Here is a 69,208-nt window from a genome sequence, read left to right on the forward strand (position 1 = left end):
GAGCCCAGACAAAAGTAATTCCAAAATTTGGGGGGGGGGGGTTTTGTGGCTTTTTTCCCCAATTGTACTTGGCCAATTATCCTATTTTCCGAGCCATCCGTCACTGCTCCACCCCCTCTGCCAATCTGGGGAGGGCTGCAGACTACCACCTACTTCCTTCACATGCACATGTGCATGATTCACATGCACACATGGAGTCACCAGCTGCTTCTTTTCACCTGACAGTGAGGAGTTTCACCAGGGGGACGTAGCGTGTGGGAGGATCACGCTATTCCCCCCAGTCCCCCCCCCCAACAGGCGCCCTGACTGACCAGAGGAGGCGCTACCCAGATAGCAGACACATTTGGGCTTAATCTGGGGCACTTTTGGCACTTACGGCTCAGTTACGGCACTGGCAACTGCTGTGTGGGCCAGACGTGGCCTACATGTCATAAGCCGGGCCTGACTTGGGTTACGGCAAGTGTCGTGTGAGCCAGACGTGCCCCAAATGTAATGAACCAGGCTTGACTTGGGTTACAGCACATACTGTGTGGGCCAGATGTGGCCCAAGTTTAATGAGCCAGGCTTGACTTCAGTTAAGGCACATGCTGTGTGGGCTCACATGCTGTGTCAGCCAGAAGAGGCCCACACACCTGGACCTGTGGCTGAGTTGAGGCAGCCACACTCACCCTGAGTCAACGCCGTCATTGAAGGCCAAATACGGGCCGTAAGATAACTGCAGATGTGGGCCATATTTGGGCCAAAGATTCTTTGCTAGTGCAGCGACCAGGTCACATACCCACATCCATCTTCCCACCTGCAGACACGGCCAACTGTGTCTGCAGGGATGCACGACCAAGTCGGAGGTAACACAGGGATTCGAACTGATGATTCCCGTGTTGGTAGGCAACGGAATAGACCGCTACGCTACCCGGATGTCCCTACTTCTAACATCTTGAAAGAAGACACAGGGCGTTTACTTTCCTCGCAACAACAACGAAAATGACTCACGGTGGTAGATGCTTTCTTTTATTGGTAAAGCTGATCGAGAGTCAACTAATTTTGACCACTTTATCAAGTTTACATGCATTTTCTCCTCAGTACTCTTCGCCATGTTTGTTGCGCTGAAATTCTGACCTCGGGGAAAGCCTCTAAATCCTCAGGAGGTTAACATCTGGTAATGCTGTAGCACTCCAAATTCAATACAAAGTCGTTTTACTTTTTTGTGTTCTGTTGGCACCGGTCAGACATGGAGTCGCCAAGTGCAGTCAGCAGAATATTTCAGAATGCAGTCGCTCTGTTCTGGAAAGAGCCGCTGCATAGGAATGCAGTGTCTGGTTCAAATGTAAAGAGGAACGTAATCTCCGTTTGGAGGTAGGTTGAAGCACAGGTGTGGCACAACAACAGACATCAGCCATGTCTGAACTTTCACACTTTTAACAAGTTAGCTGCATGCTGTAAACTATTAGCTGCTGATTACCAGAGATTAACAAATGATGACATGGTGGAAAAATTGATGGCATATATATATATATATATATACACACATATATACACATATATATATACATATATATATACATATATATATACACACACACACACACACAAATTATGGCTGTAAAAAATTTCACAGCTTCAAATATAACATTGATTGGCTTCTGTTTGGCATAGATAATGTGTGTATAATAATACTAAAATATGTCTGAAACCATTATTTTTATTATTTAATCAATCTAACATACCCTCTAAACGTCCCCAAATCCCCCAGATAGCTAAAAAAAAAAAAAATCCAGCCTTTTACTGGAATGGTCCTGTAATGTAGTCCAACCTTGGGGGTTGTCCCGGGTCGTCCTCTGTGGGGAGTTTGCATGTTCTCCAGTGTCTGTGTGGGTTTCCTCCGGGGGCTCCGGTTTCCTCCCACAGTCCAAACACATGTAGGCCAGGTGAATCTGCCGTACTAAATTGCCCCTAGGTATGAATGTGTGTGTGTGTGTGTGGGCCCTGTGTGAGGGCCTGGCGGCCTGTCCAGGGTGTCTCCCCGCCTGCCACCCAGTGACTGCTGGGATAGGCTCCAGCATCCCCGCGACCCCCGAGAGCAGGGTGAGTGGTTCGGATAATGGATGGATGGATGGTTCTGTAAAGTAATGTTTCATTTCTACCACTAACAAGCCAGTCAGGGTTGGGGTTTCAGGCGGTATGGTGTTAGGAGCTGGGTCACTGAGGACCGCATTATATAGTAATGAGTCTGAGCCATCCTCATAAATATTAACACATATACTTGGTCTTCATGCTGACATAGGCTGCGGCTCTTTGGCCAAGTTTGTCACTGTGACAGAATGTGCTGGTCATTATTACCACGTATGACAACCAAATGGAAAAAGAAATATCCACAGAAAACGCAACATATTAGTGACCTTGTATTTCCCAACTACAAACAAATCTACCTGACATGTGTATAACGCCACTCAACCTCTTCTGCTGGAGCCCTGTCTAGTGTCAGCGGGTTCCAGTGAGACCGCAGAGGCTGTGCTGACTGTGGTCCAGCTCCCTGGTGGCCAGACGGTGCAGGTTCAGGGGGGTCATCCAGGCCACACAGCCCTCAGTCATACAGCCACCGCAGGTCCAGACTGTCCAGGTGAGGAGTCATTATGGGCTTCGGTTCTGCGTTGTACTGTATTGTACTTGGTTTCTGTCATCAGTCCTGTGACGTCAATAACAACAACATATCAAAGCGTGCGAGACTAAAAAGCCAGTGTCCACGATTTTAACACTATCATCAAATTACACAGTTTTAAATTCTGGTAACATAAAATCAATGACAATATTATTTATGATCAACTCTGCAGCCACAAGGGTGAACATGTACGTAACACAGCCGAGGTGAGATGGCCTGATTTCCGGCGTGTCTTTATAGGTGGAGCATGGCACCGTAGATGCCAGGGTAGCGAGGGTTTCTTTCTCACTGAAACGGGTCGTTCTCAATTATGTAACGTTGCCTAATTGAAACACTGGCTCTATTATAGCCTCAGATCAAACAGGTGTTGTTTTAAATAACTTTTTACTGCACTTGTCGTTTGAGGGAAATGAGGCCGTATATTATTGCCCCGTGATGGCCCGGCGGCCTGTCCAGGGTGTCTCCCCGCCTGCCCCCCATGGCTGCTGGGATAGGCTCTAGCATCCCCGCGACCCTGAGAGCAGGATAAGCGGTTTGGATGATGGATGGATGGATGGATGAACCTCTTCTATTCGGTGACGCTGCAGTGTCACGTGACTTGGGCCCACTCATGAAGTCTAAACGTTACATTGTTACGTTGGTGTCTCTCAGCAGTCGTGCGGCCTGACGGTGCAGTACTCCCTAGCGGCCAGCAGATGGTGAGAAGGTCAAACGGTTCCTGCTCACTCGGGGATGCGGACCCAGGTTTGAATTGGAGGAAACCTATTGGTGGGATAAAAAGATATAATCCTGGTAAATCTCAGCCTCTTTGGTAGTAGCACTGCCACAAATCATGAAGTACCGTGAAAATTTAAGTGGTACATTTTTGATGCGATTGTCAGGATTCAAGATTATAAATGTGCAATATTTCTTAGGTTCAGTCTTTTATTTTTATATTCAGATATAGGCCACATCTTAATGTTGGCCTTTAATTCACGTCATTGTGCTCTTTTGTAATTCCCTTTCTCTCTTTTTTCATTTAGATGGATGGATGGATTTATATCTTCTTTGTTTTACTTTTAGTATTATTATTATTTCAATTTAATTTTTTATTTTATTTATTTTGTATTATTTTATTTTGTATTATTTTGTTATTATATTATTATTGGATAGATGGAATATATCTTCTTAATTTCATTATTATTTATTTATTTTTATTTATTTTTATATTATATTATTTTTCTATTATTTTATTATTGTATCATTATTATTTTATTAAGGTTTAAATTTAATTTTAATTTAATTTTAAATTCTTTTATCCTTTACTGCTTTCTGTTTTAATTTTATTCCATAATGAAATAAAGGGAGCTGTTTTCTTCTTTGATTCTTCCCCACTTCCACTTTTGCTTCATGTAAAGTGCATTCGGAGGTATAGAGTAATGAATTACAACTACTCTCAGTGTAATACTCAATACCACGGTACTTGGGTAACTTCTTCAATGTAGCGGTCCTTTTTTGATAAAATCCTAGCAGTACTTTTACTTTTACTTAAAGTATTCTGTTTCACTAGTTTTTATCTTAATATCCATTTCAGAGTGAAAAACTGTGATTGAATGAAGAATTTGTTTGAATAAATCTTACGTGTTACCAATACTGTGTGTTTTTTGGGATTTATATTGCCAAAATTTGGTCAGGTTGTTTCCAACGATATCAACTTCATCAGCTGAAGAATATTTCCATATTTTCGGAGGCACCGCTGTGTTTATTTGTAGACATGCAAAGAACCAAAGTAAACCACAAAGAAACTTCCAGTAGTTTTTCATTAAGAAACTCGTATACGCTTACTTGAGTAATTTTCTTCATCATTACTTCTACTTGTACTCAAGTAAACTCAGGGCCGGCATGGCTCAGGAGGTAGAGCGGGTCGTCTAGTAATTGGGAGGCCGCTGGTTCAATCCCGGGCTCCCACAGAAAGTGTGTCAACGTGTCCTTGAGCAAGACACTGAACCCCTAGTTGCTCCTGATAAGCAGGTTGGTACCTTGCATACCTTGCAGCCTCCAGCATGTGAGTGGGTGAACATGAGACATACACTGTAAAGCACTTTGAGTTGTCGGTGAACTAGAAAAGCACTGTATAAATGCAGTCCGTTTACCAACTAAATGATCACTGAAGTAGCATTATGAATGTCCAGTGTTCTTTCCACCTCTGAGCCCATTGCATTTTAACTGTATGAAATGTGCTATATAAATAGTTTGATTGATTTGATTAATTTTTCTTCCATCATTTCTCATCATGTCACCATTGCATAGCTGATGGTGTTGATGCAGTGCTGTGCCGTACCTCGTCTAACCTCTAGGTCACAACAGTGAGCTGACTTTTCATATTCGTGATTTGGTAAACCTGCCTTAGATCCGCACACACCTACAGGGCCATCAAAAAAGACACGATAACGAATGTGAGGGAGTTGTGATCTAAAGCACACGGAAGACGGAACTAGGTGTACGGACAGAAGCGATGACAAACAAAAAGATGAGTAGGCTGGAGTGTCAGAGGTCAAATGGTCTCTCATTGTTAAGTGTGAAGGGGCAAGTCTGCTGAGCCCTCTCAGCAGGGATATGGGGAGGATGTGGAGTCATTAGTCTCAAACTTCAACTCCCTGATGATGAAAGATGGCCTGGGGTTCACAAAAGGGTTAGCGAGATTGCCGACAGCTCCTGTTGCATTCACGTCATATGGGTCCAGACCAAATCATTAGAATAAACAAAGCATCTTGGGAGCGTTTATGTCTTTGAAATCGTTTGAACCAGTCCGAGCAGTGAGAAGGACGGCGTCTGTGATTTTATCTTTTTATATCCAATGTACATGTATATTTATATTTTTATAGTTTAACACTTACTACCTCCTTTGTTGTCTCCTTTATGTTTCATTGAGCAATCATGAAATCCAGCTCATGATTGATCAACTGCAGTCATGAAATCCAGCATGTCACAACGTTGTGAATTTTCTGAAATTGATGTTTGTAATTATTTTTACATTATTTCAATACATTAAGGTTAGTAACTCATTATTTGCACTCCAGAATTAACGCCATGCCTCAACTTGTTTGCTGATTTTTCTCTATTGGCGCTGTCAGATATCAAAAGTAGAATTTGGGGGTATCCGGGTAGCATAGCGCTGTTCCATTGCCTACCGACATGGGGGGTCGAATCCCCGTGTTGCCTCCGGCTTGGTCGGGCGTCCCTACAGACACAATTGGTCGTGTTGGCGGCTGGGGAGCCGGATGTGGGTATGTGTCCTGGTCGCTGCACTAGCGCCTCCTCTGGTCAGTCGGGGCGCCTGTTCGGGGGGGGGAAGGAGAAACTGTGGGGGGGAATAGCGTGATCCTCCCACGTGCTACATCCCCCTGGCGAAACTCCTCACTGTCAGGTGAAAAGAAGCGGCTGGCGACTCCACATGTATGGGAGGAGGCATGTGGTAGTCTGCAGCCCTCCCCGGATCAGCAGAGGGGGTGGAGCAGTGATCGGAATGGCTTGGAAGAGTGGGGTAATTGGCCAGATACAATTGGGAAGAAAAAGGGGGGGGTCCACCCAGAAATAAACAAACAAACAAGCAAATAAATAAAAACTTAATTTGGGTTCTACTGACCAAACCAACATTTTCAGGTTCTTTTGTTACATCTAGGGAGTTGGCATTGCTGGTATTTACAAGTGAGGAGCAGGTATTTTCCTGAAAGCCTGGAGCTCAGTGGACAGCCCGTTGGTCCATCATGCTGGCAGGTACAGGATTCATGGATACAGAGACAGAAATTAAGTCACTTTAAAGGGTAGGGTATAGTGGCATGAGTTACACCTGTTTTTATTGGTGTCAGCTGACCCAAATGTAATCACCAATTCCTTCCTCCGCCTGTTACCAGGACATATGGAGCGAGTTTAGGGACACTTTTGGGTTGAATTTACATTTCTGGTGGGAAAATAGAAAGTTGCTCTCCAGCTAATTCAAAAGCACATGCTCGCCTGGATTGGAAGTGCAGCCGATAGTCACACCGGAGGGCAGTGTTCATTGGGTGCAGAATCCCAGGGTGGAACATTTTACTATTACAACAAATATTTTACAGAGACATGGTGTTGGGACAGTTTGCAAATGGTTTTGGCTTGAACATGCATCATGCCATGCATGCTTCCTTACTGTCTCTTTGGGATCATAAGATAAAACAGGGATCTGAACTGTGGGCAAGATGTTTCATTCATGCAACTGGAACTTTATGACAACTGGTGCAGCTGGAATCTGATACAGTAAAGGGCCTTGGTGGAGGTTTTCTTGGGCCAGCTTAGTCATCGCGGGTCAGCATGCATGTAATTTGAAAACAACAAGGCCTGCAATCAAACCCCGGACCCAATCTGTAGCTCCCTGTGGTTTTTTGCTCCGCAGGTCAGACATGTGCCTATAGCCCCTTCTTCAACTTTCTGAGAGATCAGATAAGATCCGACTCGGGGTCTAGCGCTGTGAGTTTACTCTAAACCCTACCTTAGGTTTGGGTTTCCTGCTACGCCTCTTCCTGATGGGGCACAGAACACAACCTGCTTACGTAAATAAGCAGGGGGAAGAGAGCACAAGGAGCCAAAGGTGAGGCCCTGTTGCCATATTTCACAGGAGGCACCATTGTTTAGCTCCAGACTTATTCCTTGCCATGCAAAGTAGTTTCCGGTCCCGCAAATTGCTCGAGCCGATAAATTTGCTGTTAACAGTAGGAAGAGACAACTTTCTGGCGGTTAGGCGAACTCGTGACACAACAAACTGGGGGAGGCTCCTTAGCCGATGCCGGCGCTGCCTGTGCTTTGTTTACACATACGCACATCAGGGTTGCCTCGCCTCCAATCCCCCGACCCAATGAAAACAGGATTTAATCCGAAATTTACAAAAGGACACTTCATGGTGACCAAGGGTAACTCCATTCACACAACAGTTGTCTGGTTCACTGAATGACTGGTGGGAAGACTGACTCATTTACATACATGCTAAACACATCCACGTAATGTAACGGATAAAAAAGTGAATACAACAAAACAAAATGTCATGTCCAACTGCACGGCAACTGTAGTGGCACATTGCTCAAGGATAGAATTTAAGGGTGGATTTACATTTCCTCCTAAGTGATGATAAGGTAGCATTGATCTGTGATCAATTTTACTAATTTTTGTTGGTAATTTTATATAATTTTCATCGTTATTCTGATTCTGATCTGCATGTTTTTGCACATTTGTCCTCGTTCATATCTGGATATCGGCTCTGTGCAGCTTTTCTTTCAATTGCCACGAGGATTTTAGTTAATAGACGTCTGAAGCAACCAATATTCCTCACAGAGAGTGAAGGTGATAGAGGGAGTCATTAACGTAGGCCATATGGACTTTCCTAAGTCCCACACAACAGATGCTCAGCCTTTGAGGACATCCCCTGTCCAACCTGTTTTCCATGAGAGCTCTGACAGCGCAGCCACTCATCACTGTCCTTCCCACTTTCTGTTCTATTCTAGTCTTGTTGTGGTGGTCATCTGTCCTAGCTGTTGTTCTGGAGCTCTAGAAAACACAGGCCTTTGTTGCTAATGTGACTAAGATAAGTTCTTCCAAACTCATTATTTATATGTGAAGGACTGACTCGCTGCGTCTCCTCGTGGGAAAAATAAAAACTCTTCCTGTTTCTCTCCTGACCTCAGCTGCAAACTCAGGATGTCTTAAAGACCAGAGAGCAGCGCTACCACTGGTTTCAAAGATCCCTTGTTTTCTTAGGCATGTTTGTGTTCTAGTGGTACATGGCAAAATGGGATATGTGAAAAAGGTGCTGTCTGGGAAGTGAGTCTTACTATTTGGGCAGGTTAATGCCTTGTAGGTAAAGAAAAATATCTTGCAATATTCGGGTTCTATGAAGCTTGCATCTATAACGCCCTATAAGCGTCTATAATGTCCTATAAGTGTAGCTATAAGTCATTGTAAGATTCATTATAATCATGTATAAGCCCTCACAACACCTCATAACCACCTTGTCAAATTAAAACGGATTTATGCATTATAAATATGTCATCATTAGCCTGCTTATCTGTCAAATGTCATAATGCATCATAGCCAACTTGTTTTGCTGAAGTTTTGTAGAGATGCATAATGAGACTTCAGCGCTATTTCACAGTCTTCAGCCATAGCCGTTAGTCATTGTAATACACATTATAGGAAAGTATGGGCGTTATAGATGCAATAGATGCTTATAGGGCATTATAGATGGGTATAGGGTGTTATAGACAAAAGCTTCATAGAAAGTGTTACCCAATATTCTTCAACACTTTTTAGATGCAAAGCACCTCAAGAATCCCATATTTAGCTATATCATTTGCAAAGAATGGGGGGGGGGGACCTCTCCGAGTCAAGTCAAGTCAGTTTTATTTGTATAGCCCAATATCCCAAATTACAAATTTGCCTCAAGGGGCTTTACAGCAACACAACATCCTGTCCTTAGACCCTCTCATCGGATAAGGAACAACTCCCTAAACACTCCCTTTAACAGGGAGGAAAAATAGGAAGAAAGCTCAGGGAGAGCAACAGAGGAAGATCTCTCTCCCAAGACGGGCAACGTGCAATGGATGTTGTGTTTACACAATTTACACAATACAACATTGAAAGAGTGAGCGAGTGCATCAGAAAATATATACTGATGTAAGATGCTAGAGTTTTTTTTATTAACATTATAATCCTCATTGGTTAGAAAATCGGCATGCCCTATAATGCCCTTTGTGTCATTAAGGTGGTTATTTAGTGCTGTGTAGACATACGTACATGGTTATAATATGGGTTACTATGAATGGCATATGACTGAAACAGCGCTGAAGTCTCATTATGCATCTCTACAAAACTTCAGCAAAACAAGTTGGCTATGATGCATTATGACATTTGACAGATAAGCAGGCTAATGATGACATATTTATAATGCATAAATCCGTTTTAAATTATAACCATTCATAATTGATTGACATAATGTATCATAAAGGTGGTTATGAGGTGTTGTGATGGCGTATACATGGTTATAATGAATCTTACAATGACTTAAAGCTACATTATAAGATCTTATTAATGCCCTAATAGGGCGTTATAGATGCAAGTTTCAAACGTGATCCATCACCTTTAACATGCTCGAACAAATCCATCTTTTGTGGTGTTTTTAAGTGTTTTTGATGCGTCAGCTTGCTTTTCCGGGTTGTTGGTTAGCAAAAATCCTAATTCAGACAAGCTAACTTTAGCTCCGCTGCAAAAGCATCTGTTTACAACGTCAGTGTTAAGCGCCCAATCAGGATGATGTAAATGATATGTAACGTTAGCTACTCTGTAGAAAAGGTAGAATTAGAATCTGAATCTGAATCAGAATCAGAATCAGACTGAAGTCAATGGGCCGTCCGGGTAGCGTAGCAGTCTAATCCGTTGCCTACCAACATGAGGATTGCGGGTTCAAATCCCCGCTTGGTTGGGCGTCCCTACAGGCACAATTGGCTGTGTCTGCAGGTGGGAAGCCGGATGTGGGTATGTGTCCTGGTCGCTGCACTAGCGCCTCCTCTGGTCGGTTCGGGGTGCCTGTTCGGGGGAGGAGAGGAACTGGGGGGCATAGCGTGATCCTCCCACGCGCTACGTCACCCTGGTGAAACTCCTCACTGTCAGCCGAAAAGAAGCGGCTGGCGACTCCACATGTATGGGAGGAGGCATGTGGTAGTCTGCAGCCCTCCCCGGATCGGAAGAGGGGGTGGAGCAGGAAGAGCGGGGTAATTGGTCGGGGTACAATTCACCCATTCCATCCATTATCCAAGCCCTTTATCCCAATTGGGGTCGCGGGGATGCTGGAGCCTATCCCAGCAGTCATTGGGCGGCAGGCGAGGAGAGATAGTGACACTAGGGGCGCCAGTTCACCAGAAGCCAAGGTATGGCAAAGTCAGATGACGTCACATCTGACATCACGTGACATCAAGTCCCTCAAATTCTCATTCCATATCAACCATGTGGCTCTGTGCTGGTAGTTAGCTACAACCATTTATTTCATTTATACAACCACGTCACCCTAATACAGTCAGAGCCTTGACTGAGTCAGTCTGAAAATCCCAACTTAGTCAGTGGTTGTGCTAGCTATTTTGCACAAATAGCCAGCTAGCTAACGTTACCTCAATCGTCGAAAATGCTAGCCATCCGGTAGACGAAGTTAGTGCAAGCTAATGGTAGAGGACCTTATTTTAAAGGTAAGTTAGCTAGCCGGTGAATGTGGTCCTCGGCAGCCCAAAAATGTTCTCAAAAAGTAAGATAATGATAATGACCCTTGTAGAACCCGATAATGTAATAAATCCCCGATAATGTAATAACTTCCTGATAATGTAATAAAATGATCCAACTGAGAAAAAAACATGTGTGGAAGTAGCTTGGAGGTAGCTTTGAGGAAGAGTAGAGCATTCATGCACGTCCAACTTTGACCTGTCGGTGGCCCTATTCCTCTCGAGCTTGCGTTGCTTAAACCAATGTTTCTCAACCGGGGGTCCGCGGACCCCTAGTGGTCCGTGGTGTAATTGCAAGGGGTCCGTGAAAATAAAATATCTTTAAAAAAAAGATCCTATGACATTTATAGAAATAGGATTATTTTACTCAAATGTGACTTAGACCTTTATCTACCTAAACTATAAAGGGTAACGGGACTTTTTTTCTCTAATTACATCTGTTTCACAAGTGTAATTTATTGTATTTTAATAAGAGATCTCGCTCCCGTTGCATTGTTAAAAGTTACTGCATAAGAATTCTGTTGTTACATCTATCTGAAAGTTACTGAATACATATTCTGTTTAGTTACATATATCTGAAAGTTACTGCATAAGAATTCTGTTTTGTTAACTATATCTAAGTTACAACTGAAAGCTCTTATTTTTGCCCCAAAGAGTGAATAAATGCTATAATGCAATTTAAAATGCAGTTTCTACTGTTTCTATCAAATTGCAACCCCCCTCCCCCAAGATCAGGTGGAGGGGTCCTCAGGGTAGATCAACAATACGCAGGGGGTCCAGGACCCCAAAAAGGTTGAGAACCACTGGACTAAACAGTATCGCCACTTGAATCCATTTATGGGTGGTCTGCTGTTAAATTATTATAATATTGGGGAATTATTACATTATCAGGACCAGGGAAATGAAGGCTAACCTGATGTAAACTACTAATAAGACACGTTAGCCCCTAGCTAACGGATCTGACCCTTTAGCCGAGCGGTTAGTGACGCCGCCTTGTGGTGCAGTACACCCCGTATCGAATCCCGCACCGGGCAAGAAAATAACCGGTTACATTGGTGGCGGGGGGGGGGGGATCCGGAAGTGTGCGAGGGCGCGCTTCCGGGGAGGGTGACGACTGTAAACTACAAGATCGGGCAACTTTCTTGCCCGGTGCGGGATTCGATTCGGGGTGTACTGCACCACAAGGCGGCGTCACTAACCGCTCGGCTAAAGGGTCAGACCCGTTAGCTAGGGGCTAACGTGTCTTATTAGTAGTTTACACTGGTAATGTAATAACGTCCCGTTAATGTAACACATTATTACATTATCGGTAAAAAGTTTATTACATTATTGGGAAATGTGCTTTATTACGTTATCAGGAAGTTATTACATTATCAGGTTTTATCGCATTTTCACTGGACTCAAGAGCAGATCTTTATTACATTATCGGGGTTATTACATTATCGGGTTCTACAACCCTCCCTCCCTAAAGTTTCGCCCTTGATAACACTCTAAATGTGTAACACGTTTGTAATATCTTACCTTTAATGGGAAGAACGTGGAAGTTAAGGCTACTATGCTAAGCACCAGTTTCCTCGATTCAGAGCTAATGTTAGCTAGCTAGTGAATGTGGTCCTCGGCAACCCAAAAATGTTCTCAAAAAGTAAGATAATGACCCCCCCTCCCTAAAGTTTCGCCCTTGATAACACTCTAAATGTGTAACACGTTTGTAATATCTTACCTTTAATGGGAAGAACGTGGAAGTTAAGGCTACTATGCTAAGCACCAGTTTCCTCGATTCAGAGCTAACGTTAGCTAGCTAGTGAATGTGGTCCTCGGCAACCAAAAATGTTCTCAAAAAGTAAGATAATGACCCCCCCCCTAAAGTTTCGCCCTTGATAACACTCTAAATGTGTAAAACGTTTGTAATATCTTACCTTTAATGGGAAGAACGTGGAAGTTAAGGCTACTATGCTAAGCACCAGTTTCCTCGATTCAGAGCTAACGTTAGCTTACCTTTGCTGTCGGGACTGCGTCGTCGCAGTGACCCGGTCGAAATATAAACAATCCCTGCCCCCAGCCGTTGGTGGGATGTCCGTGGGCCTCGAGGGATGTGGCATTTCGGACCCGTTCGCAGGTATAAGCACTTACACCGTAAACAAGATAGGTGGCGGTATCAAGGGACGAGGCTGGAGGCAGCATTGCGGGGTCAGCACGCCACCATTTTGCGGACAGGTCGTATGGATCCATGTTGTTAATTGACGCCAGTTTCTCCAAATAACGGTCCCTGGCGCCCTTGCTACGTTTGTCTCGTTGTGGTATCCTCTCTGCTTTTGTGTGCCTCCCCGTGGCTCCTTTAAAAGTGGTTTTATTTGCTGCCACCCGTCTCCGTGTTAGCTACTTCTACGCCACCGGCAATACCAGCAAAATGGCGGCTGGGTGACGTCACAGTCAACGAACACGCGTAACTGTCAAAGGCCGATCGAGTGAGTGACGACCGAAAGACGGGAGGTGAGCCAGGCGAGGTGCCGAGCCACTCGATTTTATTCTACTTCGTGCGATTAATGATTTTAATACAGTCATAAGATCGTTTAAAACACAGATAAATGTATAACTGAAGTATTGTAACGTGAATGGATAAGAAGACACGCTGGCTGACGGGTCTGACCCTTTAGTGGAGCGGTTAGCGATGTCTCCTGCGGTGCGGGCGATGCGGGTTCGCGTCCCGGCCGCGGCAGTTCCTGTGGTTGCGTTGTTCCCCCGAATTCGCTACAATATATTATTTCACACCGACCAGGCAGCCACGCCCCCTGGGAGACACCCTGGACAGGCCGCCAGGCCATCACATCAGGGTGCTGTAGCAGCAGTGGCGCCCCCAAGGGGTGGCCAGGCCCTGATACTATCCCTGCCCCCGCAGCCACGAGTCGTATGTGGAGAATATACTTCTGATTATACATAATAGGCTTCTATCTGATATTTTCATTTTTCATTTTTTTGGACATATACAATGTAACAATGAATCGTCTAACACAGTGGTTCTCAACCTTTTTGGGGTCCTGGACCCCCTGCGTATTTTTGATCTACCCTGAAGACCCCTCCACCTGATCTTGGGGGAGGGGGGTTGCAATTTGATAGATACAGTAGAAACTGCATTTTAACAAAACAGAATATGTATTCAGTAACTTTCAGATATATGTAACAAAACAGAATATGTATTCAGTAACTTTCAGATATATGTAACAAAACAGAATATGTATTCAGTAACTTTCAGATATATGTAACAAAACAGAATATGTATTCAGTAACTTTCAGATATATGTAACAAAACAGAATATGTATTCAGTAACTTTCAGATATATGTAACAACAGAATTTTTATGCAGTAACTTTTAACAATGCAAACGGTAGCGAGATCTCTTATTAAAATACAATAAATGACACTTGTGAAACAGATGTAATTAGAGAAAAAAGTCCTGTTACCCTTTATAGTTTAGGTAGATAAAGGTCTCAGTCACATCTGAGTAAAATAATCCTATTTCTATAAATGCCATAGGATCTTTTTTTTAAAGATATTGTATTTTCACGGACCCCTTGCAATTACACCACGGACCACTAGGGGTCCGCGGACCCCCGGTTGAGAAACACTGGTCTAACACGTTACAATATATACAGATACATAACACGTTAAAACAAGAATTGTTGTGGAACTCAAAACGTTACCTGTACCGGTATTAGTCTGTGCACATCAGATATTTAGTGACATTAACTGTAAAAAACCCCATAAGAAACCAAAGTATTTCAGTGTGCGTCTCCTTAACTCTCATATTGACCGTTTCCAACTAGCCTATACAGTACACCACAGCAGCATAACACAATTCCTGAAATTCAGTCACGGCTTTTGGTTTTGCTGGGCCACCCCAAGATTTTCAGGGGCCCCCGTTTGGCCCCCCCTATGAAAGGTTTCTGGGGGCGCCACTGCATAGCAACCCCACCACGGCCGGTCGGCTGGGATAGAAATCCATGTTTTGCTCTTGCAGTGTAAAGGCCTTTTTAGTGACAATGGCTCTGAGATCCTCCTGCCGACGGAGGATCTGAAGACCACGATCCCGTATCATTCTGTTCAGCATAAGGATAGAAACACGTGGATCTGCGTCCTACCCAATGCCGGCTGGTCTCGTAAGACCAGCAGAGGAGGGCCGCTTAACCCCGTCACCTGTTTTTCACAGGTGACGGGTTTCTTCATAACAGACTGTGCACAGAGGCCGTCTGTGTGGAAAAGCAAGTGAGTGAGACAAGGGGGATGTGCTTGTATAAATAAAGACCACCGGCAACGCATGCAGGACCGACAAGCCTCTACCTGTTTTTTTCTCACTATTATTCAAACGTCAAAACAATTTACACTGAGGAAAAACAAATAACTCCGCAGGTTGGGATGTTTATAGCGTCAGTGGCACCGGGCCAGTCTGGCCCCCCGAGCAAATATTTATATCCGCGTAACCGGTGACGTAAAATTTGGCAAATTTTAACAAGTACTGAAACACGTATCGATGGTACTTACTTAATAGGGGGGGGAGTATTTACTGAATTCAACAAAGTAATTGTACCTCCTAGCTAATGACAATTGGCCTTGAATATTTTGTTCCCCAAACAACAAAACCGTCCCCCTGAGACGCCCGAAAGGAGCGAGCCGGTGTGGAAGAACGGACAGAAACCAGTTCCCCTGATGTATAAATATGTTTACATGATACCTTTAAAGAAAGGCAGAATGCATTTACAGTAGTCGTGGTGGAAGGTTATTTTAGATCGTAGCCCCCGGCTGGAACAAAGGTGCACATCCGCCACTCCCTCGGTGACTAAGACCCCGAGAGCTATAATTTAATGTGGACACTGATACGAGCACAAACAGGGCGGACTGTCTGCGAGCGCCGATGTTCAGCCGAGAGGGCACGGGCAGGGCCATATGTCCTCCCCCTAGCTAAATAAAGAGCCACCTGATGGATGTGCTCTGATAACATAAATCAGGATATCCCATCAGGAGTGAACCATTGTTGCTCAAGTGGGCAGCCATCCTGACAGACGAGGAGCAGACATGCCTGCGTACTGTACCTGGGAGGGGACACCAGGTCCTGTTCTCTCGACTCGGACTCTTTCGGGTCATGTCATTACAGTGGCAGGGTCATTTATAGAGATGGAGTTATGCAATATGTTATCCGACGGGGGGCCATTCCTCTGCCGCGCTAGCCTGGCCCCTGCTAGCCTGCGAGTACATAAACCCGGCCTCGTGGATTTGAGGCGAGGATATTAACACTGGAGGTCCAATGTCAAGATCGTACAGCGGCGCGGCCCGAACACAGCTGACCCCCCCCCCACCCCACCTCCCCACTGTTTAATACATCCAGGTCACTTCAGAGCAAACAAACAAACCCAAAAAATGAGGAACCATGAAACCCGTATCGATGGCGTGAACAAAGAAAGCGCGTGGTAGACCCGGCTTCCGAAAACAAACAGCAAACGAAGCCAGATGGGTTTTCCAGTACAGGTCTGTTTGATTAGAGGAAACGGGGGACCGCTTCTTAGGGACTTCATTGTGATGTTTTGGTCTGTCCCACCTTTAAGGGACTTGATCAAGGGAAGCCTCTTGCGAAGCTTTGGCTCTCGCTGCGGCTACCTGCCCGCCTCAGTCGAGGGGCTGGGGGCGGGGGCGGGGGGGGGGGGGGACGGGACTCCCCGCCTGGAATACCTGGAAAACATGCGGCCTCCAGGAATCCGAGCCCCCTATGTCTTCAAGGATGTCTGATAACGCTGCTCGATATGCACATGAGTCACAAAGCGCCGCTGCCAAACTTGACATTAAGTCGGACGCTAGCTTCACTCGCTGTTCTTCCTGTCCCGCGCTATACTTATTAGAATAAAAACAAACCGCAGGACCGTGCACCTCAAGGTCAATAGATGTGTTAAGGCCCATTGTTAGCGGCTGGTAAACAGCTTGGAGCAATACCTGGGGATTTCCGGCGTGTGTGGCACGCACTTTAAGAAAAGACGGGCCTCCGCGGCTCTTTCTCGAGCGGCGCGTCGGGCGAGGAAGTCCACACATGTTCTCGTAACCCAGAGGAAGGAAGAGCCAGCTGTAAAGCCCCAAAACACCGCGTTCTGCGTGAATTCTGCCCCCCCTTTCTGAAAGCAACAAAACCTCAGTATCGTGGGAATACCTGACAGAAATACCGCCCTCGTCCGAAGGATGGAAGGAAAAAACAGGCGCGAGTATGCGGACCTTTATGGATCCGGGTGACAGTGAAAGGGATTTCTCGAAGATACTGACACCTTGTATTTAACTGAAAGGGGGCTGTGGTGGATTTGGGTCGATTCGAAGCGAGATTAGAGGAACCGTGTCAATACCGTGCATCGGCACGGTGCACATGCTCATCTCTCGAAACAATTACAAAACTCTCGGTCTGCAAAAATATCACATCATCCGTGTTTAGATTAAGTCAAGCACAAGAGCACATGAAAAAGTATTGAATTGTAAGTGCTTAAACAAATTACAGTGCCAAATATATATATATATATATATTTAGATGGTATAAAATACTGTATACGTAAACCAATTCAATTTTAGTTGATTTAACTTGGGTGGCGCAGTGGTTAGCGCGGTCGCCTCACAGCGAGAAGGTTGTGGGATCGAGCCCTGGGGTACTCCAACCTCGGGGGTCGTCCTCTGTGTGGAGTTTGCATGTTCTCCCCGTGTTTGAGTGGGTTTTCTCCTGCAGTCCAAATACATGTAGGTCAGGTGAGTCGGCCCTGTGAGATGGCCTGGCGGTCTGTCCAGGGTGTCTCCCCAACGACCACTGGGATAGGCTCCTGAGAGCAGGCTAAGCAGGTCGGATAACGGATGGATGGATGGATGCACGGATGATTTAACGTGCGAGACAGTTGAACATCTTCAAATGTGGATTTGCAAAATACGGCATGTTAAATTAGCTGTCCTTTGTAGTTGGCCTCCAGAATCCCAGATCTGCCATTTTGCTTTTCACGTCTACGTTTCTCACACATAAATCAGTTGTTTCGTGACTCGGTCGGTCCTTTGCAGACTTACGCTGAACAGGATACAGCTTGTACGCACTTTATCAGCAGCCAGAATACTCGGACAATTTATCAGCCGTACCGGCATATAAATAGTGTACAAAAATGGTGCCTAAAAAAAAACCAAAACAAAACATGCACTGTTATTTCTATTTCGAGCAGGAGTTTACACAGGTACCGATGAATCACCGAGGTCAGTCAGAGCCCAGTGGAGCCACAGGGGACTCGGAGACCCGACTTTTTCCACACCAGCCCGCACCGTCACAATGCTGGTGTCACTTTCAAGGATAAATAGGCCAGACTGTGGGATTCCTGCATGCTGGCTCAAACGCATCCATCAGGTAACAGGATGTGCCGACCACCCAATATAAATCCTAAAAAACGTGACAGTGGGCAGGAGGGGTAACTTTTGCATTGGGGGGGGGGGAGGGGGTGCAAGAGACGAAAACAGGTCACGCACCCCACCTTGACCCTGCTGCCTCAGAGGGGTCGGTATGAAGCGCGTCGTGTGTAGCATGCGAGGTGCAGTGCGGAGTGAGTGGCGCTCCCGCTGAGGTCGGCTGACCTGTGTTTTGAAAAGCCTACGAGCTCGTCGGACATGAAAGGGGGACGGCCAACGCTCGCACCCTCGCGCCGACCAGCGAAGGGGAAGTCCCCCCACCCCCCCCACCCCCCCCGAGCGTGCGGCATAAACTTGGCTCCAATAAAAGCATCCATTTTGCACCTCGGCGGACAACAGGAAATCTTTGTTTATTGAAAAACATCCCCTCGGTAGACCCCGGTGGTTTGACCCCTCTTGTTACGCCGAGGCGGAGCGTCATGCAGGAGACGGGGTGGAGTCGTGTATTTCGAGACCTCGCTTCACCAAACAAAGCCGCCGTTAGGCCCTAAGATAAACAGCCGAGGCATAAAGTGTGCATATATGTGGACGCTGGCATGTGTTCTGCGTCAGAGCCTCGGGCCCGTGTCTGTTTGTCTGCATGCCCTTTGGTATCTATTGTTTCACGTGGCTGCAGAATTAGTCTCTGGCATTCCGCGGAGCAGGAGGTCATACCGCAGGAGGTCATACCGCAGGAGGTCATACCGCAGGAGGTCATACCGCAGGAGGTCATACCGCGGCCTGAGGCTGGAGGAAGGTGGTGCGGTACGGGTGCAATATGTGCAAACAAGAAACACATCAATCTCCAGAACTGACTTAACTGTGTCAGTGTAGAAGCAAACAACACGTCTTCGTGCAGCTTTTAGTATCTACAACCCCCCCCCATCCGCAGTAACCCAGACGCTGAATTCGTTGACTCGACCCAATCAAGCTACACCCTCCCCCCCCATCTGCTGTAACCGAGACGCTGAATTCGTTGACTCGACCCAATCAAGCTACACCCTCTCCCCCATCCACAGTAACCCAGACGCTGAATTCGTTGACTCGACCCAATCAAGCTACACCCTCCCCCCCCATCCGCAGTAACCGAGATGCTGAATTCGTTGACTCGACCCAATCAAGCTACACCCTCCCCCCCATCTGCTGTAACCGAGACGCTGAATTCGTTGACTCGACCCAATCAAGCTACACTCTCCCCCCCATCTGCTGTAACCGAGACGCTGAATTCGTTGACTCGACCCAATCAAGCTACACCCTCTCCCCCATCCACAGTAACCCAGACGCTGAATTCGTTGACTCGACCCAATCAAGCTACACCCTCCCCCCCCATCCGCAGTAACCGAGATGCTGAATTCGTTGACTCGACCCAATCAAGCTACACCCTCCCCCCCATCTGCTGTAACCGAGATGCTGAATTCATTGACTTGACCCAATCAAGCTACACCCTCTCCCCCATCTGCTGTAACCGAGATGCTGAATTCATTGACTCGACCCAATCAAGCTACACCCTCCCCCATCTGCTGTAACCGAGACGCTGAATTCATTGATTCGACCCAATCAAGCTACACCCTCCCCCCCATCTGCTGTAACCGAGATGCTGAATTCATTGACTCGACCCAATCAAGCTACACCCTCCCCCCCCATTTGCTGTAACCGAGATGCTGAATTCATTGACTCGACCCAATCAATCTACACCCTCCCCCATCTGCTGTAACCGAGATGCTGAATTAATTGACTTGACCCAATCAATCTACACCCCCCCCCCATCTGCTGTAACCGAGACGCTGAATTCATTGACTCGACCCAATCAATCTACACCCTCCCCCATCTGCTGTAACCGAGACACTGAATTTGTTGACTTGACCCAATCAAGCTACACCCTCCCCCCCATCTGCTGTAACCGAGATGCTGAATTCATTGACTCGACCCAATCAAGCTACACCTTCCCCCCCATCTGCTGTAACCGAGATGCTGAATTCATTGACTTGACCCAATCAAGCCACACCCTCCCCCCCATCTGCTGTAACCGAGACGCTGAATTCGTTGACTCGACCCAATCAAGCTACACCCTCTCCCCCATCTGCTGTAACCGAGACGCTGAATTCGTTGACTCGACCCAATCAAGCTACACCCTCTCCCCCATCTGCTGTAACCGAGACGCTGAATTCATTGACTCGACCCAATCAAGCTACACCCTCCCCCCCCCATCCGCAGTAACCGAGACGCTGAATTCATTGACTCGACCCAATCAAGCTACACCCTCCCCCCATCTGCTGTAACCGAGATGCTGAATTCGTTGACTTGACCCAATCAAGCTACACCCCCCCCCCATCTGCTGTAACCGAGATGCTGAATTCGTTGACTCGACCCAATCAAGCTACACCCTCCCCCCATCTGCTGTAACCGAGATGCTGAATTCATTGACTCGACCCAATCAATCTACACCCCCCCATCTGCTGTAACCGAGATGCTGAATTCGTTGACTCGACCCAATCAAGCTACACCCCCCCCCATCTGCTGTAACCGAGATGCTGAATTCGTTGACTCGACCCAATCAAGCTACACCCTCTCCCCCATCTGCTGTAACCGAGATGCTGAATTCATTGACTCGACCCAATCAATCTACACCCCCATCTGCTGTAACCGAGATGCTGAATTCATTGACTCGACCCAATCAAGCTACACCCTCCCCATCTGCTGTAACTGAGACGCTGAATTCATTGACTTGACCCAATCAAGCTACACCCTCCCCCCCCATCTGCTGTAACCGAGATGCTGAATTCATTGACTCGACCCAATCAAGCTACACCCTCCCCCATCCGCAGTAACCGAGACGCTGAATTCATTGACTAGACCCAATCAAGCTACACCCTCCCCCATCCGCAGTAACCGAGACGCTGAATTCGTTGACTCGACCCAATCAATCTACACCCCCCCATCTGCTGTAACCGAGACGCTGAATTCATTGACTCGACCCAATCAAGCTACACCCCCCCCCATCTGCTGTAACCGAGATGCTGAATTCATTGAATCGACCCAATCAAGCTACACCCCCCATCCACAGTAACCGAGACGCTGAATTTGTTGACTTGACCCAATCAATGGGTGTTTATTTAGTTTCCAGCAACATTTTCCTTCACAGTGAGAGTTCAGAACATTTACAAGTTGCATAAAGTATATCCTCACAAACGTATGCACTACATCGAATACCAGAGAACGGTATTGCTAGCCAAGGAGCAGATGAAGGCTGTGTGGGCTCCACAACACTGTGAGCTAACTACGGAGTTACATGACCTACTATGTAAATACACGTCATACAGCTTATCATGCTATAGATCATATTGCATTGCACCTGCTAACAGTAGAGTCCACAATTATATAGATGCATAAACTCTCAAGACCTTACATACATAAAATGTACATAAAATATAATTTGTTGACTTTTTATAGCCGTATATGTATATCGACACAAATCATTACAATCCACAACGCATATTTTTACACAGACTTTCATCAGCAATACACAGTCTGTTTCACATTTCAATTAAAAATGCACACCGGCAGCAATTGTTTGGAGACGGAGGAAGGTTTTGTGTTTCAGTGAGCGTGTACAGTATGGGAAGTACCTGAGGTCAAGTTTCTTTATTCATTTTTTTCTGTTAGCGGCTTTGAAATATTTGGTACAACCATTCTTTTTGTCAAGGTGCATGTACATCTCATCAGCATTTTCACAGCATCTTCTGTGTTTGCTCCCCTGTGTTGCTTTAGATTTCCCTGTTTATCCTTAAAAACTAAAATATCCACACCGGATGTTTATCAGATTCACTGGCTAGTCTTCCATGTGAACTTTATTCATGTCCTCTGTGGTCTGAGACTCTGGGGATTCGGGTGCAGCGTTCTTGGCTTTGGTCCCGCGGCGTCGCCTGGGCCGGTTCTCCGAAAACCAGTTGGTGACGGTCATGGCGAGGCGGAGAAGGCCGAGGCTGATGCAGTGCACCTCCGAGGGAAGGGGGATGTCGGAGAAGAGAGCGTGGTCCCGGCACACGAGGGCGGTGTTGCACTCAAAGTCTTTGACAACGTTCAGGATCTCCTGCCGTTCCGCCTGCCGCATCATTCCTCGCACGTTCAGCAGGGTGGAGACGTGCTTCTTCCTATGGAAAGGAAGGGATGAAGGAGGGGAGGGAGGGTTGGGGATGGGCGGAGAGAATTTTAATTGAAATTGGGTCTGGTGATTTCGTGGACAAAGTGTATGTATCTGTGTGTGGTGGACCAAATGTCTCCATAAAGACCATAAAACCAGAAACAAGCTACGGAAATAACCTCGTTCCTGGACCAGTTTATGGTCCCCATGAGGAGCAGGTTTATTTCTGGGCTCGGGGTTAGCTTTATGCTGCACTTACAGTTGGAGTTATGGTTCACTTAGGCCTAGCATTAAAGTTAGGCGCAGGAATTAGGCTCAGGGTTGAGGTTAGGGGTCAGGGTTAGGCTTAAGAAAGGGAAAGGGATCCGGTTAGGGTATATGTTTGGATTTGGGTTCGGGAATAGGATTTTGAAATTTTGACTCCAACATGAATTTTTCCTTCCTACAAAGATATATAAACAAACCCATTTCTGGGTGTTTGTGTTTGGCTGAATGGCTCATACAGTCAAATAAGGTACACAACAAACCAGGCGCAGACCGGCAACCTTTGATCTCCTAAAATACCAGCAAGGCACGCCAAGTGGTAAACAAAAGGGTCAAGACAAACAGTTTCGTGTGCTTCGGTGAGTTAGCATGTCTCCATTTCTGAGCCACAGTGTTTTTGCGCCTCTCTTCCACCCCGCCCCCGCCCCTGTGAGTCCGAGTGTGGCACCAGACTGTCTCCTGCAGGGTGGCAGGAATAGGAAGTACTCCGCAGCAGTTCCTGTCTGCGCCGCCATGGGTCATGCGTCACACATGGTGATGCATTGCCAACCGTCACCTGAGCCTTAAGCGGCACACAAACAGCCAGGGGGCCGGGACTCCCCTTGAGGCCCCTCAGCCTCTTCCACTCTCAAAACAGAGCCTCGCTCCCCTTCAAAAATAGCCAACTTAATGTAGATATGTTTCCGCGCTTCTTTTCCTTGTTTTGATCCATTGTGTCAACAGAAAAACTATACACTCGCTTCGACTTTCCTAAGTTTGGATAAGGGCCAAAACCAGCACTGTGAATGTGTAGGAGTAAGCACAAAAGCATATAGGTCCTTCGGGAGGGTAGTCATGAAAAAAAAATAAAATTGTGAGTCACTAGCCAGATTCCTAAGTAAAGAAAAAAAAGTGACCAAACTCTTACCTTATATCAGGAAACTCTTTCACCAGAACTGCAACCTCCATCTGAATGGAGGGGGTGTCCTCCAGGAGAATGATGTCAGCTAAGTGGCACAGGATGCTGTCCAACCAAGAGGAGCCTGATTCCTAAAACAGAGCGAAAACAAAAATATCAGCATTGTTTTTTTTGTTTTTTTGGAGGGGGGTTGGATCCCCCCCTTTTCTCCCCAACTGTACTTGGCCAATTACCCCACTCTTCCGAGCCATCCCGGTCGCTGCTCCGCCCCCTCTGCCGAGCCGGGGAGGGCTGCAGACTACCACACGCCTCCTCCGATACATGTGGAGTTGCCAGCCGCTTCTTTTCACCTCCTGACAGTGAGGAGTTTCGCCAGGGGGACGTAGGGCGTGGGAAGATGATGCTATTCCCCCCAGTCCCCCCCGAACAGGTGCCCCAACCGACCAGAGGAGGCGCTAGTGCAGCGACCAGGACACACACCCACATCCGGCTTCCCCCCCCCCCAGACACGGCCAGTGGTGTCTGTAGGGACGCCCGACCAAGCCGGAGGTAACACGGGGATTCGAACCAGCGAGCCCTGTGTTGATAGGCAACGGAATAGACCGCCACGCCACCCGAACACCCCCATCAGCGTTGGTTTTACGACAAAGATCAACCAAAGTAATTAATAATTGTCACAATAAGGCATTTCACTATCAACACATCATATACCATCATAGCACAGGACACTCTGAGAGTGAGTCCACGCTGACACAGATCAGTTCCAAAACGCCTCCTTTTCTCTCCGTGTTCAATTTCCATTCCCACGCTAAGCTGGTGTCTTCAATCGGCGAAAACTGAGCTTCATGAAAACACTGTCCAAGGTGGACAAATTTGAAAACGGCGGTCTCACGTTGTACTGTGGACCGCGAAAACGGCGCTTTTTGAAAACGTTGATGTATAACTGTCACGTGATCAACGTAAAGCTGTCCGACAGGAGCGACTTGGAACATTGAAACTTTTCTACTTTTCTGAGGTTTCAATGTGGATGGGAAACTTTTTGACAATGATCGGATCGGAAAACGCTAGTTTGGTCAGAAAACTCCCTAAAATGTGTATTCAGATTTACCCGTGCTAGTGTGGACGTAGACATGTGTGAAATCTGTTTTCCAAATGTGGACACGTAGGATACAGAAAATGATCAGCGAACAAGCGGCTGAACAGTTAAACACAACAGCTTAACATATGTGAGAAACACATTAATACCACAAATGGTCCGAGGCCAAACATGTAGTTCATCAACATGAATAGGAACAGCTACATATCTGTTTTTCCAAGCTGCATTTTCCAGTCAAATGCCCAGTTACAAAAAAGACAGCAAAATTTTCCAGCTTGGCATTTACCAAAAATATCTGTGTCTTTTTTAGACAGATATTTAAAAAAACTTATCCTCCGCCCCCAGTTTCCACAGACACTTCGTCCTGCCCCTCAGCAATAAAAGGCCATCAAGGACATCCCAGAGCGACATCAAAGCCGGCCAGCTGACAGGAACAGGAAGTTCCCTCTGAACACAGAAGCTTCCTGTTGTCAGCCGAGGTGACGGACACTTGTTTGAACTCAGGCACAGGGAAAGGGGCAAATGCCATGCTGGCAGGCCTGTAGTTCCTCTAAAACCTCTTCCCCTCGCTGGCTTGTGCTAGCGTAAGCCCAGTTCATCCATCTTCATATCACTGACGGCAGCCATTTTTCAGAGCCCGGTCCTGTATCAACACTGTCTGAGTTATTCCCGACCTAGGAAGTCCAGGGGTCAAACTCTATGCAGAGCCACTAGACTCTGCATTACATAAAACACATATTCTGCATTTTTAAGAAATGGCTTTTTGGAACATTTGTTAAAGGGGTTTTTGCAGGATGCTGAGGTCCGTGAAAAAAAGCCGATCATCACTCGGTGTGTTTTGGGCTTATTCGTGTCAATGGAAGTTTGATTAACAAAGGTACTTCCTGGGACGAGTGTGGCTGAAAGAAGTGACACAACGACTGATCAGATGAACAGGATGACGGTGTAATGGGGTAACGGTGGTTCAAAAGCTGGGTTTTTTTTTAAATCTAAGGCTAAGAGTGAAAAACCACCGAATGACACTTTCCAGGTTCAAAGAAAAACATGAAACATCTTTTTTTTTATTATCATTTTAGGAGACCAGACTCACTAGATCCTTAAAGAGTCCCTTCAGCTGTTTGGCTTCATCCTGCAGACGGAAAGCCATCCTCTTCCTCATCTTCAAGGACGTGCAAATAATTCGTCCACGCATGATGGCTCGGACGTACTCCACCAAGACCCGTCTGTGCACCTCGCCCACCAGGCTCTGTCAACCATTCAGTTTGATCAGTTAATTGATGCACAGAGACAAACGCTGCTAAATGTCGCTGGTCTGAAGCCGTTTAGTGCAGCTTCTGTTGGATGAAACAAGGAATACCTGATACGGTGGAGAGTCCATCCTCTTGAACTTTTTGAAGTGCTGTTTGATGCTGGCCTCAATGGCCTCAAAGGCCTCTGTGTTGTTCAGCCATTTCCTCTTTATCAGTTTGTCGAAAAAGGGCTGGAACAGCAACACATCAGTTTTCTGATTAATGGAGTGAATGACGCCAAAAGAACCAGCTGACCAATTCCAAGAATATGTCGAAATGAGCTTTCCCAAAACAAATGGACTTGAGACGAACACTCACCCTGATGTGTTCAAACAGTCTGTCGGTCAGGACTCTCACTGACTGGTTGACGATCCGGTCCAGGGAAGAGTTTGCCCTCTGTGCCATCTCCTCGCTGCCCTGTGGGTCACACTGCCTGCAGCGCTGCACAAATGACCTGGAGCGCACACAGAGAAGATGTACTCAGAGCAAATGGTGTGACGCTCCAGAAACGTCCCTTGCTGAAGATGAGCCAACATTTACCTGAGAGGAGGGCAGCAGTTAACGAGAGCTATGGTTCTGGAAACATATCCATCCCCTCGATCTCCAAATTCCGCCTGAGTCTCATGGAACATCTCTACTTTTCTCTGGAAGCTGGAAACACAAACGTTTATAAGTATCTGTTGAATGCTGATACAATATTAGATACAAAAGGTCTAAACTATGTATGTGTTATGTGATGGCCGGGAGAGACACTTGGTGGAATGAAAAAACAAAAACAAAGTGGAGAGAGTTTGGAGTACCAGGGGCGTGTGGAGCCTGGCTGGCATGTCTCCTCAGGAATGTTGTGGCTAGGGAGGGGGATGCTTAAGTGTATAGAAACAATATAAAGGTAATCTAATTTCATATCTTTTTTCCCCATTTGTATCCGGCCAATTACCCCACTCCTCCGAGCCGTCCCGGTCGCTGCTCCACCCTCTCTGCCGATCTGGGGAGGGCTGCAGAATACCACATGCCTCCTCCATTACATGTGGAGTTGCCAGCCGCTTCTTTTCACCTGACAGTGAGGAGTTTCGCCAGGGGGACGTAATGCGTGGGAGGATCACGTTACTCCCCCCAGTTCCCCCTTCCCCCCCGAACAGGTGCCCCGACCGACCAGAGGAGGCACTAGTGCAGTGACCAGGACACATACCCATATCCAGCTTCCCACCTGCAGACACGGCCAATTTTGTCTGTAGGGACGCCCGACCAAGACGGAGGTAACACGGGGATTCGAACCAGCGATCTCCGTGTTGGTAGGCAACGGAATAGACTGCTATGCTACCCGGATGCCCCACTAATTTCATATCTGTAATGTAATCTCCACTTTCAGCCTCTGGAATAGGCAAAAATACATGAGCAATATTGTAACCTGATCTCATCTTTTATTTGTGATAACCTAAGACATGGAACTTTTTTTTTTTCTCCTGATTTTTCCCTTTTTTCTCCCAATTTAGTGGCCAATCGATCCCTATTTTAGTTCAAACCCCCACCCTCGTACTGCATGGGTTCGCCAACTGCATCTCTCCGGCCAGCAGTCTCGAAGGAGACGCCTCACCACTTTCGTGACAAGGCGAATCCAGGCCGAACCACTGCTTTTTCCCACACACACAGAGACGCATTCATGTGACGAACACAACCTGACTCCGCCCCCCTCCCGAAGACAGCGTTGCCAATGATTGCTGCTTCATCGAGTCCGGCCATAGTCGGATCTGACGAGACCGGGGCGCGAACCCCGGTCCCCAGTGGGCAACTGCATCGACACAAAGCCGATGCTTAGACCGCTACACCACCGCGGACCCACATGGAACTTTTAAAGTCGCTAAATTAAAACCAACCTTTAAAGTCATTACATTGCATCCATGCCTTTGTAGTAGTTTGTACTCACCTATAGAGAAAGTTAGCCAGGCCTATGAGACTGCAGCGAGCCACTCTGGCCCCAAGAAACTGGCTCACCGAAGTGGATCTGTCTAGGTCTACCTTCAGCCTCTTGAACAGGCAGAGATACATGAGAATTATGTTAATGTAATCCATTTTAGACTAGTTAGGAATTCACTGCAGTACTTAACAAAAGCCTTTTTGCAGTTCGCCACCAAAATGGTTTCTACAGCAGTTATGAGGGTGTGATAGTATACCTGGATGACAGAGCGTGCAAGGCTAGACTGATATTCTTCTATGTGCAGTGTCTGGGCCCATCGCCTCTCCTCTTCATCCAAGACCTGAATCAGCTCAATGGACACCTTCTCCTGAAAATTACAAAATAAAACAGTTTCTTCACTGAATCTAATGAAGATTCTCAAATGAACAATCATATAGGACTTTTTTCTTACCATGACAATGTCGAGGCAGTCTTGTTCCAGCCTGTCTACTGTATCCTGAGCCAAAATAGGTTCAAGTGAGGCATAGTTGATGGCCATGGAGGTGCTGATGGTGCCCAGGACATCCCTGATTGAAAATGATAAGCCATCACTAAACTATTACTGTGTGTAGGCATTTGCAAGACCTTAAAGTTGGACTGAAATTGAAACACTAATATTTCCTTGCATCATTTATTAGCTCAATTGCTATATGTTTTGCATTCTCTTTATCTACTGAAAAAAATATAAGCATAAAAGGTAGAATTCAGATTTTCTATTTTTCTCTTTTTAAAAGAGCTCCCCGTAGTCCAGCTTTTCTCAGCCAATCAGATTCTTCTTGTTTCATCTTGTTCCCTGTTTCTCAGGGGTCGTCAGAGCGGATTTCACAGTTTCCATCGGTACCCTGTGAAGGCTCAGCACCAATGGTGGGCGTTATTAGCCCAGGCCTCAGCCAATCCCGTATGGTCTTGTCAATCCGCATAATGATTTGACAAAATTTTACGTCTGATGCCCTTCCTGACACAACCACTATGTACGGGGGCACAGGTAAAGTGCTGGACGCCATCCCAGTATTCATGGACTTGTGCCCATGCCTGTTGCCCAATACAGCCAATCAGATGAAATCATAAAAAAATATGAAACCCCGCCCACCCTTGCTTAAACTTGTCACTCAAAGGTCAGCTCATGAATATTAATGAAGACTAGACCATATAAAACCAAAATATAACTCTTTTACAAATGAGAAATAGTTGCTGAATGTTTTATTATGCTGTCTTCAAGGTTTTGAGACCTGAAAAATTAAATCTGATTACTAATTTTGGTCTGACTTTAAAATAGGTTTAATATCTATTGTTGTGTTAAGAGACTGGGCCATGAATGTCTTGCCCATGTCCACACATCAACATTTACTTTCTGATATTTTGAGATGTACCTGTTGTAGATGTTGTAGAACCAGTCCAGCAGTGAATAGACATCGGTAATCTGCAGCGGACCACTGGTTATTGTACGAAGCCGTTTAGTTACGGCCCGATGGTAACTCTCTAAGTAGACCTGGAAAGCAGCAAACTCCTCGGGGTAAATGGACACAGCATTCCTCCGCGCTGCGTCCAGGTCGTCTACCATTCGACTCCTCAGGCGCTCCAGGTAGGAGGCCAGCTGGCCTGCCTGCGTGTCCACCTGATGTGGCAGACTCCAGTCTGCGGCCTCCGCCACAGCCTGCCTCCACTTCAACTTTAGCTGTCGGGGGCGATGGCTGGGTTGGTTCTGGGAGCTTTCCGGCTGCGGCTTGGTTTCCTCTCTCAGAGCCCAGGCGGCATCGGCATGTTCCTCCTGCTGGATGACCAGCACTACCAGACCGAGGTTGGGACCAGCGCTTGGCTGGCGGAGGGACTCCCTCACCACGTCCCACATCTCCTTCTGCAGGGCTTCATACAGCAGCTCCACATCCTTTGCCTTTCGCCGGCTCGAGTCCAGAGTGGCATTGGAGCTGGACGTGCTGTCCAGAGGTGGAGTTGTTAAGGGGATCATACTATTAGGTGTGCTGGGAGCAAAGGTTGGTGTGAGGGCGGGGTTGGGTGTGGTGGGTAGTAGGGACAGCAGCTCACACTCTCGCTCCAGCTCCTGAATGTGTGTGTCTGCCAGGAGGAGGTCCCTGTGGTTCACCAACTGTAGGATCTCCAACACTATGGGAATGGAGAGAAAAAAAGTCAGCTTCTTTGCAGCAGTCTACACAGGTGGGGCAGAGGGAAGGGCTATATTTGATCTTCAGTCGTTCTGTGTGTCCTGACTGACATATTCAGAAATACCAAACGGAGTTATTTGTTGCTGTTTTTACACTCTTCTATTCCTAGCCAGGTTCCCTGTCAAGCTGTGTGAACGGTAGTTTGGTTGAACATCTATCTGGAGGAACCTGCAGTAGGAGGAAGTGTGGTCATTTCCTGATTTCACAGTCTGGTGATGATTGAACCCAGTGACTCAGGGGTCTGGGGACTTCTCAGCCTCATAAGAGAGTTCTCTAGGATTGGGAGGAAATAACTCCTGACTCTGACCGGGAAGTGCAAAGTTCTCTGTTAATAGACTACAACAAGGAAAACACCTTGTGTGGATGTCGAAAAATGTCAGAATTTTCAATGTCACCCTCATAGTAGAGCCAATTGTTGGATTTACACATTGCTAATTCCATCTGGTATAATAAAGGGGGAAAACTCTTACCTGAGAGTGGCTCTCTGCTTTTGACTGCCGGCTCCTCCTCCACTGTTTCCTCCTCGGCCTCTTGGGAACCACGGTCTGACATAGATTCCCTCTTTAGTTTGCCCAGGCTTACCATCTTGAGGAAGGACAGCCGCTGATGAGCCTCGGCTTCGCTATCTTTGCTTAGGTCCCCACAGGGCAGGCTTTCTCTACGCTCCTGCTTACGGCGACCGGTGATGCTACAGAGTGACCAAAGCAGTGCAGTCAATATCAATGGCCACCACTGACTGTAGTTATTGCATAATGAGAACGCAGGGCTGTGGTCACCCAACTAAACAGGGTGTCTTTTTTCTTGGGAAAAAAGTGGACTTTTTTATTCAGAGCATGGGATACCTTATACCTTACGCAAGTCAGTGCTCGGAATTACTATGATTATGAATACACCAACTTCACAGTATACTAGAACATGTAATTTGGTTGCAGGATAATTGATATTTCAGGCTTAAAACATCACATGGGAGTGGCTACGATCTCATTTCATTTTTAACATGTGCCTGCGCATTGTTTTTAATGACAGTAAACTGAATTGAATTGAATTGAATTTTGTTTTTTGGGTAACTGCTGCTTGATTTGATTTCATGCACTTTATAGTTGGACTTTTTGTATCTTTCGTTTTTTTGGGGGGTAAATCAAGTGACACCCCCTGACCCCCCCCCCCCCCAACACTTGCTACGCTCATGAGATACGCTCATGAGATGTACAACCACACCAATCAACCAATCAACACCTTCACTTTTGTAACCTGTGCTTCGAATTGACAAGCTATTTATTAGTGACGGGGTACTATGGGAATGAATGTATGGCATGGCAGCCGCCACGGTTGGAATGTTGTATATTTGCACATCTGCTAAACTGTGCTGCTGTGAAGAGTGAAAACAATGACTCAGATATAAATAGTCCCATTCACATGGTACACAGCAAGTAATCAACATGGTACCGACAAACAAAATTAGTTCCTTAGATCAACAGGTTGTTACGAGGTTTTACATAACTCAAGAGGAAATAATGGCGCTATATGTTATGGGCCAGCCTGTGTTACTTAACCTGGCAGAAGAAGAGCTTCTCAACTCATCTGATATATAGACTGTGGTACTTAACCTGGCAGAAGAAGAGCTTCTCAACTCATCTGATATCTAGACTGTGGTACTTAACCTGGCAGAAGAGGAGCTTGTCAACTCATCTGATATCTAGACTGTGGTACTTAACCTGGCAGAAGAAGAGCTTCTCAACTCATCTGATATATAGACTGTGGTACTTAACCTGGCAGAAGAAGAGCTTCTCAACTCATCTGATATCTAGACTGTGGTACTTAACCTGGCAGAAGAGGAGCTTGTCAACTCATCTGATATCTAGACTGTGGTACTTAACCTGGCAGAAGAAGAGTTTCTCAACTCATCTGATATCTCGACTGGTTAGCCACACTCTGAAAGTCGTACTGAAATTGAAACACCAATATCATCTAACCTCAATTATTACTTTAATAGTCATACATTTTGTATCATCTCTTTCCCTTTTTTGGGGGGGGGGGGATTTGCCCCATTTTTCCCTCCCCAATTATCCCGGTCGCTGCTCTACCCCCTCTGCCAATCCGGGGAGGGCTGCAGAATACCACATGCCTCCTCCGATACATGTGGAGTCACCAGCCGCTTCTTTTCACCTGACAGTGAGGAGTTTCACCGGGGGGACGTAGTTTGTGGGAGGATCATGCTATCCCCTCCAGTTCCCCGTCCCCCTGAACCAACCATAGGAGGCGCTAGTGCAGCGACCAGGACACACACCCACATCTGGCTTCCCACCCATAGACACGGCCGACTGTGTTTGTAGGGACGCCCGACCAAGCCGGAGGTAACATGGGGATTCGAACCGGCGATCCCTGCATTGGTACACAACGGAATACACTGCTATGCTACCCGGACACCCCGTATCGTCTCTTTCTACTAGAAAAAAGATGTAAACATGAAGGGTAGAATCCAGTTTTTCTATTTTTCTTTTTAAAAGACCTCCCCCTAGTTCAGCTTGTCTCAGCTGATATTTTCTTCTGATACTCATGATGTCATACCGCCAATCATGTCAAATAAGCACGAAACCCCGCCTACCCTGACTGCCAACAATCGCTTGTGCTTGTCACTCAAAGGTCAGCTCATGAATATTAATGAGGACTAGACCACTCAACCGCAGTTCTTGAGGCAACTGAGAAGTTATGGATAAAAACATCAAAAAAACCCACAACATTACTCATTTATAAATTAAAAACAATGTTGCTGAATGTTTTATCATGTCATCATAAAGGTTTTTAGACATGAAAAGTTAAATCTGGTTATTGATTTTGGTCTGACTTTAAATCTCATTGGTTCCAAGACAACCTTAAATTTATAATTTTCTTTGCTGTCTTGACAGTTTTGCCAAACAGCTTTTGTGGCTTTCACATTAGTTTATTGTTTCATATGTTTTTTGGCGCCTCTGATCTATCTGTATGATAAATGAAGAAGTGCTATCTTTATGACTCATTTTCAATAATAGGGAAACAATGACCATTACGTGGGTCGAGCACAAAAAGGCCCAGCTCGTCCAGCACTTGAGTGAAGTTTGTTATTTTTCATTATGAAACAAAGGCCATTACATTTCAGTGATATAGAGCACTTAGAATTTACTAACTCCTCCTCCTCCTCCTCCTCTATCAGTCCTCACCGTAGCAGCGTCATAATTCCCTCAGAGCTCCTGCGTAATCCTTTCTTCCTCTCTCTCTCTGGTGGGGGCGAGCTGAGCTCCGGCGGGGGGCTCCGTTGGGAGGGGCTTGTCCCCCACACATTGCGTCCAGACATGCGAAGCCCCTTCCCCAATTTCCCAAGGGTCTTGAGGGGTGACACACCGCAGATCCGCTCCAGAGTCCCCTTCAGGGGCCTCCCTTTAGGGTTCCCCGCCCCGTGCCTCTCGGCGTTCACCTCGTTCTCTTCCTCCTCGCCGTCACGGGAGGTCCTGTGCTGTAGGGCGCCCCGGACCTCCCCCATGATGAGGCCCAAATCGCCTTCATTATGCTCGTCCTCAAGATCCACTTCCTCAAAGGGGTTCAGGTCCTTCAGATCCTTCAGGTCATTCAGATCATTCAGGTCTTTCAGGTCCAGGTCCAGTCTGGGCAGGATGAGCTCCCCGTTCGATCTGGGGAACTCATGGCAACTCTTGGACCTCCCCGGGAGCTGCTTGAGAATGGGCATGGTTGTGCTGAAGGATTTTAACAAACTGCAAAACAGAAACATTTGATAATCAGAATCGGAATCGGAGTCCTTTGTTCGCCAAGAACATTCAGACATACGGAATAAGGAATTTGGCTTGGCATTTTGCTCTCCCAACACACAAAAACACACAGCAAGAAACACAACATCAAACAACAGTAGGGAGAAAATAGAATGGGTAAAATGATAGAGTAAACAGATCTACCAAAAAATTTGCATATTGCAACAGAGAGTAATAGCGCCCTTGGGTTCCTTGAAAGGCGCTATACAAAACTAAGTTGTTGTTGTTGTTAAGGTATGCCGGGGGTGGGGGGGGGTCCATGAGTTAACAGCTATACCATATGATGGCTGGTTATGTAATAACATTAACATCTTGCCCTCTCTGAACCAAGGGGAGGCCAAGATTAGAGGTTAAGCATAAAGGAATGGAGCAACTGCAAACTTAAAAAATGTTCCAGATACTACTTCTTAACGCATATATGAGGAACTGATTATAAAATGCTCAAGCTCATAATACATATTATAGTTCACTGCAATCGTGTTTTCTTGAATTCCATGTGCTCATATGTATGGATGTATTACATACAGGCTATGTCCATCTGGAGAAAATGCTAAGCCATGGTATACCAACTATAACCACACCGTTGTGTTTGTATATGACTCCTGTGTAATCCATACACATACTTTAGGAGAGAAATGTACTTCACAGCCTACGGCTCTGTGTTTTTTCCTGGTAAACGGGCTTATGATTTTGAGAATCTGTTTACGTATTAGCACAAGAGCAGACATGATTAGTTCACTGTAAGCGGAAGTCAAAACATCCTTTCACATGCAGGTTACATAATGGCGGTGGAAATAGGAAATATGGCTTCTAAATATTGCCGCACCGAGAGAATGCCATGTATGTTTTTTCTGACAATATACACCTGTCGAACCACCGCCTCATGTAAATATTACTGTTCAGAACCAAATAAACACTGACGAAGGAGGCCCGATTTAGCTCGTGCAGAAATACCGACACTTGAGTGGCGGAAGATTCAGACAAATACTAGCAGCAAAGCCTTCACTTTGGGTGTCTAATGACGACCAGAGTGAATAAAATGAGTAAGCGAAATGATATTTAATCAAAATCTTAAATAACAATATAGACTAGAAGACAATCTGATTCATCTAATTCATGTAAACCCCTCAAGTCAAACGGTTGAGTTTGAGAGTTAAACTGGAGAGTGACGATTGACTTTTTAAAAAAATAAAATTTTAAACCTCAAATACTTTACTCAAATGCCACCCGTTAATGAATATCATATTCCACACTGCATCTCATTAACCCCGAATGTGGCCTTGGCTACCCTAAGAAGAAGTACGCACTTCAAGGAACTGTGAGAAAGCGATACTAAAACAACTTTGTGTTTTCCGGAGCTGGATCTAGGTGATGAGCTGAGAACACGTTTACCACTCTGACACTCCAGAGCAGTTAGACAATCGAAAAATACCTTTACAACAGAAATGTGTCGTTTAAACTTCATTCCTACACGCATATTTCAACAATGTAGGCGTAGATGGTTTGATTCACGGTTGTTAATTCAAAAACTGTGAATCAAACCTGGATCTGCATTCATCTTGGGGTTTATGGCCCTGATACACGCAGCGGCTTTTACATCAACGTCAACCAGCAGTGTCATGGACAACAGGCCTGTGGATAACACTTAGACAGGGCAACTGTCACATGGGAATTCAGTCAACCAGACTGACACACCTTACTAAGGTAATTATAAACCCCCTTTTTTTGAATCACTATTGTTAACTCATCTATGTTTATGTATTTATATTAATATAAATATATATATTAAGATGTGTCTTTAAAATAAATCTAATTCCTCTCTTAATCAAGTTTTTAATTGTTTTATTACATTGAATTCATACACAGATCATAATAACTTCAAATAATTTAAACAGTTAACATAATAACCAAGAACATAAAATAATAAATGCAAATGATACAATTTTGATTTATTCCTCTTCAGCAAATTAATGTAGAGTTTCTATCATTTTGCGTTTCATTTTCTTTAACGATGTCATCAGGCATCTCATTTAAGTGTTCTTTTAATGTCATGTAAGAAACCAGCATGTTTGAGGCTGCTGGCTTCTTAAGATATTCTACAACGAACTCCATGGCCTCCATTGCACGGACAGTAGTTTTCTTTCGGCTCAGGCCGTATGAGACTGTGTCAGTGAAGGCCACGGACTCAAGAGAGGGACTGAAGGACAAGGAAGGAGGAGCCAGTAGGGGAGTTTGGGAGTGAGGGGCTTGGGGTTCAAATTCTGGGGATGTGCATATCAAGTTATCTTGTTGGCACTCATCTGTAAGAAAGAAAGGCGAAATGATTATAACATTTCCATCTAGGACTATATACAACATAGACCCAGAGCTTGCTGGCGATGACAGCTTTGACTTCATGCTGGAATACTGTCCTCAGATTCTTGAATTTCGTTTTTATTTCTCCCACTGCAAACAGACAAACAAACAAACAATATATCATAATCCATGCATAAATGAATGCTGCCTGTACAGTCTAATATCATCCTTCCTTCGGATGAGCCGTTAAACCGAGGTCCTGACTCACTATGGTCACTAAAGATCCCCTGGCACACATCGCTAAGAGTAGCCGGTCCCCCATGTCCTGGCAAAATTCCCAACCCGGCTCTCTCCATCCGGCCACCTAATCATCCCCGTGTAATTGGCTCACTGATTCCTCCCTCTCCACCTCAAGCTGATGTGTGGTGAGCATTCTGGTGCAAAATGGCTGCCGCGCATCACCCAGGTGGGTGCTACACAGTGGTGGTGGTTGAGGCGAGTTTCCCCCCTGTCACTGTGAAGCGCTCAGGGCAGGGGTGGGTAACCAGGGGCCGTGGAGAGCCATGTGTACGCAGGTTTTCCTTCCAGCCGGACTCCACACCAGGTGAGGTCACTGGTTAGCAACCCTTCAACCAAAGAGGAGGAATGTATCAGTGAAGTCACCTGGTGTGGAGTCCGGCTGGAATGAAAACCTGCATACACATGGCTCTCCATGGCCCCTGGTTACCCACCCAGATAAAGAAAGCGCTATATAAATGCAATCCCTTATAATTATTATCATTACAATCTATATGTACTTCACCTGGCCGGGTTTCCTGAATGCATCCTGTAACATTTCTGCTGTATCGAAAAATGGTTCTGGAAATCAATCACACATGTCTAATCAATTGTTATAAAGACACATTACACATTATTAATTAACTTACTTGTGAAAGGCCCCGGCTGGTCTTCAGACATCTTTCTGACCTCCAGCTTCTTATATGATGGGCATTTGTGAACCACAATACACTGTGCTCTGTGCAACACAACATGACATTACAAGGTATGAGCATTGAACTAATATTAACACTTGCTAGAGTGTTATTTCATAGCTAGTCGACTTGATGTTTTCCAGTACGTCATCAGCTGTTTCGGAAGGGGCCGTTCTCTCCGCACTCCCGTCCGCTACAGCTGCGGCGTTAGCATAGCAACGGTAGCCAGTGGGCCGTTTAAGCTAGCGCAGACGATCTGCCAAATGTCGGCTCACTGAGAACTTCCGCTCAAATAAACGTTATCTGGTGTGTTTTCGGTACATTTTCAACTGTTATAACCGAGCAGTTTTGCTTTAACACGCTCACTTACCGGAGAGAAACGCTGTCGGTCGGAGCTCCTTCCCCTCGGCGCGGCGCGGTGCGCTGCGCTCGGACGGCCACTAAGGTTTCAGGACGGCGAGATCAGGTGACCCCAAAGCCGGACTGTGATTGGAGAGTTTGGGTGCAATTCTCGACGCTGACCGAGAGAGGCCGCCGTTGAGCCAAAATGTCGTAGAAAAGGTCAACCGCCGACGTCGAACGTCGACGTTTTTGACTGAGGTTGATGTAGAAATGGCTGCGTTTGTCCATCAAGCACATCGGAACGGCTACGTGGGGGCGGTTTGCCACACGGCCGCCGTTTTCCCTTTAAACGTTTAAAAAGCCGAACTGCGTGATGTTTTATATTTGAAGCGTAAACTCATAATAAGACGCGTTAGCCCCTAGCTAGCGGGTCTGACACTTTAGCCGAGCGGTTAGTGACGTCGCCTTGTGGTGTGGTGCAATACACCGCGTATCGAATCCCGCACCGGGCAACAAAATAACCGGTTGCAGAAGTGTGAAACGTTACTCAAAAACTGCTCAAAATGTAGCTATTGCTGTATACATGTCCATTTCCTGTACATTTTTTGTGGAATGATTTCCTTGAAAAAGAAGTGTGTGTGTGTGTGTGTGTGCGCGTGTGTGTGTGTGTGTGTGTGTGTGTGTGTGTGTGTGTGTGCGCGTGTGTGTGTGATGTCTGCAAGTGCTAGAAGCTGCTGTGTACCGGAGTCAAATTCCTCGCACACTTGGCCAATAAAGCTGATTGTGATTGTGATTGTGATTCTGACTGTGCGCGGGCGTGCGCGCGCGTGTGTGTGCGCGTGCGCGTGCAATCAATCAATCAAGTTGCATTTTTTTATATGGCGCTTTTCTAGCTGCAACAGCCACTCAAAGCGCTTAACAATTAATTCTACTAGAAATACTTCGGTCATTTGAACCTGCACAACTAAATCAAGTGAGAATCATCTAAAGGAAGCTTGGCAACCTAATGGCTTTGGGAAAGTTTAAAGGCCATAAATGCAAACGCTCGTCCTGCACTGGTTTCAGATCAGACTTTGCAAACAGTAAAAAAAACAGCCTTCCCTGACCACCTATGAAAGGAATCCTACATGTCAGTTTTTAGTTGTTGCCCCCCCCCTCATGTTAACCAAGCCAGGTTTAGCTTAGAATACATGCACACTGTATTTGCAACGCTGTCCTGTGTCCCATCCTGGTGTCTTATACATTCACACCTGAAAGCTGTGCAGCACAGCCATCATAATCTTTGACAGCTGTCCATCAAGCGGGGGAACTGGGGGAAGGGGAGAGGGGGTTAAGGGGCTTTTTCAAACTGCCAAGTTTTTTTTGCAGCCAGACATGAAGCTCAACCTCCCCATAACGTGTCCGGCTGCTGCTGCGGACTCTGAAACATCTGCTGTACTTGAATAGCATTGCTCCTCGTCTCGCCAATCACCGACTCAACCAGCCACAAAACACAGCAGGGCTGAAGACGGCAGAGAAACGAGATGTACTCCGTTCTGACAAGCGGACACATGAAATGGATGAAGGCCACGCTAAAGACGGTTATTTAAACTGAAAACGCCGACATATTCACGACAAGAAACTGTGACTGATCCGATTTGTTCTAGACAAATGATCACCTCAACCAGGCTCGGCCCTCTGGGAGAAGGTGGGACCTCATACTTCGGGGTAATCGACCCTGTTTGTGGTTTTTTGTTTGCCAATTTGGAGCAACCTTTCAAAACCCGATCGACGGCAGTAATCACCATTTTTCGACACGATGCAAATCCTCAGAGACCTCTGGAGCACTACAATCTAACCACAACGTCCACGACCTAAAAAAGGTTAAAGGAAGAAAGCGAGAGAGAGAAAAAATCAGCATTCTTTAGATTTTCATCATCCTCTCACTTCTCCTTCTGTTGCCCATGTAGGACCATGAACCGCCCGCCACAGACCTGACTTCTAGCATTTCTCTGCCCTCGACCGGGGCCGTGGCATCCAGACACACAAGATGTGTGGCCCCGCCGCTACCCATTAACTCCTTTTGTGGCTTGTTTCGAGAATCAGCAAAGAAGGAGGGCAGGAGGACGCAGCCAAATTGGAAAAACAAAAACAAAAACTACGGTGAAGAACTTGGTGACACTTACAAGAGCCCTGCTGCAAAAGCTCATCAAAACCATGAGGTCAAGAAAGAGCCTGACCTAATGAGAGCTGGGTGACGAGGAAACCCCCCCCCCCCGCTATCCTCAGCAAGCCCTGCATCTGGCTTCCCAAAAGCACCCATAATTACTATACAAACGGAAGGGACTCGTCGCATCGACTCCCCGGGTGCTGATTCCCACCACGAGTCACACGGCGACCGGTCAGTCAGCACACAACGGTGACGTTCTCTCCGCTGTGAGCGAGAGGGGATTGTGGGGGAAAACACCGCCTAAGGGGTCGTTCTTGCGACCGAATCGGGTCCATGCGGGTAAGACTGGAGAGCTGCGAGTGAAGGTCCGTGCGGAACTGGGCCTTGGTAGTTTCCACAGCATCTTCAGCACCGACACTGGCCGTCAGGGCTGCAGAGGCAGGACCGGACGGACCAACGAAAAAGCAACCAAAAACCCTGAGTTCATGCCCACGCTGACCCACGTGAGACCCCAGTGTCAACACCTTCATTCGAAAAAGACTCAATTCCGAACTCCCGCGCGAGAGCGGGGCGGGGTTCCTCTTACCTGGTGCAGCCGGCGTGCAGTGCTTCAGTCCAGTGTCATGCCGGTGGTGCTGGACGCTGTGGGCTGCCAAGCTCTGGTGTGCGCACATGTGCGTGTGTGACTAATGGTGCGAGAGTGTGTCTGTAAGTACTTGACGGCTCAGGAGAGCACTGTGACTGGCTGCCGCTTCCTGACTGGTCTCTATTGTGGTGGAAGGTGATCCATTTTCCTGAGGAAACGCCCGTTAACCCCCCCCCAGCCCCCACCCCCCAGCCCACTCCAAACATCCCTCCCTTCACCCCCTACACATACACACACACACATACACACACCCCGTCGCCAATCTCCCCAGGGACCCCCCCCTCCCCTCCCCCTGTAATTACACTATCTGCATTAACTGTAAGGTGAGGGGGAGGGGGGGTTGGGCTTGACAGCGCGTTCCCCCCCAGCAGTGTTTTATATTCCTCGCCGCTTTGCAAACTCTCTCTGTGTGCGCGCGCGCGCGCGCGCGTGCGCGCGTGCAGAAATGGTGACCGTGACCTTGAGTCAAAATTCGGAGTCAGAATTCCATACAGAACAATGCATTTTTCTCCCCCCCCCACCCCCCCCCCACCCTCTCATTGGAAAATTGCTCGCAGAGGAATTAGGGGGGATAGGACGACACATTAAGTGAGTGCGGCTACGTCTATTTTATTGCCTGTCCTCCCTCCCCTGCGCAGAGCGACGGCCAAGTCATGCGGGCGTTGCCGCGTGCGTGACGTCATAATCCTCTCCCGAGACTTGGAGACCAGAGGGGGCCTGCCTGCCTGCCTCTGCAGACCCGCGCGCCACCGGACTCGGTCGGTTCGGCTTTTTGTGTTGATAGAGGTGCACGCTGCGGCGTCACCGCGCAGGTAGCGCGGCGGCTTCCCGCAGTGGCGACACGTGTTTCCAGAGGCGCCTGCTTTCGCCGCCCTCCTCTGCCCCCTGGTGTAGAATCCGGGGTAAGACATCACAACCAGCGGGCAGTATTGGAAGAGGTCACTTTAAAGTTACCCTAGAGGTCAAGAATCAATCAATCAATCAATCAATCAATCAATCAATCAATCAATCAATGATTGATTGGCTGTCTGTCAGTCTATCTGTCTGTGTATCTGTCTGTCTGTCTGTTTGTCCATCTATCTGTCTGTCAATGTGTCTGTCTGTCTGTCAGTTTGGCTCTCTGTCTGTCAATGTATCTATCTGCCTGTCTGTCTGACTGTCCATCTGTCAGTCTATCTGTCTGTCTGTCTGTCAATGTGTCTATCTGTCGGTCTATCTGTCTATCCGTCCATCCATCTATCGGTCTTTCAGTTTATCTGTCTGTCTGTCTGTTCATCTGTCTTTCTGTCTGTCAGTGTGTCTATCAGTGTGTCTGTCTGTCAGTCTATCAGTCTGTCTGTCTCTCTGTCAGTCTGTCTGTTTGTCTATCTGTCTGTCAGTTTATCTGTCTGTCTGTCCATTCGCCAGTCTATCTGTCTGTCAGTCTGTCTGTCTGTTGGTCAGTCGGTCTATCAGTGTGTCTGTCTGTCTGTCTGTCTGTCTATCAGTGTGTCTGTCTGTCTGTCATGTGTCTCTCTCTTATCCCTCACCAGTTGTAGTTTTCTCGTAACAGAACAAGCAGCATTCCTGTCTGCGGCTCCCCCCCAGCGTGTCATGCCACCAAACCTGTAGGCCTACGTCAGCCTGCTACCTGCTACCTGCTACCTGCACCCTCTGCTCAGACTCAACACGCCGGTTTCAGCAGACCTGGCCGGGCTGGCCGGGTCCAACACGCGGGTTTCAGCAGAACTGGCCGGGCTGGCCGGGTCCAACACGCGGGTTTCAGCAGACCTGGCCGGGCTGGCCGGGTCCAACACGTGGGTTTCAGCAGACCTGGCCGGGCTGTCCGGGTCCAACACGCGGGTTTCAGCAGACCTGGCCGGGCTGGCCGGGTCCAACACGTGGGTTTCAGCAGACCTGGCCGGGCTGGCCGGGTCCAACACGCCGGTTTCAGCAGACCTGGCCGGGCTGGCCGGGTCCAACATGTGGGTTTCAGCAGAACTGGCCGGGCTGGCCGGGTCCAACACGCGGGTTTCAGCAGACCTGGCCGGGCTGGCCGGGTCCAACACGCGGGTTTCAGCAGACCTGGCCGGGCTGGCCGGGTCCAACACGTGGGTTTCAGCAGACCTGGCCGGGCTGTCCGGGTCCAACACGCGGGTTTCAGCAGACCTGGCCGGGCTGGCCGGGTCCAACACGTGGGTTTCAGCAGACCTGGCCGGGCTGGCCGGGTCCAACACGCGGGTTTCAGCAGAACTGGCCGGGCTGGCCGGGTCCAACACGCCGGTTTCAGCAGACCTGGCCGGGCTGGCCGGGTCCAACACGCGGGTTTCAGCAGAACTGGCCGGGCTGGCCGGGTCCAACACGCGGGTTTCAGCAGACCTGGCCGGGCTGGCCGGGTCCAACACGCGGGTTTCAGCAGACCTGGCCGGGCTGGCCGGGTCCAACACGCGGGTTTCAGCAGAACTGGCCGGGCTGGCCGGGTCCAACACGCGGGTTTCAGCAGACCTGGCCGGGCTGGCCGGGTCCAACACGCGGGTTTCAGCAGACCTGGCCGGGCTGGCCGGGTCCAACACGCGGGTTTCAGCAGACCTGGCCGGGCTGGCCGGGTCCAACACGCGGGTTTCAGCAGACGTGGCCGGGCTGGCCGGGTCCAACACGCGGGTTTCAGCAGACCTGGCCGGGCTGGCCGGGTCCAACACGCGGGTTTCAGCAGACCTGGCCGGGCTGGCCGGGTCCAACACGCGGGTTTCAGCAGAACTGGCCGGGCTGGCCGGGTCCAACACGCGGGTTTCAGCAGACCTGGCCGGGCTGGCCGGGTCCAACACGCGGGTTTCAGCAGACCTGGCCGGGCTGGCCGGGTCCACATCATTAACAAAACCACATCGTACAGGCCGTCTTTAAAGCGACACTGTTTGCGCGGTCTTGGAGGGAACCATTCACTGTTTTGCTAGAAAACACTACTCACACACACACACACACACACACACACACACACACACACACACACACACACACACACACGCTAGTTAAGGACAGGAAGTGTTGCCATGTCTGTGCTCCGAGCGTAAATGAGTTCGTTTAAACTATTCCAGGTATGCGAGATGTTGTTATGGGAACGGTGCTAATCTGGGACGTGTTTCCCAGAACGAGGCAGCCAAACCCTGAACCGCCAGATAAGAAACGCTAAACGAACGTCTGCCGGTTGCGTAACATTCGGGATATTCTGCAAAGTAGTTGACGGCAGAGAAACTGAAGCTTCCCATTGTGGCGCTTTTGCAGGTTTCCAAAGACGTGAACGGGGGGAATCTGATGATGAAGACTTGACGAAGAGCCAAGCCAAGACACTGCTAAATGTGCAACGCTCCTCGATAGGGAGACCGTGTGTTTTTGGGGGGTAGGGACCCCGAGGAGGCCCGAGAGGAGTTAGGGTACCTCATGAACATCCTGCTGCTGGCTGGTAGAAGGACTCGCACCGACCGGGGGGGGACGGTCATCACGGCACAGCTCACCGACGGAATTACAGCGGACGTCTGTAAAACGGAGACGATAACGGCATCTGTCAATCATACACTGGGACAATTCGCTTTATGCTGGGGAAATGGTTTGAGTCGGCGGCAGCCAGCCAGCCAGCCACCCACAGGCCTGCTTTTATTTTCACAGATCACACACTTCTTCCCTGTGGTTTGGTCTTTCTTTTCTATAAGCGGATAAAATATATATATATATATATATATATATATATATATATATATATATATATATACGTACATATACGTATATATACATATATACATATATATACGTATATATACGTATATATATGTATATATATATACGTATATATACATATATACATATATATACGTATATATATACATATATATACATATATATACGTGTGTGTATGTATATATATACGTGTGTGTGTATATATATATATATATATACGTATATATATATACGTGTGTGTATATATATATATATATATATATATATATATATATATATATATATATATATATATATATATATACGTATATAAAGCATGTAGAGAGTAAAGACGCTCCCCAAAATGCTTTCCTAAAGGAACCTGGTGAAGAATCCATCCATTATCCCAACCGCTGATCCTGCTCTCAGGGTGGCGGGGATGCTGCAGCCTATCCCAGAGGTCACTGGGTGGCAGGCGGGGGGGGGGGCACCCTGGACAGGCCGCCAGGCCTTCACACACACACACACACACACACACACACTCATGCCTAGGGACAATGTAGTACGGCTGATCACCTGACCCAAATGTCTTTGGACTGTGGGAGGAAACCCAGGCAGAACATGCAAACTCCACACAGAGGACGACCCCCGAGGCTGGACTACCCCGGGACTCGAACCCAGGACCTTCTGGCTGTGAGGCGGCGGCGCTGACCCCCGGGCCTCCGTGGCGGCCCGGTAAAGAACATCCCCGTGTGTGTAATGTGTGAGAGCGGCCTGATGGAGGCGTGTCGTGGTATCGGGACGTCAGTACCGAGACTGTTCACGTAGGGGCGCCGCTTTGGGTTCCGGGTTCGAGCTGCAGAACGGGTCACTCGCCGACTCCTCCGAGTTCTGACGACGTGCTGACGGACCGTGCAACCTTTTTTGTTGTTGTTGTTTTGTTGGTCTTTTGTACTTCATCATGTATATTTATGTTCCTTAGAGAAACTTAAATTGAAAAAAAAACAAAGTAATGAAGAGTCAGGCGGAGGTGCTGCTGATGAACATGATTTAATTAGGATTTGGTGCTGATGGACAACAAGCCTCAGGAGCGGCGGAGCAACATTACAATGCGGCGAGTTCGTTGTTTAAAAGTCTTGCAGCTCTTTGACGTTGATAGAAAAACAATTAGTCGCTAAAGGTGAGAGCCAAACGTGGCTGTTAGAGTAAGCTACGTGTCACACTCCATCCCAGTGCCGGGCCAGAAACCACCCCGCCCGTCCCAGAAACCACCCCGTCCGCCCGTCCCCGTTGCCATGACGATAAATAGCCAACACAGCTTGTGACCGCCGCGATTAAGCAGATGCCGCGTTGGGGTCGCACATGCAGTAGTGCCCCGGATAGCAGAACCGCCGTGGCCCGGACCCGTCCCACACCCGGCCCACGTACCGCGTGGCATGACGGCGCTTGGGCGGTCCGCTCCTGTTTGCCAGATCTGGGCCAGAACCGAGCCATAGCAATGCCGCATGTGCCGCATATTTGCCAGAAGTGGCCCATATTTGTGTTGTGATATTTGGACCATATTCACCATTTACCACACGGGGCCACTTCAGGGTCACATCCAGACCACATGTCGCCCAGAGCAACGCATCTTCCCCAAAAAAGGCCCCACATTTGATTTGGCCATATTTGGGCCATATTTGCTGTGATACGTGAGGGCCACTTCAGGCTCACATCCGTCTTGTCAGGGCCAGAAGAAGGCCGCCAGTGCTGCGTCATTGCCTGAAGTGGCCCACATCCCGATGCTGTCTGGGCTCAAGCGAAAATCCCTGGCTTGGTCAAGACGTGATCGAGTCCAGTATTACTGAGAGACTGAAAGTCACTTGTGACAGTGTGGCCCTGTGAGGATAGTGTGTGTCTGTGTGTGTGTGTGTGTGTGTGTGTGTGTGTGTGTGTGTGTGTGTGTGTGTGATGAACGTGCAGGTAAAGGAGGTCAGAGGGTCTGGTTGTGGTGGTGAGTGTGGGGGTGGGGCTGGGGGTGGTGGTGGGGGCTGTTAAAGTGGTACGGCTCGTGGCGGTAGTGGTTGTGAGTGATGACCGGGTGCTCGATGCCCTCGCTCTGTAGCTCCTCTTGCTTGTGAAGACCCTCCAGCTTTCCCACCAGCTCCCTGATGAAGGTCTGAAATAGGAAGAGAGACACGAAATGCAGATGAACGCCCTCTCCAAAGTTCCCCAGAGACAGACAGACAGACAGACAGACAGATAGATAGATAGATAGATAGATAGATAGATAGATAGATAGATAGATAGATAGATAGATAGATAGATAGATAGATAGATAGATAGATAGATAGATAGATAGATAGATAGATACGTAGACAGACAGACAGACAGACAGACAGACAGACAGACAGATAGACAGACAGACAGACAGACAGACAGATAGATAGATAGATAGATAGATAGATAGATAGATAGATAGATAGATAGATAGATAGATAGATAGATAGATAGATAGATAGATAGACAGACAGACAGACAGACAGACAGACAGACAGACAGACAGACAGACAGACAGATAGATAGATAGACAGATAGATAGATGTTAGTGCGTTTCTGTTTTTCTATCATTCGGGCTTAACAGTGTCAGCATGGATCTTGCTGCAGGAGGTGCTCACACTGGTGACAACCTGTACTGTGGTCGAGTTGGGTGTCAGAGGAGACACATTTCCCCACACGCTATTACAAATGCATGGTGAACAAATCACGAAAAGGTATGTAGCACAGTCACAATCACAATCACAGTCAGAATCACAATCACAGTCAGAATCACAATCACAGTCATAATCACAGCCACAGTCAGAATCACAATCGCAATCACCGTCGGAATCAGAATCACAATCGGAATCACAATCACAAATCACAGTCAGAATCGGAATCACAGTCAGACTCACAATCACAACCACAGTCAGAATCACAATCACAATCACAGTCAGAATCACAATCACAATCAGTCAGAATCACAATCACAGTCGCAGTCAGAATCACAGTCAGAATCACAATCACAATCACCGTCAGAATCACAATCACATCCAGAATCAGAATCACAGTCAGACTCACAATCACAGTCAGACTCACAATCACAGTCAGACTCACAATCACAGTCAGACTCACAATCACAATCAGAATCACAATCACAGTCAGACTCACAATCAGAATCAGAATCACCATCAGAATCAGAATCACAGTCAGAATCACAGTCACAATCACAATCACAATCACAATCACAATCAGCTTTATTGGCCAAGTGTGTGAGGAATTTGACTCCGGTACACAGCAGCTTCTAGCACTTGCAGACATCACACACACACACACACACACACACACACACACACACACACACACACACACAAAGGAAAAACGAAAGAAAAGAAAAAGAAAAAAACAGAAGAAGTCAATGGAACAACAACAGGACACTGGAGGCAGGCATGTACGCACAACAGGTATTATGTCACTACTACACACAGTCTTGTTATGGTCGAGCAACCAGCAACCTACGCCCATATATTACACCACCCACCCATCCATCCATGATCATCCATTATCCATTATCCAAACTGCTTACCCTGCTCTCAGGGATGCTGGAGCCTATCCCAGCAGTCATTGGGCGGCAGGCGGTGAGACACCCTGGACAGGCCGCCAGGTCATCACACACACACACTCACACACACATTCACACCTGTGGCGTAAACCCTCGCCTAAACGCTTGTGTATGACCACTTCCTGTGCTGGGAGACATCCGGCTAGGTGGCGCAGCGGGTCAAGCGATGTATGAAACCACGCTGCTTACTGCCCGTACACCACACCATACACCAGGGGGCGTCACACTCCGGGCCTCGAGGGCCGCAGCGTCTGCAGGTATTTGCTGCAGCCGTGCACTACACCACCCGATTGAACTAATTAGCTCACCTCCTGGATCAAGGAGGGGAAGGAGCGAGTTTAAATCGGGTGGTGTAGTGCACGGTTGCAGCAAATACCTGCAGACGCTGCGGCCCTCGAGGCCTGGAGTCCGACGCCCCTGGAGACGTATATGCCACTAGAATTTAAATGCTATAAAGTTTAAAGAAAAGAAGTCTTTGTAAGAACCCGTAGCGTGGCGACAGGCGGGGTAAAGTCCTGACCGGTCTGACGTCAGGGGCGACGCTTAGCAACGCAGACGTGAGCTTCCGGGTCCGGCTCAGATAAGATGTGGTGTGTTGTGTCTCAGGCGGGGGCGGCTATCGGTTATTTGCTCACCCTTGGACTGTTCTGAGTGCCGGGATCTGGGTCCGCGGTGGTGTAGCTGGGGACCGGGGTTCGCGCCCCGGTCTCGTCGGATCCGACTACGGCCGGACTCGATGAAGCGGCGGTCATTGGCAACGCTGTCTTGGGGAGGGGAGGTGAGGTGGAGTTGGGTCGTGTTCGCCACATGACTGCATCTGTGTGGGGGTGGGGGGGGGGTGTGGTGTGGTCGGGGGGGGAGGAGCAGTGGTTCGGCCTGGAGTCGCCTCGCCACTTCCGTGACAAGGCGACTCCATGCAGAGCGAGGGTGGGTGTTTGAACTAAGAATAGGGATCGATTGGCCACTAAATTGGGAGGAAATCAGAAATAAATAAATATTGTTATGCATAATTATGCAAAATATGCATTTTTCTAAAAATGGCTAAAAACCACTTTTCTCAGCATTTCAAGTGATTCTGAGCATTTGGGGGGGAGGGAGTTGGAGTGGGGGGGGGTTTAGGGGCAGGGGGAAGGCGGTTAGCTGGCAGGATGAAGAGGAGGGAGATTTAGACGGGTGGAGAACCACACCTCGACTTGGTTGCGGGTCACTTACTAGTATATATATATATATATATATATATATATATATATATATATATATATATATATATATATATATATATATATATATATATATATATATATAGTGTAACGTGCCTGGATAAGAAGACCCGCTGGCCGCTGACTGGCGGCTCCGACCCTTTAGTCGAGCGGTTAGCGAAGCCTCCTGCGGTGCGGGCGATACGGGTTCGCGTCCCGGCCGCGGCACTTCCTGTGGTTGCGTTGTCCCCCGAGTTCGCTACAATATATATACACATATGAGTTCCGAGATAAAGCCAATATAGCCACAGAGCAGTGAAATGTAAAAAATAAAAAAAAACCTCTGCGGAAACATCTGGAGAAACGACCGAAACCGGGATAAAAATAACCGCCCATCCTCTCGAGCTACTGAAACCACATGGAAGGCCGGCATGAAGCCTGAAGTACCGTTTGGAATCCCCTCTCGGCTGAAGGGGTCTTCATCCCAAGACGTGAACGGGACCTCAGATAACGGAGAGGGGCTCGCGTGACCCTCCTCGCACCGGGCCGGCGCCGAGCGGAGGAAAACTCGCAGGGGGGCCACTGAACACATACGAGTCTCTGGGGAGTTTGAGAAGCGACTGGTGGGGGGCGCTGCTGGGGTGGAGAGGAGACAGAAAGCAACATAAACGACTGATAAAGGAAGAAAATCAGCCTCGAGAAAGAAGAAGAGGAGCGTCGAACATTCGTCAACCAGAAGCGGTCGAGCGTCTGAGGCCTGCTCTCTGTCCATAGATGGAGAGGAGGCCCTGGAGAGAGACGGCGCCCCCCCCGGGTCATGACCGGAGAGGCTGCAGGAAGTTCCCACTGGCCGAGGGCTGTTCGGTGATGCAGTTAGACGCACGTCATCCTCCCGAGTCTCGTCGAGGCTGATTATGTGGTCGTCATGCGCTGCCAAGAGGAAACGCTCAACACAGCGTGTGGAGAGTTCGAGCCGAGTGGATGCGCCAGTCAATAAGGCAAACGTCCAACCGTTCATCCATCCATCTGTTCATCCATCCACCCACCATCCATCCATCCATCCACCATCCATCCATCCACCCACCCATCCACCATCCATCCACCCACCATCCATCCGTCTGTCCATCCATCCATCTGTCCATCCATCCATCATCCGTCCATCCATCCACCCACCATCCATCCGTCTGTCCATCCATCCATCTGTCCATCCATCCACCATCCATCCGTCCGTCCATCCATCCACCCACCATCCATCCATCCATCCACCATCCATCCGTCCATCTGTCCATCCACCATCCATCACCCATCCACCAACCATCACCCATCCACCATTCATCCATCCATCCATCCACCCACCATCCATCCATCCATCCATCCATCACCCATCCATCTGTCCATCCATCCATCACCCATCCACCATCCATCCATCCATCACCCATCCACCATCCATCCACCCATCCACCATCCATCCATAATCCATCCATCCACCCATCCATCCATCCACCCATCCGTCCATCCATCCATCATCCATCCATCCACCCATCCACCATCCATCCGTCCATCCGTCCGTCCATCCATCCATCCACCCACCATCCATCACCCATCCACCCATCCATCCATCCACCCACCATCCATCCATCCATCACCCATCCATCCGTCCATCACCCATCCATCCATCCATCCATCCCCCCACCATCCATCACCCACCCATCCACCCATCCATCCACCCACCATCCATCAGTCCATCCACCCACCCACCCACCATCCATCACCCATCCACCCACCCATCCATCCATCATCCATCCATCACCCACCCATCTGTCCATCCATCCATCACCCATCCACCATCCATCCATCCACCCATCCACCATCCATCCATCCATCCATCCATCCATCCATCCATCCATCACCCATCCACCATCCATCCATTATCCGAACCGCTCATCCTGCTCTCAGGGTCGTGGGGATGCTGGAGCCTATCCCAGCAGCCATTGGGCGGCAGGCGGGGGGGACCTACATGCCTTTGGGCTGTGGGAGGAAACCGGAGCCCCCGGAGGAAACCCACACAGACACAGGGGGGAACATGCAAACTCCACACAGAGGACGACCCGGGACGACCCCCAAGGCAGGGCTAACCCGGGACTCGAACCCAAGACCTTCTTGCTGTGAGGCGACCGCGCTAACCGCTGCGCCACCGCGCCGCCCCTAAGTCAATCATATGTTGATTTAAAAAAAAAGAAGCTAGATGAGGGGGGGGGGGCTTTTCTAGTATTTAATAATAAACACCCCTTATCTGGGTTCATCTTCCGCTCTGTTACTGATGTAGAACAGTTGCTCTGAACAGGATTGCAACACTCGCCCCTGGCGCCCCCCCCCTTTTCTTCTTCTTCTTCTTCTTCTTCTTTCAGTTTTGGTGCATCCATCTTGTTGGCTTAAAGTTTCCCTTTAAATAAAAGTAATCGAGTATTTGCAGTAAAATGTACTTGCGTATCCAGAGTAAAAGTACTCATTCTGGAAAATGCTCCCTTTCAGAGTGTTTAGTTCATTTTTAAGTGGTCAGTAGTGTTTTTTTTATGTTGTAGCTGGATTAAATACATATACTGTTGGGAATTTTAAAGTCTTAACAAAGCATCATATTTTATGAGTTTATCATATGTTTTGCGTATAGAACTTATGTTCTGCAGAGTAACTAGGAAGGACAGCTGTCAGATTAATGAAGTGGAACAAAAACTACACTGTAGTGGTGCAAAAACTACACTGTAGTGGAGCAGAAACTGCAGTGTAGTGGAGCAAAAACTACAATGTAGTGGAGCAAAAACTACAGTGTAGTGGAGCAAAAACTACACTGTAGTGGAGCAAAAACTACAATGTTGTGGAGCAAAAACTACAGTGTAGTGGAGCAAAAACTACCCTGTAGTGGAGCAAAAACTACAATGTTGTGGAGCAAAAACTACAGTGTAGTGGAGCAAAAACTACACTAGTGGAGCAAAAACTACAATGTTGTGGAGCAAAAACTACAATGTTGTGGTGCAAAAACTACAATGTTGTGGTGCAAAAACTACACTGTTGTGGTGCAAAAACTACACTGTAGTGGAGCAAAAACTACACTGTAGTGGAGCAAAAAACTACAATGTTGTGGTGCAAAAACTACACTGTAGTGGAGCAAAAACTACACTGTAGTGGAGCAAAAAACTACAATGTTGTAGTGCAAAAACTAAAGTGTAGTGGAGTAAAGACTACAATGTAGTGGAGCAAAAACTACACTGTAGTGGAGCAAAAACTACACTGTAGTGGAACAAAAACTACAACGTGGTGAAGCAAAAACTACATTGTTGTAGTGCAAAAACTACAATGTGTTGAAGCAAAAACTACACTGTAGTGGAGCAAAAACTACAATGTATCGGAGCAAAAATTACAATATTGTGGTGCAAAAACTACAATGTGGTGAAGCAAAAACTACACTGTAGTGGAACGAAAACTACAGTGTAGTGGAGTAAAAACTACACTGTAGTGGAGGAAAAACTACACTGTAGTGGAACAAAAACTACACTGTAGTGGAGCAAAAACTACACTGTAGTGGAGCAAAAATTACAATGTAGTGGAGCAAAAACTACACTGTAGTGGAACAAAAACTACACTGTAGTGGAGCAAAAACTACACTAGTGGAGCAAAAACTACAATGTTGTGGTGCAAAAACTACACTGTAGTGGAGCAAAAACTACAATGTAGTGGAGCAAAAACTACACTAGTGGAGCAAAAATTACAATGTTGTGGAGCAAAAACTACACTAGTGGAGCAAAAACTACAATGTTGTGGTGCAAAAACTACACTGTAGTGGAGCAAAAACTACAATGTAGTGGAGCAAAAACTACACTAGTGGAGCAAAAATTACAATGTTGTGGTGCAAAAACTGCAGTGTAGTGGAGCAAAAACTACACTGTAGTGGAACGAAAACTACACTGTAGTGGAGAAAAAACTACACTGTAGTGGAGCAAAAATTACAATGTAGTGGAGCAAAAACTACACTGTAGTGGAACAAAAACTACACTGTAGTGGAGCAAAAACTACACTAGTGGAGCAAAAACTACAATGTTGTGGTGCAAAAACTACACTGTAGTGGAGCAAAAACTACAATGTAGTGGAGCAAAAACTACACTAGTGGAGCAAAAATTACAATGTTGTGGTGCAAAAACTGCAGTGTAGTGGAGCAAAAACTACACTGTAGTGGAACGAAAACTACACTGTAGTGGAGAAAAAACTACACTGTAGTGGAGCAAAAACTACACTAGTGGAGCAAAAACTACAATGTTGTGGTGCAAAAACTACACTGTAGTGGAGCAAAAACTACAATGTTGTGGAGCAAAAACTACAATATTGTGGTGCAAAAACTACAATGTGGTGAAGCAAAAACTACAATGCAGTCGAGCGAAAAATACACTGTAGTGGAACAAAAACTACAATGCAATGGAGCAAAAACTACAATGCAATGGAGCAAAAACTACAATGCAATGGAGCAAAAACTACAATGTTGTAGTGCAAAAACTACAATGTGGGGAAGCAAAAACTACACTGTAGTGGAGCGAAAACTACAGTGTAGTGGAGTAAAAACTACAATGTAGGGGAGCGAAAACTACAGTGTAGTGGAGCAAAAACTACAATGTAGTGGAGCAAAAACTACACTGTAGTGGAATAAAAACTACACTGTAGTGGAGCGAAAACTACAGTGTAGTGGAGGAAAAACTACAATGTAGTGGAGCAAAAACTACACTGTAGTGGAGCAAAAACTACACTGTAGTGGAGTGAAAACTACACTGTAGTGGAGCAAAAACTACAATGTGGTGGAGCAAAAACTACACTAGTGGCGCAAAAACTACAATGTTGTGGTGCAAAAACTACACTGTAGTGGAGCAAAAACTACAATGTAGTGGAGCAAAAACTACAATATTGTGGTGCAAAAACTACAATGTGGTGAAGCATAAACTACACTGTAGTGGAGCAAAAACTACACTATAGTGGAGCAAAAACTACAATGTGGTGAAGCAAAAACTACACTGTAGTGGAGTGAAAACTACAGTGTAGTGGAGTAAAAACTACAATGTAGGGGAGCGAAAACTACAGTGTAGTGGAGTAAAAACTACAATGTAGTGGAGCAAAAACTACAGTGTAGTGGAGCGAAAACTACAGTGTAGTGGAGCAAAAACTACACTGTAGTGGAGCAAAAACTACACTATAGTGGAGCAAAAACTACAATGTGGTGGAGCAAAAACTACACTAGTGGAGCAAAAACTACAATGTTGTGGTGCAAAAACTACACTGTAGTGGAGCAAAAACTACACTGTAGTGGAACGAAAACTAAACTGTAGTGGAGCAAAAACTACAATGTGGTGAAGCAAAAACTACAATATTGTGGTGCAAAAACTACAATGTGGTGAAGCAAAAACTACACTGTAGTGGAACGAAAACTACACTGTAGTGGAGCAAAAACTACAATGTGGTGGAGCAAAAACTACACTGTAGTGGAGCAAAAACTACACTGTAGTGGAGTGAAAACTACAATGTGGTGGAGCAAAAACTACACTGTAGTGGAGCGAATACTACACTGTAGTGGAGCAAAAACTACAATGTGGTGGAGCAAAAACTACACTGTAGTGGAGCAAAAACTACACTGTAGTGGAGTGAAAACTACAATGTGGTGGAGCAAAAACTACACTGTAGTGGAGCGAAAACTACACTGTAGTGGAGCAAAAACTACAATGTGGTGGAGCAAAAACTACACTGTAGTGGAGCAAAAACTACACTGTAGTGGAGCAAAAACTACAGTGTAGTGGAGCGAAAACTACAAGATATCTCTCTGAAATGTAGTGGAGTGTAAAGTATGACGTCTCACAAAATGGCCGTCCTGAAGTGAAGTAGCTGTAACTCGAAACTGTGCTACCGTGCAGTGCGGTACTACTGTAGCACTTAAAGAAATGCAGTTTGTTACCGGGGCCCTTTTTGTTAATTTAAATAAAGTTTTGACCTCTGCTTGTCACAACATACTGCATGGACACAACTGAATGGAGGGGGGGGGGGGCCTTGAGAAGACCAGGAAAAAATGTTTCCTTACAAACAATGAAGCTTTGTCAGCTTTAATAGTGGCAAAAATGAAAATTAAAAATGTATTAGGAGGGGTTATAGTGCCCCCCCAAAGAAAAAGATGAAGGTAAATGGTAAATGCACTGCATTTATAGAGTCCTTTTTCTACTCTGCAGACCACCCACAGTGCTTTACCGTGTTATGTCTCCCATTCCACCCACATCTGATGGCGGAGGCTGCCATGCAAGGCCACCAACCGGCTCACCAGCGGCAGTTAGAGGTTCAAGGACACTTCCATGCCTCCGTCCATGCCCTGTATCCTGCATTTCTTCTGGTATTCCGGTTTTGGGTTGTCCCTTAACAGACAAAACTAGCTGTCACCCGTGCACGCAGTCCTCATCGGAGCCACGTCTCCAAGGCCGGGCCTGGGTTTCATAAACATAAACAGGCTGGCAGTCAACGCTGCCTTTCTTCCCCTGCCCTCGCCTCTTGTGTTTGTGTCTCTGAACAGGCCACTGTGAGGCCACTGTGAGGCGTCATTGTTCTGGGGGCGGCGGTGGGGGTGGGGGGTGGGGGGGGCCACAGATAGACAGCCACTGTTGAGGCTGACGGAGCGACTGTGATAGGAGATGTCAGACGGGGGCCATCTCAACCCGGGATCGGCGGGTGTGCGCCGACGCGCCTGTTTATGTAAGGCGGCTCGGCGAGACCGATAAAGGCCGCGGTGCGACTGTACTCACGCGACTCCTCCGAGGTCATTTTAACCAGCAACGTACCTCCGTGTTGTTGCCGCAGCTGTGAAGCAGCGCCTGGTCAGGAAAAGAGAAGAAGAAGAAGAAGAAGAAGAAGAGTTACAACATGTAAACCGCCTCGCTCTGGCCGGTTATGTCCAGGTGTATTTCTTTCTGCGTCTTCTGCCTCGAATGCAGATTCGAACCCTTCCCTTGCCATTAACGTTGGATACGTCACTAATCATTACTTCCTATTCATAATGGCTCTATAACGTGTTGCCTAGCCCCCCCCTTCCTCCCCTTCCTCTCCAACTGGACTCACTTGGCCAATTGACCTTTCGCGAAGTACCGCCCCAGAACGGTGCTTGTCCAGTCCTACCTTAGCAACGGTTTCTATGTGAGGGAGGTCCGTCAAGCTTTCAAACACACAGCAAAATGCTGAAACGGTGGTGTGCCTATGGGATCTGCAGACCGGATACTAGATATGTGAAAGGTTTGGAGGGGGGGGTCATTCTCTTTCCCTTCCCCAAACCCAGAACGCAAGAAGCGCAATGTGGGCAATAGATTTGGCAGTATAGCACAGTGGTTCTCCACCTTTTTGGGGTCCTGGACCCCCTGCGTATTTTTGATCTACCCTGAGGACCCCTCCACCTGATCTTGGGGGAGGGGGGTTGCTAAAATACAATAAATTACACGTGTGAAACAGATGTAATTAGAGAAAAAAGTCCTGTTACCCTTTATAGTTTAGGTAGATAAAGGTCTCAGTCACATTTGAGTAAAATAATCCTATTTCTATAAATGTCATAGGATCTTTTTTTTTAAAGATATTTTATTTTCACGGACCCCTTGCAATTACACCACGGACCACTAGGGGTCCGCGGACCCCCGGTTGAGAAACACTGGTATAGCAGACCCCATGGCCAGCTTAATCCATCCAGAATCAACACAAATACCTGCCTGCTCCAAGCTAAGCTAGCTACTAGCTAGTATTGATAGCTAATACGGCTAACGTATTATTACCGTTACTTTTACCCACACGACGCGCTGATTTCTTCCTTCATGCGTTGGTGTTTTCCGGCTACTTCCTGGATAGTTCTGAAACGCTTGACGGGCATAGCAACAGTAACTAAGGGGGAGGGGGCGGGACTTTGCGAAAGGTCAATTACCCCACTCCTCCGGGCCGTCGCTGCTCCACCCCCTCTGCCGACTACCACGTGCTACCACACGCCTCCTCCGATACAGGTGGAGTCGCCGGCTGCTTCCTTTCACCTGACAGTTTCGCCAGGGGGACGCAGCGCGTGGGAGGATCCCCCCCTTCCCGCCTCCCCAACCGAACAGGCGCCCCGAACCGACCGACCAGAGGAGGCGCTAGTGCAGCGACCAGGACACATACCCACATCCGGCTTCCCACCCGCAGACACGGCCAATTGTGTCTGTAGGGACGCCCGACCAAGCCGGAGGTAAGGCGGGGATTCGAACCGGCGATCCCCGCGTTGCTAGCTAACGGAATAGGCCGGCTACGCCACCCGGACGCCCCGCGTCCTGGCCTTTTTAATACTGAGAGACCAACGCCTGGTCTCGCTGTAAGGCTGAGGGATTGTCTTTCGCGACTAAACGGAAACGAACAGCGACCCCGTGTGGCCGGGAGGTCCGCCTTTATCTGTGACGTTCAGCGGCCCCGCTAAGTGAACGGGTTTAAGGTCACCTGCAACTTCCTGACGCGCTCCTCGTCGCTGGGCAGTTCCAGCAGGTCGTCGATATTCACCTCCTCCGGCACGTCATCCTCCTGGCACACACACACACACACACACACACACACACACACACACACACACACACACACACACAGAGAAAGAAACGCCCACAGACACACAAACAATGGGTGACTGACAGTACCGTCTTGATCCAGCGTGGGTACATTTAAGGTGCATGTTCATCACTGTCGTCTCCATCAGTGAGGGCTGAATACTATCAGTGTTCCTGTAATACCCCCCCATCCCCACCCCCCATCCCCCATCCCCCATCCCCCCCCCCATCCCCAGTAGCCCGCTCAGTCTGAACAAAGGTCCATTGTGGCAGCTTGGTGGGAGGACCAGCCAGTCCCTTCCGCCCGTCCGCCCTGCTGCAGTTTTCTGCATAATTAGACTCGGACCACGACTCACCGGCCGGCCCAGAGGCTCCTGGCCATGCAGTGTTTCCACAAGGTGAAACACGGCACCCCCCTAATCCTGCCCCGAGACCCGCAGGAATATCAAGGGCGGGGACTTCACTGAATTTGTGACGAGTTGATGCAAATATCCCTTTTTTGTTGTTGAATGGTTTAATGTTTTCTGTTGATTTTTTTTTTACAGTTTGGACTTTATCAACTTTAAATTGGACTTTTGATAACCATACGATATATGATATGATTCGATACGATATGATTCGATACAATATGATTCGATACGATATGATTCGATACGATATGATTCGATACAATATGATTCTATATGATATGATTCGATACGATATGATTCGATACAATATGATTCGATGCGATATGATTCGATGCGATATGATTCGATACAATATGATTCGATACCATATGATTCGATACAATGCGATTCGATGCGATATTATTCGATACAATATGATTCGATACGATATTATATGACGATTCGATACGATACAATATGATTCTGTACAATATGATTCGATACAATATTATACGATACAATGTGATTCGATACACGATATTATACGATACAATATGATTCGATACGATATGTTACAATGCAATATGATTCGATACAATATGTTACGATGCAATATGATTCGATACAATATGATTCGATACGATACAATGCAATATGATTCGATACGATATGTTACGATGCAATATGATTCGATACAATATGATTCGATACGATACGATACAATATGATTCGATACGATACGATACAATATGATTCGATACGATACGATACAATATGATTCGATACGATATGATTCGAAATGATTCGATTCGATACGATACAATATGATTCGATACAATATGGTTCGATGCGATATTATACGATACAATATGATTCGATACGATATGATACGATGCAATATGATTCGATACGATATGATTCGAAATGATTCGATACGATACGATACAATATGATTCGATACGACGCAACTTTGTTGCCAGACTCCCCTGGAATGTGCCTTGCATCCCAGTTGCTCTGTTTGAAACGTGGCCTTGATAAACTCATTCAACCCGCATTCTATAGCTTCCCATCTACACGGACATCTATTCACGTTTGCTTTTTTGATTCAACATTTTCAGTCCGTTGATTATTTCGGTCTCCGCTCTGCAAGATGGCCCCCTAAAGATAAAACTGTTCGCTCTTCATCGTCTCCAAAACCCTTCCTCTGTCGTCACAATCCTACACTCCATGTCCCAAAATACTCATTTAACCGAAAACTCGCAAACAGAGATCCTCAGCACCATTCCAGCTGTCAGTGCTCGCCCTCCTCCTCCTCCTCCTCCTCCTCCTCCTCCGCAGAAGGTCCCTAGCAGCCTCCTCCTCCTCATCCTTCATTCCTCGCGGCCCCAGACGCTGCCCTTGTAAGGCAGCAAGCATCCCTCCGCCGCATCCAGTTCGCCAACGAGGGGACAGCAGTGCCCCCTCACTTCCCAGGGGTGCTTGGCCTTGTAAGGGAAATCAGCCTACCCTCCGTAAGCCTAGTTTCAGACACCTCGTACACGAGATAAAATAAGATAAGATGGATTGTTATCCGTTCACGCGGCAGCTTGTTCTGCGTCACATCATCTGGCCTCCTTTAGAACAGGCCTGGATACACTTGGATTCGGGAAAGCGTTTAATGTTTTCTGTTTTTACTGTTTTAACGCCCTGTCAAGCCCTTTGAGATGTCCCCTGATGATGAGGGGTGCCATACAAATACAATTTCTTCTTCTTCTTCTTCTTCTTTTGTTGTTGTTGTTGTTGTTAGATCATCAAATTAGTGTTGCTCCCAGGGGACACGCAGCTGCGTTTCAGCAGCGTTATTGTGGCTGAAGTGACGCCACGTGGTCGTCTTTTCGTTGTTTTATATATATATATTTTAAAAAAAAACAAGAAAGAAAAGGAACAGGCTGCAGACGCACGTCCTCAGCCGCGTCCTGGCGAGGTGGAGATGAGAGTGAGGCGCCGCGCTGCGGCCACCTGACAGAGATCCCCTGTGCAACACGTGTGTCTGAAGCGCTGTGCTGACAGTCTCCCTAGGCCAGTTCTCAGACACACCAAAGGGGACCGTCTGATCTGTGGCTTCCTAAGAGCCTCTACTCACCTTGCCCAGGTAGAGCTGGTCCAGGCAGTCGTCAATCCATTTCTCCACGTCCAGGCGCCTCTGCAGCTCTTTCCTGTTGTATTTGACGGTCACCCGCGCCTGCCTCCTCTGGATGTGGCAGCCGTGGCCCTGAAACAGCTCAACGCTGTCTGGGGACCGAGGCGTATCCGCAGACTCCGCTCGGTCCTCCGGCAGAGCCCCAACCCGCTCGGCTGCCATGTCTCGTTTGACAGGTTCTTTAACCGGAGCGCCGAGTTGGGGAGGGGGGTGTGGCGTCAGATTCTGCATCCCCCTGAAGGATGTGTCTTCCATACGTCCGCGGCGGCGTCGTGCTCCCGCGACTGCTTTCGGGGGGGACCCCCCTTTTTAGCGCCGTTTTTCAAAGGATCGACGCTGTTTTAAAAAAAAAAGCTTAAAGCTTAAAAAAAAAGAAGAATCAATGAAACAGCCTACATCGTTTTATTTCCTCGTGTGCCATTTGAAACGTAGCAACCAAGGTCCTCTGTGAATGCGTGCGGAGTGCTGCTGCGACGCCACCACGGCCTCTGGACGACGCGGGTATGTGGGGTTCTTCTTTCGGTGGGGATACCGAAGTTTGCAGCACAGCGACGCTGTTACACGTGACCGCATCAGGGGGGCGCACAAAGTCCATCATCCGAGAGAGAGGGAGGGGGGGTGGGGTGGGGTGGGGTGGGGTGGGGGATTCCTTCTCTTCTGTTCTTTTATCAGCGCCTTGTGACCACTAAATCAATCAGCAGAGTCCAAATCGATACCCTGAGGGGCAATTCCGTAAGAAATGAATTGCCCTTCTGGGACGAATAAAGTCGTCTGAATGTGAGTCTAAATCAAACTTCGCTTCTTGGCCGGTGTGACCAGCCAAGCTGAAAATGTGTTGTCCGACCCGACGCCGGCGCCCTGCTGCCACGTTTAAACAGATGTCTGGGGTTTGGGCCATAAAGCAAATCAGTCCAATATGGGCCCCCAATATTTATATCCACTAGCACCACATCTCTCCTTCTCAAGTGTATTCATGGGCAACATTCTTTTGAAAAGTATCTCAGAGAAATGATCTCAGCACAATGTTCCGTATATGCACTTCTGTTAATATCCTCTGTTTAACTTTCTATGCATAGTGACGTCATATTTTTAGCGATATTACTACACGCTCTCTGCTACGGTAAAATGTCACCACTATATACACTACCGTTCAAAAGTTTGGGATCACCCAAACAATTTTGTGTTTTCCATGAAAAGTCACACTTATTCACCACCATATGTTGTGAAATGAATAGAAAATAGAGTCAAGACATTGACAAGGTTAGAAATAATGATTTGTATTTGAAATAAGATTTTTTTTACATCAAACTTTGCTTTCGTCAAAGAATCCTCCATTTGCAGCAATTACAGCATTGCAGACCTTTGGCATTCTAGCTGTTAATTTGTTGAGGTAATCTGGAGAAATTGCACCCCACGCTTCCAGAAGCAGCTCCCACAAGTTGGATTGGTTGGATGGGCACTTCTTGCGTACCATACGGTCAAGCTGCTCCCACAACAGCTCAATGGGGTTCAGATCTGGTGACTGCGCTGGCCACTCCATTACCGATAGAATACCAGCTGCCTGCTTCTGCTCTAAATAGTTCTTGCACAATTTGGAGGTGTGTTTAGGGTCGTTGTCCTGTTGTACGATGAAATTGGCTCCAATCAAGCGCTGTCCACTGGGTATGGCATGGCGTTGCAAAATGGAGTGATAGCCTTCCTTATTCAGAATCCCTTTTACCCTGTACAAATCTCCCACCTTACCAGCACCAAAGCAACCCCAGACCATCACATTACCTCCACCATGCTTAACAGATGGCGTCAGGCATTCTTCCAGCATCTTTTCATTTGTTCTGCGTCTCACAAACGTTCTTCTTTGTGATCCAAACACCTCAAACTTGGATTCATCCGTCCACAACACTTTTTTCCAGTCTTCCTCTGTCCAATGTCTGTGTTCTTTTGCCCATCTTAATCTTTTTCTTTTATTGATCAGTCTCAGATATGGCTTTTTCTTTGCCACTCTGCCCTGAAGCCCAGAATCCCGCAGCCGCCTCTTCACTGTAGATGTTGACACTGGTGTTTTGCGGGTACTATTTAATGAAGATGCCAGTTGGGGACCTGTGAGGCGTCTGTTTCTCAAACTAGAGACTCTAATGTACTTATCTTCTTGCTCAGTTGTGCAACGCGGCCTCCCACTTCTTTTTCTACTCTGGTTAGAGCCTGTTTGTGCTGTCCTCTGAAGGGAGTAGTACACACCGGTGTAGGAAATCTTTAATTTCTTAGCAATTTCTCACATGGAATAGCCTTCATTTCTAAGAACAAGAATAGACTGTCGAGTTTCAGATGAAAGTTCTCTTTTTCTGGCCATTTTGAGCGTTTAATTGACCCCACAAATGTGATGCTCCAGAAACTCAATCTGCTCAAAGAAGTGCCCATCCAACCAATCCAACTTGTGGGAGCTGCTTCTGGAAGCGTGGGGTGCAGTTTCTCCAGATTACCTCAACAAATTAACAGCTAGAATGCCAAAGGTCTGCAATGCTGTAATTGCTGCAAATGGAGGATTCTTTGACGAAAGCAAAATTTGATGTAAAAAAAATCTTATTTCAAATACAAATCATTATTTCTAACCTTGTCAATGTCTTGACTCTATTTTCTATTCATTTCACAACATATGGTGGTGAATAAGTGTGACTTTTCATGGAAAACACAAAATTGTTTGGGTGATCCCAAACTTTTGAACGGTAGTGTAAATCTGTTTATCTGTACTTCAGTAGTACTGTTGTATTTCTATACCCATAGCCATAATGCGTGTGTGTGCTATAATGCAATATCTAACTTTCTTTCCAGAACTGCACCAACCGGTACACACTAGTGTTCTATTTACGGTATTCCCTAATCTGTGCCAACCTTCATCATTGCTTAACCTCCCTCACTCCCGGCCTTTTAGCGGCGGTTTTGTACTGTGTATTGCCCAATGCTGAGCTATGTGAACCGAACGAAAGACAGTTGAACCAGTTCATCCGGACACGTTTACCGGGAGACATGTTTCATAACTCAGCTGAGTGACCTCTCCCGTCAGGCTGAAGAGGTCACTTAGTTGAGTGATGAAACGTATCTGTCAATAAATGTTGTATCCAGACGAACTGATTCAACCTTCGTTGATTTTCTTACCTGGATTATTGAGCGTGCATCAAGACATTCACGGAGGGTTTGGGAATAGTTGCAATCGCAGCTTTGTAAGATGGCGACCGATGTGCTCTTAGGCCCTCTCCTTCAGTTTAGGGATGGTCGTTCCCTCTTCACATAGATGGCCTTCCTCCCTATCAAGGATGTGCCCATCCTCATCCTTGAAAGAGTGGCCACTGGCCTGTAGATGGTGTAGACTGTGGAGTCCTGGCCTGACGTGTTGGCTGTCCTGTGTTGTGCCATCCTCTTGGCCAGCGTCTGTTTAGTTTCTCCAGTGTACAAGTCACGGCAGTCCTCCTGGCACTTAACAGGGTACACTATATTACTCTGTTTGTGCCGGGGAACCCGATCCTTGGAGTGGACCAGTTTCTGGCTCAGCATGTTTTGGGGTTTGAAAGCAACTGAGACGCAATGTTTGGAAAATACGCATCTCAACTTTTCTGACACTCATAAGAAGACACGCTGGCCGCTGGCTGGCGGGCCTGACCCTTTAGCCGAGCGGTTAGCGATGCCTCCTGCGGTGCGGGCGATACGGGTTCGCGTCCCGGCCGCGGCAGTTCCTGTGGTTGCGTTGTCCCCCGAATTCGCTACAATATATTGTGCTAATTGTAAAGCCCTTCAGAACTACCTTGTGATTTTGAGCTGTACTAATAAGTGTACAAAATAAAATAAAAACATTAATTTTAACCTGGTTACATAAGCTTGGCTTGACTAGGTAGACATGTTTGATCATTCTGGCTCAGTGGGCTTTCACTCATGAATTGGTTAAAAAATGAGGCATGACATGGACCAGCAAGTTCATGCCTCCCGTATCTTGTCTGATCAGTGTTTCTTAGCGTTCATCCCAGGAACGAGGGGGGAAAAACTGGAAAAAATGTTGCAGACCCTGCTTGGGCTGAAATGTAACAATGTTTAATTTCTGTCTTCAATCCAGAACACACATGTAATGTAATCATTCATTCTGTACCAAAAAGGCTCACAAAAATGTTGAAATTAAATGTGAATGAAAACATCTGACATGAACACAAACTTTGGCATGAACATAAAACAGCAAAACGAAAGAAGACTTGATGATCAGTAAGACACAATGTTTCACATTACGGCCCGCTGCCCGGAGTGTCTCTGGGAGGTTTGACGTCATCTGCACGAACAAACTACCCTGATAGAAAACCAAGAACCCATCTTTTTTTTTTTTTGCACCATATAAATATATATCGACATTTATGACACAACATATAAGCATAAAATTTCAAATAAATAGATGGTATAAACAATAGAAAATGATGGCGTTTAAAATAATAAGGAAACAATGGCGAAAGGAAGATTGAAAAGCAACAAAGGTATGGTACAGTTTGTCATGCGGTGTACAAACGTGATTAAACGTCGTAACCCTGTGAGACATCATTACCCTCTAAAACACTTGACATAAGTGGGTTTTACAAAAAAGCCATTAGAATATCGTGACTTCCGGTATTTGGCATGTACTGTAGGTCCTGGGAACAACGTATTACACGGTTTTATTTGTTTCTTTGGGGTATTCAACTCCCCCCCCCCCCATATATTCTTTAAATGGAAACAATCACAAGGTTCAACATCATCTGCGCACACCTGTGGGAGGGATAACACTCTACCCGCATTAATGATGTTTATTTAGGGGAGATTCTTTTCCTCCTTTTTCTCCCAAATTGTATCCGGCCAATCACCCCGCCCTCGCGCGCCGTCCCGCTCTCTGCTCCACCCCCTCTGCCGATCCAGAGGAGGCGCCAGTGCAGCGACCAGGACACATACCCATATCCGGCTTCCCATCCGCAGACACGGCCAATTGTGCCTGTAGGGGGCGCCCGACCAAGCCGCGGGCAACACGGGGATTCGAACCAGCGATCCCCGTGTCGGTAGGCAACGGAATAGACCGCTACGCTACCCGGATGCTAGCGTGCCGTTAAGCAGTCTTCTGTAGGTCTCCGAAATGTCGCAGCATTTTTGTCCCTGGCAGACGAATCCGATTTGCCGAGAGGACATGTTTAATTAGAGGACAGCTTTAATTAGAGGACATGTTTAATTAGAGGACATGTTTTCTGAGAACAGGCAAGTGGTAACGCTACACAACTGCCCAGTGTTGTGTTGTCGTTCGCATTGCCTTCGGTTGCACGTAGTGCTGTTACTCACGTGCTCTCCCACAGTGACGCCTATCAGCACACAGCAGAAACCAGGTTCCCGCGTTTACTGTACAGTTGTTCTGCGGCGTTTCAGAGACCCACAAAACCCTGCGCAGTATTACGGCTTCCGACGGAGTGTCATCCCTTCAACACATCGTGACGCCCACGGGGGGAGACCCGCTAGCCCCTGGCCAGTGGCGGATCTAGAGATTTTTTCCTGGGGGGGCAAGACTGTGTCCCAGACGTGGCAGCTGCCACCCCTTTGCCACCCTGTAGATCCGCCCCTGCCCCCTGGCTAACGGGTCGGACCCTCTAGTCGACTGGTCAACGTAGTCGCCCGTGGTGCGGGACATCCGGGTTCGCGTCCCGGCTGCGGCGGTTCCCGTCTGCCCCCCCCCCCCCCACGAATTCGCTACATGGTGAGACCGCGAGGCCACCGGAAGCGCGTGCGCCCAGACGCGTGAGGGAGCTGGTATGAAGCGCGGGGACACGCTTCCCGAAGGAGGAGGACGTCACAAATGATAGACTCACCGGACCATTGGAATTCGCTACAATATATATAACGTTGGAAACAGCGATTGTTTCCCTTTAACCCTCTTTGTATAATATCTTCATCACAATAGCTAATCTGTCAACATGTTTGTTTGTTTTTTTGTTTTATTTCACCATTGTAACAAGCTTCAGGATGAACCGTGGTCTCCAGCTCGTAAGTGCTGATAAGTTTTTCGTTTTTGTTTTTTCTGAGAAGCTCTTTTCTTGTGTAGATGTCGACATCTACCCTCCAGATTCAGACCTGGTTCATCTAAGCGCCATTACAGAGCCCATGCCGGACTCCTCCCGCCACATGAAGTCTTGTCCAAGAGAGAGGGAGTGGCGCTCCCCTCTGGCCAGGCCGTTCTCCTGCCTGTAAGCGGACCTGCCGTCCGGGCTGATCGAGAGGCTGAGGCGGGCCGTGCTGTTGCTGATCTTGAAGAGGCTGCTGGGGCCCAGGAAGGCCTCTCTTTCGTTGGCTCCCAGGTTGTTGACCGACTCCAGGTCATTGTAAACCGCGATGTCGCTCAGCTGCTTCCTCCCCTGCAGTCGCCGCCGCCTCCTCAGCACCACAACCACCGCCACCAGAGCCAGGACCAGGACGGCCAGCACGCAGGAGGCGGTGAGGGTGGCCGAGGACGGCTGCGAGCCTTGGCGCAGGGCGGGCTTGAAGCTGGGCTGGAGCGTGAACTCGCAGCTGGGGCCCATGAAGCCTTTAGGACACTGGCACACGGGCCCGCTGAAATGCGTGAAGCACGTGCCGCCGTTCTGGCACGGGCGTGCGCCGCAGGCGTCCGAGCGCACGCTGCAGTTCTTGCCGGCGTAGCCCAGCGTGCAGGAGCACGTGTAGTCGTTCAGACCGTCCTGGCAGGTGCCGGCGTTCTGGCAAGGAGCCGAGGCGCAGTCGTCGACGTTGACCTGGCAGTTGGCGCCGGTAAAGCCTGTCTTGCAGCGGCACAGCACACTCTGGCCCAGGTCCAGACACTCGCCACCTGCAGGAGGGAGAGTGTACACAGCTCTGTTCAACATACGAGTTAGGGTTGCTATGTGTTTTAGAGAGGGGGCGTTAGAGAGGCAGCGTTTCAATGCCTCCTTGTGGCACAGTGGAAACAATGTGACATTTTAAGGTCACATTTTAAGAGGCTTTCTTTATGAGTGTAACCGGTTATTTTCTTGCCCGGTGCGGGATTCGATACGGGGTGTACTGCACCACAAGGCGGCATCACTAACCGCTCGGCTAAAGGGTCAGACCCGTTAGCTAGGGGCTAACGTGTCATATTAGTAGATACAGTCGTCACCCTCCCCGGAGGCGCGCCCTCGCGCTTTGTTCTTCCCGCGCTCCGAAGAGACTTCTGAGGATCTGCACACTTCCGGATCCCGCCGCTGCCACCAGTGTAACCGGTTATTTTCTTGCCCGGTGCGGGACTCGATACGGGGTGTACTGCACCACAAGGCGACGTCACTAACCGCTCGGCTACAGGGTCAGACCCGTTAGCTAGGGGGCTAACGTGTCTTATTAGTAGTTTACAGTCGTCACCCTCTCCCGGAAGCGCGCCCTAGCGCTTTGTTCTTCCCGCGCTCCGAAGAGACTTCTGAGGATCTGCACACTTCCGGATCCCGCCGCTGCCACCAGTGTAACCGGTTATTTTCTTGCCCGGTGCGGGATTCGATACGGGGTGTACTGCCCCACAAGGCGGCATTGCTAACCGCTCGGCTAAAGGGTCAGACCCGCTAGCTAGGGGGCTAACGTGTCTTATTAGTAGTTTACATGAGTATCACTGTCCTGTTAACTGGGCGACCCGAGTTTGTTCTTGTTTTGTTCTCCTGGCCAGAACCAAGAGCTCCTCCCACCTTATGAGACTTTTCCATTTGACTCAATCGCAAGCTCTCTAAAACAACCAGGGGTCAACGCCACGAGTTTTGCTTACAGTTTAAGCGGCAAAAACATTGAAGTAACGTTATCTTCAATAACAGGGGACACTTGGGCGTCCGGGTAGCGTAGCGGTCTGTTCCGTCGCCTGCCAACACGGAGATCGCCGGTTCGAATCTCCGCGTTACCTCCGGCTTGGTGGGTTCGCCCCTACAGACACAATTGGCTGTGTCTGCGGGTGGGAAGCCGGATGTGGGTATGTGTCCTAGTCACTGCACTAGCGCCTCCTCTGGTCGCTCGGGGCGCCTGTCGGAAGGGGGGAGACTGGGGGGAATAGCGTGAAAATTCCGGCGGGGATATTGCGCAATACCAGGAAGAACTCGTCGGCTCAAATTGTCAACAGAGCGTTCTGTGCGCTCGTGAACGCGCGAGCTCATTCTTCCAAGAACAACGAGCAAGAACGTCCTGCCCGAGGACACAAGTCCATTCTCCGCCTTCTTCGGTTTGAGAAAGAGTCAACTGTAAACTGTATGAATGGTGAAGGCACGATGATGTCCGGAGTGTTTTACACCTGCCAGTCTTACCAGCAGAGGGAGCCAATACATGGCTGCCCCCTTGGCAACCATATCTCACGATATTTTGATTCAGTTTCTTGAAGAAGAAAAGAAACGCCCTGTAATTTCCAGAATTCTCTCATTGCTGAAGTGAACTTTAAAAAGTGGTCATTCAACCCTGGGCGGTCGTTAAAAATGTTACTTGGAGCGAATAACCTGAAAGTTCGTACTTCAACCACTAGATGTCACTAGCAGTGAGCCAGTCCTCGGTACAGCAGGGTGTTGTGTCGAGTTTTGCATTCCCTGTAGCAAATGTATCCCAGCGCGTGACTACCTCAGTTTTAAGGCGACGACACGTTCTCGCTTCAATGCAATGCAGTGCATGACGTTATGTAGGCCTGTCATAACACTGTGAGGTGTCTGACATCTCAGACCTGAGAGAGATGACAAATAGATAGAAACCCACAATGCACTGAGGCGAAAAGTATCTGTGGCACGTCTCCTGCCGCCGGTAGGGGGCGCTAATTTAGGAAACGCTCCTGTGGGCGGTAGAGGGTATACGACCTATGTGGTCGTATGGGTTGGAGGCCTTGTAGGAGCCACCTTGTGGTTCTCTCGCTGTGCATTTGTGCAGAAGAATAAACGCATGTATCTTGCATCACGTGGCTACAGGACGTTACTTTGTGTAAGTTTAAGAAAATGCTATTTTGTTTGCAACACCGTTGCCAATAGCGAAGCAATCAATTAGACACGTTACTATTTTTTTCCCCCTGTTTTTCATTTCCTTGTGTGAAAATGGAAACGTGATAATCAAAGTATGCAAGGGATACATATTCCA

The 69,208-nt window shown here is 47.6% G+C and overlaps 3 protein-coding genes across 3 annotated transcripts in view; all 3 read right to left on the minus strand.

The window, feature by feature from the left end:
• Positions 1–21,452: 21,452 nt before the first annotated feature.
• exoc3l2a (exocyst complex component 3-like 2a) lies at positions 21,453–40,421 on the minus strand. Its single transcript, XM_056284788.1, has 13 exons — positions 40,329–40,421; positions 33,383–33,931; positions 30,656–30,873; positions 29,376–30,126; positions 28,418–28,532; positions 28,223–28,333; positions 27,976–28,076; positions 26,592–26,702; positions 26,370–26,505; positions 26,120–26,242; positions 25,853–26,008; positions 23,676–23,797; positions 21,453–22,514 (listed from the first exon to the last, which is right to left on the minus strand). Exons 2-13 carry the CDS (start codon positions 33,904–33,906, stop codon positions 22,193–22,195), a joined length of 2,790 nt encoding a protein of 929 aa, XP_056140763.1. The 5' UTR covers positions 33,907–33,931; positions 40,329–40,421; the 3' UTR covers positions 21,453–22,192.
• A 5,621-nt stretch (positions 40,422–46,042) lies between these two features.
• On the minus strand, positions 46,043–60,574 carry ppp1r14aa (protein phosphatase 1, regulatory (inhibitor) subunit 14Aa). Its single transcript, XM_056284790.1, has 4 exons — positions 60,038–60,574; positions 57,426–57,506; positions 55,766–55,798; positions 46,043–46,233 (listed from the first exon to the last, which is right to left on the minus strand). The coding sequence occupies exons 1-4, from the start codon at positions 60,347–60,349 to the stop codon at positions 46,048–46,050; spliced, it is 612 nt and encodes a 203-aa protein (XP_056140765.1). The 5' UTR covers positions 60,350–60,574; the 3' UTR covers positions 46,043–46,047.
• Positions 60,575–66,213: 5,639 nt separating this feature from the next.
• dlb (deltaB) overlaps positions 66,214–69,208 on the minus strand; it is a 4,048-nt gene continuing 1,053 nt past the window's right edge. Inside the window, exon 2 of the mRNA XM_056285211.1 lies at positions 66,214–66,938. Coding sequence (XP_056141186.1) covers positions 66,214–66,938 — 725 coding nt within the window. The remainder of the gene's footprint in view (positions 66,939–69,208) is intronic.

This window comes from Lampris incognitus, chromosome 8, assembly GCF_029633865.1.
Source record: "Lampris incognitus isolate fLamInc1 chromosome 8, fLamInc1.hap2, whole genome shotgun sequence".
NCBI classification, from domain to species: Eukaryota; Metazoa; Chordata; class Actinopteri; order Lampriformes; family Lampridae; genus Lampris; species Lampris incognitus.

Coding starts and splice junctions, on each gene's coding strand:
- exoc3l2a (XM_056284788.1), bottom strand. CDS start 33,906: ATGCCCATTCTCAAGCAGCTCCCGGGGAGGTCCAAGAGTTGCCATGAG. Junction 28,077..28,222: donor TTGCACGCTCTGTCATCCAG/GTATACTATCAC, acceptor TGCCTGTTCAAG/AGGCTGAAGGTAGACCTAGA. Junction 26,703..27,975: donor CTGGCTAACTTTCTCTATAG/GTGAGTACAAAC, acceptor TTGTGTTTCCAG/CTTCCAGAGAAAAGTAGAGA.
- ppp1r14aa (XM_056284790.1), bottom strand. CDS start 60,349: ATGGAAGACACATCCTTCAGGGGGATGCAGAATCTGACGCCACACCCC. Junction 57,507..60,037: donor ACCAGCTCTACCTGGGCAAG/GTGAGTAGAGGC, acceptor TGTGTGTGCCAG/GAGGATGACGTGCCGGAGGA. Junction 46,234..55,765: donor GCTGCGGCAACAACACGGAG/GTACGTTGCTGG, acceptor TTCCTATTTCAG/ACCTTCATCAGGGAGCTGGT.